Here is a 72,089-nt window from a genome sequence, read left to right as displayed (position 1 = left end):
TCCTTAAACAAAATTTGCCGTTCCCCACCGTCATCTTCTTGTGACTGTGGCTGCTCTAATTTTGTACATCCCTAAACAGCATGTTCTACTTTCCATCTTGGAACATGCAAGATGAGAGCCAACAATCAAGAAATGATGATGTAAAGAGCTTCTTCTCGGAGTGTCCTAGTGTGGGATCACTAGTGTCTTGGGACTCAACATGGTGGGCGGGAGGATCAGGGTGAGAATGAAGTGATCCAGTCTTTTGGGAGGTGAAACTGGACAATGTGGAAGACTGGATAATGCTGGCATGGATGCGTTATGTGCTATGAATCTGATCACCTGTTTGCACTGGTGTGGCTTCAGAAGTAGTGACCCGTGATTCCTGCAAAGTGGGACAGAAAACTATGTGCCATGGATGGGCGTGTTTTTTGTGCTCCAGCAACAGGCGCAGTCGCACCTGCCCCACGTTTTTACCATCTGTGCGCCATCATCAGAACTTTCACTTCCATGTCCTTTACCGCATGCCTTACGTATTTTGTAATTGCTAGGTCTCTGGAAGCCATTTATTAATTAAAATATATATTTTTTTTAATTAAAAAAAATTGACCTGTAGCTGTCCAGGCGGTTTTTAAAAATGTCATACCACTGTATAATCACACAAAGCAAGTTAAACGACAATTCTCAATTTTTCAGAATATGAAATGTTGTGAACTATAGCAGGCCAACAGCTTTTTAAAAATGTTAAACTACTGTAATTTTACACAAACACATTAAATTGTATAGATAAAAATAATCAATTTTGGAGCAAAAACATTTTGTGAACTGTAGCAGGCCAAGGGTTTTTAACCCCTTAAGCCCCGAGGGTGGTTTGCACGTTAATGACCGGGCCAATTTTTACAATTCTGACCACTCTCCCTTTATGAGGTTATAACTCTGGAACGCTTCATAGTTACATAGTTACATAGTTATTAAGGTTGAAGGAAGACTTTAAGTCCATCTAGTTCAACCCATAGCCTAACCTAACATGCCCTAACATGTTGATCCAGAGGAAGGCAAAAAAAACCATGTGGCAAAGAGTAAGCTCCACATTGGGGAAAAAAAAATTATTTCCAACTCCACATACGGCAGTCAGACTAGTTCCCTGGATCAACGCCCTATCAAGGAATCTAGTGTATATACCCTGTAACATTATACTTTTCAAGAAAGGCATCCAGTCCCCTCTTAAATTTAAGTAATGAATTACTCATTACAACATCATACGGCAGAGAGTTCCATAGTCTCACTGCTCTTACAGTAAAGAATCCGCATCTTTATTATGCTTAAACCTTCTTTCCTCCAGACGTAGAGGGTGCCCCCTTGTCCCTGTCCCAGGTCTATGATTAAAAAGATCATCAGAAAGGTCTTTGTACTGTCCCCTCATATATTTATACATTAAAATAAGATCACCCCTTAGTCTTCGTTTTTCCAAACTAAACAGCCCCAAGTGTAATAACTTATCTTGGTATTGCAGACCCCCCAGTCCTCTAATAACCTTGGTCGCTCTTCTCTGCACCCGCTCCAGTTCAGCTATGTCTTTCTTATACACCGGAGACCAGAACTGTGCACAGTATTCTAAGTGTGGTCGAACTAGTAACTTGTATAGAGGTAAAATTATGTTCTCCTCATGAGCATCTATGCCTCTTTTAATACATCCCATTATTTTATTTGCCTTTGTAGCAGCTGCCTGACACTGGCCACTGAATATGAGTTTGTCATCCACCCATACACCCAGGTCTTTTTCATTGACGGTTTTGCCCAGAGTTTTAGAATTAAGCACATAGTTTTACAACTTATTACTTCTACTCAAGTGCATGACCTTACATTTATCCCCATTAAAGCTCATTTGCCATTTATCAGCCCAAGCTTCTACATAAGTTTCTACAAGTATACATAAATCATCCTGTAATATAAAATTGTCCTCCCCTGTATTGATTACCCTGCAGAGTTTAGTGTCATCTGCAAATATTGAAATTCTACTCTGAATGCCCCCTACAAGGTCATTAATAAATATGTTAAAAAGAAGAGGGCCCAATACTGACCCCTGTTGCACCCTACTGCTAACTGCAACCCAGTCCGAGTGTGCTCCATTAATAACCACCCTTTGTTTCCTATCCCTGAGCCAGCTCTCAACCCACTTACACATATTTTCCCCTATCCCTGTCCGGAACTTACCTCTTCATAGAAGCTGATCAAATTAGTCTGACATGAATGGTCCCTAGTAAACTCGTGCTGACACTGGGTCATGAGTAGTGTTGAGCATTCCGATACTGCAAATATCGGGTATCGGCCGATATTCGCTGTATCGGAATTCCGATACCGAGTTCCGATATTTTTGTCATATCGGAAATCGGAATCGGAAGTTCCTATAAGTTCCCAGGCGTGTGCGGTGCGTATGGTTCCCAGGGTCTGGAGGAGAGGAGACTCTCCTTCAGGCCCTGGGATCCATATTCATGTAAAAAATAAAGAATAAAAATAAAAAATATGGATATACTCACCCCTCCGACAGACCCTGGACCTCAGCGGTGCAACCGGCAGCCTCCGTTCCTAAGAATGCAGTGTGTAGAACCTGCGATGACGTCGCGGCTTGTGATTGGTCAATCACAAGCCGCGGAGTCATCGAAGGTCCTTCACTCTGCATTCTTAGGAACGAAGGCAGATGCTTGCAGCAGTGACTACCAGGGCTCGTCCGAGGGTGAGTATATCCATATTTTTTATTTTTATTCTTTATTTGTTACATGAATATGGATCCCAAGGTCTGAAGGAGAGTTTCCTCTCCTTCAGACCCTGGGAATCATCCAGGATCACTTCCGATATTTGTGTCCCATTCACTTGTATTGGTATCGGGTATCGGTATTGGCGATATCTGATATTTTTGGGATATCGGCCTATACAATCCGATACCGATACTTTCAAATATTGGAAGGTATCGCTCAACACTAGTCATGGGGTTATTCCTCTTCAGATAGTCCAGTATAGCATCCCTTAGAATGCCCTCCAGGATTTTACCCACAGTAGAGGTTAAGCTTACTGGCCTATAATTTCCGAGTTCAGTTTTTGTCCCCTTTTTGAATATTGGCACCACATTTGCTATACGCCAGTCCTGTGGTACAAACCCTGTTATTATGGACTCTTTAAAGATTAAAAATAATGGTCTATCAATGACTGTACTTAATTCCTGCAGCACTCGGGGGTGTATCCCATCCGGGCCCGGAGATTTGTTAATTTTAGTGATTTTTAGACGCCGCCGTACTTCCTGCTGGGTTAAGCAGGTGACACTTAATGGGGAATTTTTGTTATCACTGATCATATTGTCTGCTTCAACAGATATTAGCGATTCTGACATTGTTTTCTCGTGACATATTGTACTTCATGATAGTGGTAAAATTTATTCGATATAACTTGCGTTTATTTGTGAAAAAAATGGAAATTTGGCGAAAATTTTGAAAATTTCGCAATTTTCCAACTTTGAATTTTAATACCCTTAAATCACAGAGATATGTCACGCAAAATACTTAATAAGTAACATTTCCCACATGTCTACTTTACATCAGCACAATTTTGGAACCAACATTTTTTTTGTTAGGGAGTTATAAGGGTTAAAAATTGACCAGAAATTTCTCATTTTTACAACACCATTTTTTTTAGGGTCCACATCTCATTTGAAGTCATTTTGAGGGGTCTATCTGATAGAAAATACCCAAGTGTGACAACATTCTAAAAACTGCACCCCTCAAGGTGCTCAAAACCACATTCAAGAAGTTTATTAACCCTTCAGGTGTTTCACAGGAATTTTTGGAATGTTTAAATAAAAATGAACATTTAACTTTTTTTCACACAAAATTTATTTCAGCTCCAATTTGTTTTATTTTACCAAGGGTAACAGGAGAAAATGGACCCCAAAAGTTGTTGTACAATTTGTCCTGAGTACGCCGATACCCCATATGTGGGGGTAAACAACTGTTTTGGTGCATGGCAGAGCTCGGAAGGAAAGGAGCGCCATTTTACTTTTCAATGCAAAATTGACTGGAATTGAGATGGGACGCCATGTTGGGTTCGGAGAGCCCCTGATGTGCCTAAACATTGAAACCCCCCACAAGTGACACCATTTTGGAAAGTAGACCCCCTAAGGAACTTATCTAGATATGTGGTGAGCACTTTCATCCACCAAGGGCTTCACAGAATATTATAATGCAGAGCCGTAAAAATAAAAAAATCATATTTTTTCACAAAAATGATATTTTCGCCCCCAATTTTTTATTTTCCCAAGGGTAACAGAAAAAATTGGACCCCAAAAGTTGTTGTGCAATTTGTCCTGAGTACGCTGATACCCCATATGTGGGGGTAAACAACTGTTTGTGCGCATGGCAGAGCTCGGAAGGGAAGGAGCGCTGTTTGACTTTTCAATGTAAAATTGATTGGAATTGAGATGGACACCATGTCGCGTTTGGAGAGCCCCTGATGTGCCTAAACATTAAACCCCCCCACAAGTGACACCATTTTGGAAATAGACCCCCTAAGGAACTTATCCAGATGTGTTTTGAGAGCTTTTAACCCCCAAGTGTTTCACTACAGTTTATAACGCAGAGCCGTGAAAATAAAAATTCCTTTTTTTTCACAAAAATGATTTTTTTAGCCCCCAATTTTGTATTTTCACAAGGGCAAAAGGATAAATTGGACCCCAATCGTTGTTGTCCAATTTGTCCTGAGTATGCTGATACCCCATATGTGGTGGGAAACCACTGTTTGGGCGCATGGCAGAGCTCGGAAGGGAAGGAGCACCATTTGGAATGCAGACTTAGATGGATTGGTCTGCAGGCGTCACGTTGCATTTGCAGAGCCCCTGATGTACCCAAACAGTAGAAACCCCCAAAAAGTGACCTCATATTGGAAATCAGACCTCCCAAGGAACTTATCTAGATGTGTTGTGAGAACTTTGAACCCCCAAGTGTTTCACTACAGTTTACAACGCAGAGCCGTGAAAATAAAAAATCTGTTTTTTTCCCACAAAAATGATTTTTAGCCCCCCAAATTTTTATTTTCCCAAGGATAACAAGAGAACATGGACCTCAAAAGTTATTTTACAATTTGTTCCGAGTACGGTGATACCCCATATGTTGGGGTAAACCCCTGTTTGGGCGCACGGGAGAGCTCGGAAAGGAAGGAGCACTGTTTACTTTTTCAACGCAGAATTGGCTGGAATTGAGATCGGACGCCATGTCGCGTTTGGAGAGCCCCTGATGTGCCTGGACAGTGGAAACTCCCCAATTCTACCTGAAACCCTAATCCAAACACACCCCTAACCCTAATCCCAACGGTAACCCTAACCACACCCCTAACCCTGACACACCCCTAACTGTAATTCCAACCCTAATCCCAACCGTAAATGTAATCCAAACCCTAACCCTAACTTTAGCCCCAACCCTAACCCTAACTTTAGCCCCAACCCTAACCCTAACTTTAGCTCCAACCCTAGCCCTAACCCTAACCCTAACCCTAATGGGAAAATGGAAATAAATACATTTTTTTAATTTTATTATTTTTCCCTAACTAAGGGGGTGATGAAGGGGGGTTTGATTTACTTTTATAGTGTTTTTTATAGTGGATTTTTATGATTGGCAGCTGTCACACTAAAAGACGCTTTTTACAGCAAACAAGTTTTTGCGTCTCCACATTTTGAGACCTAGAATTTTTCCATATTTTGGTCCACAGAGTCATGTTAGGTCTTGTTTTTTGCGGGACGAGTTGACATTTTTATTGGTAACATTTTTGGACACGTGACAGTTTTTGATCGCTTTTTATTCTGATTTTTGTGAGGCAGAATGACCAAAAACCAGCTATTCATGAATTTCTTTGGGGGGGGCATTTATACCGTTCCACGTTTGGTAAAATTGATAAAGCAGTTTTATTCTTCGGGTCAGTACGATTACAGCGATATCTCATTTATATCACTTTTTATGTTTTGGCGCTTTTATACGATAAAAGCTATTTTATAGAAAAAATAATTATTTTTGCATCGCTTTATTCTGAGGACTATAACTTTTTTATTTTTTTGCTTATGATGCTGTATCGTGACTGGTTTTTTGCAGGACAGGATGACGTTTTCAGTGGTACCATGGTTATTTATATCCGTCTTTTTGATCGCGTGTTATTCCACTTTTTGTTCGGCGGTATGATAATAAAGCGTTGCTTTTTGCCTCTTGTTTTTTTTCTTACGATGTGTTCTCTGAAGAGGTTAACTAGTGGGACAGTTTTATCGGTTGGGTCGTTACGGACGCGTCAATACTAAATATGTGTACTTTTATTTTTTTTATTATTATTTAGATAAAGAAATGTATTTATGGGAATAATATATTTTTTTCATTATTTAGGAATTTTTTTTTTTTTTACACCTGTGGAATTTTTTTTTTTTACTTTGTCCCGGGGGGGACATCACAGATCGCTGATCTGACAGTTTGCACAACGTTGCAGGCTTACCAGTGCCTGCTCTGGACCCAGAAGTAGTCCCTGCAGGACCCGGATGCAGCCCCGCGGCCATTTTGGATCTGGGTCCTGCAGGGATAGGAGGTAAGAGACGCTCGGAGCAACGCGATCACATCGTGTTGCTCCGGGGGTCTCAGGGAAGCACACAGGGAGCCCCCTCCCTGCGCGATGCTTCCCTATACCGTCGGACCACTGCGATCATGTTTGATTCCAGTGTGCCGGGGTTTATTGTGCCGGGGGCGGTCCGTGACTGCTCCTGGCACATAGTGCCAGATGTCACCTGCAATAGTCAGCTGACACCCAGCCGCGATCGGCCACGCTCCCCCCGTGAGTGCGGCCGATCGCATATGATGTACTATCCCGTCAGTATGAATTAAGGGCCACCCCACCTCGACGGGATAGTAGGACATATGGGATTAAGGGGTTAAACATTTTAAATCACCATAATATTACACAAAGCACGATAAACTGTATAGATACCATATAGTCCATTTTTCACCCTCCCAGAAAAAGTGGTCACCTGCAGAAACTACATTATTTAGAAGCTGACTGCAAAGCCTTAAGACCTGCCTAGAGGCTGTACTGTATTCAACCTCTCTCTTTGCTCCAGCAGTTGTCTGTAGGCTAAATGCAGAATGTATCACGTATAAACAGAAAAATAACATGATTAGCCCTTAGAAGAACTTTTAGGATGATGGTTCAGCATCAGCCCCAGTAGCACTACTTGAGGACTCTGATTATTGAAAGTGTGCACACACTGGCCTAGACAAGTACTATCTCCTTCCAATCACATCTGTCCCTGACCTGTGTATTGGTGTCAGTGAGCCAAGCAATGTGGCACCAGTCCTTTTATAACCTCTGATGAGGTAATGTGGACAGCCAATCACAGTAATGCCACCACCAAGATGGCTATGGCAATACAGTGACTGTCAGGCAATCCCCATGTTTATTTGGTTGTGTAATAGGTGCCCAATATGCAGGGCGGGGATTCAAGCATTCAATCTGAACACCAGCCAATGCTCGACGAGTGCCGAGCACATCTGAGCACCCAGATGCTCGCGTGATATCTGAGCATCACTGAACAATTTCTCACATCACTAGTGAGGATTAGTGTTGAGCATTCCGATACCGCAAGTATCGGGTATCGGCCGATATTTGCTGTATCGGAATTCCGATACCGAGATCCGATACTTTTGTGGTATCGGGTATCGGTATCGAAACAACATTAATGTGTAAAAGAAAGAATTAAAATAAAAAATATTGCTATACTCACCTCTCCGACGCAGCCTGGACCTCACCGAGGGAACCGGCAGCGTTCTTTGCTTAAAATACGCGGTTTTCCTTCCTTCCGTGAGATCACGGCTTCTGATTGGTCGCGTGCCGCCCATGTGTCCGCGACGCGACCAATCACAGCAAGCCGTGACGTAATTTTCAGGTCCTTCTAGGCATTCAGTATTTTAAAATTACGTTCCGGCTTTGTGATTGGTCGCGTCGCGGTCACATGGGCGACGCGACCAATCACAAGCCGTGACGTCACGGGAGGCAGGAGACGCGCGCATTTTAAAATGCGCGCGTGTCCAGCCTCCCGTGACGTCACGGCTTGTGATTGGTCGCGTCGCCCATGTGACCGCGACGCGACCAATCACAAGCCAGAACGTAATTTTAAAATCCTGAAGGACCTGAAATTACATCACGGCTTGCTGTGATTGGTTGCGTCGCGGCCACATGGGCGACGCGACCAATCACAAGCCGTGACGTCACGGGAGGCTGGACACGCGCGCATTTTAAAATGCGCGCGTCTCCTGCCTCCCGTGACGTCACGGCTTGTGATTGGTCGCGTCGCCCATGTGACCGCGATGCGACCAATCACAAAGCCGGAACGTAATTTTAAAATACTGAATGCCCAGAAGGACCTGAAAATTACGTCACGGCTTGCTGTGATTGGTCGCGTCGCGGCACGCGACCAATCAGAAGCCGTGACGTCACGGAAGGAAGGAAAAGCGCGCATTTTAAGCAAAGAACGCTGCCGGTTCCCTCGGTGAGGTCCAGGCTGCGTCGGAGAGGTGAGTATAGCAATATTTTTTATTTTAATTCTTTATTTTACACATTAATATGGTTCCCAGGGCCTGAAGGAGAGTTTCCTCTCCTTCAGACCCTGGGAACCATCAGGGATACCGTCCGATACTTGAGTCCCATTGACTTGTATTGGTATCGGGTATCGGTATCGGATTAGATCCGATACTTTGCCGGTATCGGCCGATACTTTCCGATACCGATACTTTCAAGTATCGGACGGTATCGCTCAACACTAGTGAGGATGCATTTTATCTTCTTTTTATGCATGTTTTATTTTCAGTCCATAAAAGTAGATTACATTGTTCCCAGCAGCGACCTGGGAGTCACAGAAAATCATTTACACTTCTTCCCCCTGTTTTTCCCATTCCATTTGAGCTCTGTTTGCATTAATTTCAGTGATTTTCTGCTCCTCCAGCAATCATGTTAAGGTCTTCTGGAAAAATGCTTGTTTCCTATTGATGTCCATTATGATCGTTACTGGAGTTGAGCACGTCCAAGTGTCTGACCTGCTCAATTTGAGTACTGAGCACTCAGGCATTTTAGTGCTCGATCATCACTAGATATCAACTATGCCTAGTCGATCTCACATGCAATGAAGAACACTTTATCAGATAGACTAACCTTAATTTCAGCAGTTTTCTTCAAAATGAAAATTAGGACTTAGCTGCCCTTCTTGTCTGTAGTGTATCAAGAATGAAAATAAGGAGTGTTATTAAAGTGCTGCACTGCAGTGTACAGTCATGGCCAAAAATTTTGAGAATGACACCAAAATTATATTTTCACATGATCTGCTGCCCTCTGGTTTTTATTAGTGTTTGTCTGACGTTTATATCACATACAGAAATATAATTGCAATCATATTATGAGTACCAATAGGTTATATTGACAGTTAGAATGAGTTAATGCAGCAAGTCAATATTTGCAGTGTGTTGACCCTTCTTCTTCAAGACCTCTGCATTTCTCCCTGGCATGCTCTCAATCAACTTCTGGACCAAATCCTGACTGATAGCAGTCCATTCATAATCAATGCTTGCATTTTGCCAGAATTTGTTGGTTTTTGTTTGTCCACCCGTCTCTTGATGATTGACCACAAGTTCTCAATGGGATTAAGATCTGGGGAGTTTCCAGGCCATGGACCCAAAATCTCTATGTTTTGTTCCATGAGCCATTTAGTTATCACCTTTGCTTTATGGCAAGGTGCTCCGTCATGCTGGAAAAGGCATTGTTGGGCGCCAAACTGCTCTTGGACGGTTGGGAGAAGTTGCTCTTGGAGGACATTCTGGTACCATTCTTTATTCATGGCTGTGTTTTTAGGCAAGACTGAGTGAGCTGATTCCCTTGACTGAGAAGCAACCCCACTCATGAATGGTTTCAGGATGCTTTACAGTTGGCATGAGACAAGACTGGTGGTAGCGCTCACCTCTTCTTCTCCGAATAAGCTGTTTTCCAGATGTCCCAAACAATCGAAAAGGGGATTCATCAGAGAAAATGACTGTGCCCCAGTCCTCAGCAGTCCACTCCCTGTACCTTTTGCAGAATATCAGTCGGTCCCTGATGTTTTTTCTTGAGAGAAGTGGCTTCTTTGCTGCCCTCCTTGAAACCAGGCCTTGCTCAAAGAGTCTCCGCCTCACAGTGCGTGCAGAAGCACTCACACCAGCCTGCTGCCATTCCTGAGCAAGCTCGGCACTGCTGGTAGTCCGATCCCGCAGCTGAAACAGTTTTAAGATACGGTCCTGGCACTTGCTGGTCTTTCTTGGGCGCCCTGGAGCCTTTTTGACAACAATGGAAGCTCTCTCCTTGAAGTTCTTGATGATGCGATAGATTGTTGACTGAGGTGCAATCTTTGTAGCTGCGATACTCTTCTCTGTTAGGCCATTTTTGTGCAGTGCAATGATGGCTGCATATGTTTCTTTAGAGATAACCATGGTTAACTGAAGAGAAACAATGATACCAAGCACCAGCCTCCTTTTAAAGTGTCCAGTGATGTCATTCTTACTTAGTCATGACTGATTGATCGCCAGCCCTGTCCTCATCAACACCCACACCTGTGTTAATGGATCAATCACAAAAACGATGTTAGCTGCTCCTTTTAAGGCAGGACTGCAATGATGTTGAAATGTGTTTTGGGGGTTAAAGTTCCTTTTTTTGGCAAATATTGACTTTGCAAGTACAGTAATTGCTGTTAAGCTGATCACTCTGACATTCAGGAGTATATGCAAATTGCCATTAGAAAAAATGAAGCAGTAGACTTTGGAAAAATTAATATTTATCTAATTCTCAAAATTTTTGGCCATGACTGTATTTAGTGATAAATCATTTATAGCTAACAAACTGACTCTGCAGGTCCTGCACCTTTGTGTCACTTAAATCTTTGTATTATTATTCACAGACAGTGACTATCAATCCCATGTTCCATGTTCTTTAGTGCTGCAATAGTACACCACACTCTAATTTAAACCTTTCTATTTTCCTTTGACCCATTGCTCCTAATAGGGTTAGGTCACTGTTACATTTGATTTATAATTTCTATTTTATACTGTGTTAACGACCTTGGTTTCAGGATGTTTCAGCTCCTATATTTAGTTCCTGATGTTGTCTTATGTAATATATGGTAGATAATGAGAATTGACATCCATAAAAGCTTTATGAGACGCATTTGCGCTCCATATGCTGGAATAGGAATACATCAGCTTACCCTGCTTCCAATAATGGCGCTCTGGCTGATAGATATAGGGAGCTTTGTAATGCGCCTGCGCGCTGTGCAGCGCATTAGCGTTCCACATACCGGAAGTGATATGTATCACATGGTACGCAGTTTTGCAGGGCTTTAACACGGAAGCGATTAAACCGGCAAGCGCTGCAATGCGCGGGTACGTCAGGAACCACGAGGAGGTAATTGATATACAGTATAAGCCTGTGATAGTACAGGGAACATAAGGCTGATGGATACCTGCGGTACTGGATGGACATTGATCCCCACTGCATTATAGGGCGCACTTTTTGAAGAGAGTGTGTCCCCCATCCTCCTGATTCATTACTCAGATAAGTCTTTTCAAAAATAATAATAAGTATGTCTGCTAATGAACCGATCTTGGGAAAACACGTCGAGAATTACATACTTTATTTTTAATCTAACTAGGACATATTTTGTATTATGAGAGGGAATTGTCACTGATGTGATTTAGTTTTTTCTGTGCACTGTTATTTATATATCTGTTTCTCTCATAAAGGGCACATTTAATCTTTAATATTCTCCCCTTTCCAAGTAGTTGAGGGTGTATCAGGGCTAGACGACGCTGAGCGGGGGCACCAATTGCACAGGATTATAGGGTGCCAACCCTCGCTGACAGGCAGGGAGGATCTAGGTACAGTGTATAGGTTTCCAGTACCTATTGAATGGTCTGTTGTTTGATTTAGTATTTTTTCCTGGACGACAGAGCCCATTAGGGTCATTGTGCAGGATTTAGGGTGCCAACCTCCACGGCAAGGTAGGGTACAGATAGTTGATGAGTCAGGGATATTGTGCACCCTGTATCTTTTAGTCAAACAACTTACATTAGTTTAAGGTTGTATGTGTTATGCACAGGGCTGCATTTGCCACTAGGCACATGAGGGCACGTGCCTATGGCACCAGGATGCGGGGGGCGGCAGCTGAGCATCCTGAGCATCCTCCCCCCTCCTCCCTCCTTGAAGACGACATACTCACCCTCCTCCAGCGGTGCCTGCAGCTCCCATTGTCTCAGCGCTGGCAGCTCGTCCTGTTATCAGCGGTCACATGGTACCGCTCATTACGGTGATGAATATGGATGCATATTCATGACCTTAATGAGCGGTACCATGTGACCTCTCACACAGGAATAAGCTGCCGCCCCAGGAATCGGGACATAGAATCTGATGCAGGGAGTTCAGCGCGCTGTGAGGAGGGTGAGTATGATGGCCCGGGGGAGGATGCAGGAGGACAAGGGAGGATGCAGTATGAAGGAGGACGGGGGTATAAAGGAGGACGGGGGAGGATGCAGGAGGACGGGAAAGGATGAAGGAGGATGTGGGAGGATGAAGGAGGATGAAGGAGGACGGGGGGAGGATGGAGAAGAATGGGGGAGTATGCAGGAGGATAGGGGAGTATGAAGGAGTACGGGAAGGATGCAGGAGGGTGGGGGTGTATGAAGGAGGATGGGGAGGGATGCAGGAGGACGGGGGAGTATGCAGGAGGACGCTGGAGGATGAAGTAGTGGGGGACTCAATTATTAGGGGAACAGATAGGGCAATCTGTCACAAAGATACGGATCGTCGAACGGTGTGCTGCCTACCTGGCGCTCGAGTCCGACACATCGCTGATCGTGCGGACAGATTACTGGGAGGGGTTGGTGAGAACCCAGCGGTCATGGTGCACATTGGCACAAATGACAAAGTTAGAGGTAGTTGGAAGGTCCTTAAAGATGATTTCAGGGAATTAGGCTGCAAGCTGAAAGCAAGGACCTCCAACGTGGTATTTTCCGAAATACTGCCTGTACCACGTGCCATGCCAGAGAGGCAACGGGAGATTGGGGAGGTTAATAAGTGGCTCAAGAATTGGTGTAGGAAGGAGGGGTTTGGGTTCCTGCAGAACTGGGCCGACTTCTCAGTTGGCTACAGGCTCTACGCTAGGGACGGGCTGCACCTCAATGGGGAAGGTGCAGCTGTGCTGGGGGAGAAAATGGCTAGAAGGTTGGAGGAGTGTTTAAACTAGGGATTGGGGGGGAGGGTATTCAATTTATAGGAGGGGAAGTTAGTGCAGATAGAGACCTGGGCACAAATAAGGAAGTTAGGGGTGGCGGTGGCATGGGAGGTGGGGTTAGAACAGTTAATAATTTAAGAAAGAATAGAGGTACAGAGAGGAACATCAAGTGCATGTATACTAATGCCAGAAGACTCGCCAACAAAATGGAGGAATTAGAATTAATGTTGTTGGAGCATAATTATGACATGGTGGGAATATCAAAGACATGGCTGGATGAGAGCCATGACTGGGCTGTTAACTTGCAGGGCTATAGCCTGTTCAGAAATGACCGTACAGATAAGCGAGGGGGTGGGGTGTGTCTATATGTAAAATCTTCCTTAAAACCCATCCTGCGAGATAATATAGGTGAATTTAATGAAAATGTAGAGTCCATGTGGGTGGAGATAAGCGGAGGGCGAAAAATAATAAATTACTGATAGGGGTTTGTTATAAATCTCCAAAAATAATGGAAGCAATGGAGAATATCCTCATAAAGCAAATAGATGAAGCTGCGACTCAAGGAGAAGTCATTATTATGGGGGACTTCAATTACCCTGAAATAGATTGGGGAACAGAAACCTGCAGTTCCAGCAAAGGTAATCGTTTTTTGACAACTGTGAGAGACAATTACCTTTCACAACTGGTTCAGGACCCAACAAGAAGGGGGGCACTGCTAGACCTAATATTAACCAACAGGCCAGACCGCATATCAAATATAAGGGTTGGGGGTCACTTGGGGAATAGTGATCACAAAATAATATTTTTTTGTGTATCCTTTAATAAGATGTGTAGTAGAGGGGTGACAAGGACACTAAACTTCAGGAGGGCAAATTTCCAACGGATGAGAGAGGATCTTGGTGCAATTAACTGGGACGATATCCTGAGACATAAAAATACACAAAGAAAATGGGAGACGTTTATTAGCATCCTGGATAGGACCTGTGCACAGTATATACCGTATGGGAATAAACATACTAGAAATAGGAGGAAACCAATATGGCTAAATAGAGCTGTAAGGGGCGCAATAAGTGACAAAAAGAAAGCATTTAGAGAATTAAAGGAAGTAGGTAGTGAGGAGGCATTAAATAAATACAAAAAATTAAATAAATTCTGTAAGAAGCAAATCAAGGCAGCAAAGATTGAGATAGAGAGACTCATTGCTAGAGAGAGTAAAAATAATCCAAAAATATTCTTTAACTACATAAATAGTAAGAAATTAAAAAATGATAGTGTTGGCCCCCTTAAAAATAGTCTGGGTGAAATGGTGGATGAGGATGAGGAAAAAGCCAATATGCTAAATGACTTTTTTTCATCGGTGTTTACAAAAGAAAATCCCATGGCAGACAAAATGACTAGTGATAAAAATTCCCAATTAAATGTCACCTGCTTAACCTAGCAGGAAGTACGGCAGCATCTAAAAATCACTAAAATTGACAAATCTCCGGGCCCGGATGAGATACACCCTCGAGTACTGCAGGAATTAAGTACAGTCATTGATAGACCATTATTTTTAATCTTTAAAGACTCCATAATAACAGGGTCTGCACCACAGGACTGGCGTATAGCAAATGTGGTGCCAATATTCAAAAAGGGGACAAAAACTGAACTCGGTAATTATAGGCCAGTAAGCTTAACCTCTACTGTGGGTAAAATCCTGGAGGGCATTCTAAGGGATGCTATACTGGAGTGTTATGACCCCAATGGCGAGGGTCTCAGAGGAACAAGTAAGTCTGCGAAGTACAAAAATCCAGCTCATAGGGCAGTGGTAACTGGGTTGACCATATAACTACTCCTAACGCCAACACTAGAAGTAGCCGGGGAACATGCCTACGTTGGTCGCTAGATGTCTCGCGCCAGCCGGAGGACTAATTACCCCTAGAAGAGGAAAACAAAGACCTCTCTTGCCTCCACCCCCGAACCGTCTAACGGCCCGGGGGGAGAACTCCAGCCTCCCTAGAGCTTCCAGCAAGGTTACGATACAGATTATGTACAAGCTGGACAAAAATGCAAACAAAAACAAATAGCAAAAAGCAAGAAAGCAGACCTAGCTTAATTTAGCAGGAACCAGGATCAGTAGACAAGAGCACAGCAGATTAGCTCTGATTACAACGTTGCTAGGCATTGAACTGAAGGTCCAGGGAGCTTATATAGCAACACCCCTGACCTAACGACCCAGGTGAGCATACAAGGGATGGCAGACATTCCCAGAGACAAATCACTAGTAGCCACTAGAGGGAGCCAAAAAGATAAATTCACAACAGTACCCCCCCCCCTTAGTGAGGGGTCACCGAACCCTCACCAAGACCACCAGGGCGATCAGGATGAGCGGTGTGAAAGGCACGAACCAAATCGGCCGCATGCACATCAGAGGCGACCACCCAGGAATTATCCTCCTGACCATAGCCCTTCCACTTGACCAGGTACTGAAGCCTCCGCCTGGAGAGACGAGAATCTAAGATCTTCTCCACCACGTACTCCAACTCGCCCTCAACCAACACCGGAGCAGGAGGCTCAGCAGAAGGAACCACAGGCACAACGTACCGCCGCAACAAGGACCTATGAAATACGTTGTGGATGGCAAACGACACCGGAAGATCCAGGCGAAAGGATACAGGATTAATGATTTCCAATATCTTGTAAGGACCAATGAAGCGAGGCTTAAATTTGGGAGAGGAGACCTTCATAGGAACAAATCGAGAAGACAGCCTTACCAAATCCCCAACGCGAAGTCGGGGACCCACACCGCGGCGGCGGTTGGCAAAACGCTGAGCCTTCTCCTGTGACAACTTCAAGTTGTCCACCACATGACTCCAGATCCGCTGCAACCTATCCACCACGGAATCCACCCCAGGACAGTCAGAAGGCTCCACATGTCCCGAGGAAAAACGAGGATGGAAACCAGAGTTGCAGAAAAATGGCGAAACCAAGGTGGCAGAACTAGCCCGATTATTAAGGGCAAATTCAGCCAACGGCAAGAAGGTCACCCAATCATCCTGATCAGAAGAGACAAAACACCTCAAATAAGCCTCCAGAGTCTGATTAGTTCGCTCCGTTTGTCCGTTAGTCTGGGGATGGAAAGCGGATGAAAACGACAACTCAATGCCCATCCTACCACAAAAGGATCGCCAGAACCTGGAAACAAACTGGGATCCTCTGTCCGACACAATATTCTCAGGAATGCCGTGCAAACGAACCACGTTCTGGAAGAACACAGGAACCAGATCAGAAGAGGAGGGCAGCTTAGGCAAAGGAACCAAATGGACCATCTTGGAGAAACGATCACATATCACCCAGATGACAGACATGCCCTGAGACACCGGAAGATCAGAAATGAAATCCATAGAGATGTGTGTCCAAGGTCTCTTCGGGACAGGCAAGGGCAAGAGCAACCCGCTGGCACGAGAGCAGCAAGGCTTAGCTCGAGCACAAGTACCACAGGACTGCACAAATGACCGCACATCCCTTGACAAGGAAGGCCACCAAAAAAGAATCCCGCACCAAGAGGGGAAGAAGAAGGACGGATATGCCCCTTCTCAAGAGATTCCTTGATATATGAACGCATCGCGGTATGTTCAGGTACCGACAGATTAAACAGTCTCCCCTTAGGAAACTTACTGCCAGGAATCAAATCTATTGCACAATCACATTCCCTATGAGGAGGCAGTGCACTGGACTTAGACTCGCTGAAGACATCCTGATAATCAGACAAATACGCCGGAACTTCCGAAGGCGTAGAAGAAGCAATAGACAAGGGCAGGGAATCTCCATGAATTCCATGGCAGCCCCAACTTGACACTGACATAGCCTTCCAGTCCAAGACTGGATTATGGGTCTGTAACCATGGCAAACCCAAAACAACCAAATCATGCATTTTATGCAGAACAAGAAAACGTATTACCTCCCGATGTTCGGGAGTCATGCACATGGTAACCTGTGTCCAAAACGGCGGTTTATTTTTTGCCAATGGCGTAGAATCAATACCCCTAAGAGGGATAGGATTTTCCAATGGCTCAAGAACAAATCCGCAGTGCTTGGCGAATGACAGATCCATAAGGCTCAGGGCAGCACCTGAGTCCACAAACGCCATGACAGGATACGATGACAGTGAGCAAATCAAAGTTACAGATAGAATAAACTTAGGTTGCAAATTACCAATGGCGACCGGACTAAAAACCTTAGTAAGACGTTTAGAGCATGCTGAGATAACATGTGTAGAATCACCACAGTAGTAACACAAGCCATTCTGGCCTCTATGAATTTTCCGCTCATTTCTAGTCAGGATTCTATCACATTGCATTATATCAGGTGCCTGTTCAGACAACACCATGAGGGAATTTGCGGTCTTGCGCTCCCGCAACCGCCGGTCGATTTGAATAGCCAGGGCCATAGAATCATTCAGACCTGTGGGAATGGGAAAACCCACCATCACATTCTTAATGGCTTCAGAAAGGCCATTTCTAAAATTTGCAGCCAATGCACACTCGTTCCACTGGGTCAGCACGGACTATTTCCGAAATTTTTGGCAATACACTTCAGCCTCGTCCTGGCCCTGAGACATCGCCAGCAAGGCTTTTTCTGCCTGAATCTCAAGATTGGGTTCCTCATAAAGCAAACCGAGCGCCAGAAAAAACGCATCAATGTCAGCCAATGCCGGATCTCCTGGCGCCAGCGAGAAAACCCAATCCTGAGGGTCGCCCCGTAAAAAAGAAATAACAATTTTTACTTGCTGAGCGGAGTCTCCAGATGAACAGGGTCTCAGGGACAAAAACAATTTCCAATTATTCCTGAAATTTCTAAATTTAAATCGGTCCCCGGAAAACGGTTCAGGAATCGGTATCTTAGGTTCTGACACAGGATTTCTGATAACATAATCTTGTATGCCCTGCACACGAGCAGCAAGCTGGTCCACACTTGTAATCAAGGTCTGGACATTCATGTCTGCAGCAAACACAAGCCACTCAGAGGTAAAGGGGAAAAGAAAAAAAAATGAGAGAGAGAAAAAAAAAACTCAGAACTTTCTTTCTTATAATCCCGCTTCTGCAATGCATTTAACATTTAATACTGGCCTGGCAAACTGTTATGACCCCAATGGCGAGGGTCTCAGAGGAACAAGTAAGTCTGCGAAGTACAAAAATCCAGCTCATAGGGCAGTGGTAACTGGGTTGACCATATAACTACTCCTAACGCCAACACTAGAAGTAGCCGGGGAACATGCCTACGTTGGTCGCTAGATGTCTCGCGCCAGCCGGAGGACTAATTACCCCTAGAAGAGGAAAACAAAGACCTCTCTTGCCTCCACCCCCGAACCGTCTAACGGCCCGGGGGGAGAACTCCAGCCTCCCTAGAGCTTCCAGCAAGGTTACGATACAGATTATGTACAAGCTGGACAAAAATGCAAACAAAAACAAATAGCAAAAAGCAAGAAAGCAGACTTAGCTTAATTTAGCAGGAACCAGGATCAGTAGACAAGAGCACAGCAGATTAGCTCTGATTACAACATTGCCAGGCATTGAACTGAAGGTCCAGGGAGCTTATATAGCAACACCCCTGACCTAACGACCCAGGTGAGCATACAAGGGATGGCAGACATTCCCAGAGACAAATCACTAGTAGCCACTAGAGGGAGCCAAAAAGATAAATTCACAACACTGGAGTATCTGAAGAGGAATAACCTCATGACCCAGTATCAGCACGGGTTTACTAGGGACCGTTCATGTCAGACTAATTTGATCAGCTTCTATGAAGAGGTAAGTCCTGGACTGGACCAAGGGAGCCCAGTGGATGTAGTGTATATGGACTTTTCAAAAGCTTTTGATACGGTGCCACACAAAAGGTTATTACATAAAATGAGAATAATGGGGATAGGGGAAAATATGTGTAAGTGGATTGAGAGCTGGCTCAGGGATAGGAAACAAAGGGTGGTTATTAATGGAGCACACTCGGACTGGGTCACGGTTAGCAGTGGGGTACCACAGGGGTCTGTATTGGGCCCTCTTCTTTTTAACATATTTATTAATGACCTTGTAGGGGGCATTCAAAGTAGAATTTCAATATTTGCAGATGACACTAAACTCTGCAGGGTAATCAATACAGGGGAGGACAATTTTATATTACAGGATGATTTATGTAAACTAGAAGCTTGGGCTGATAAATGGCAAATGAGCTTTAATGGGGATAAATGTAAGGTCATGCACTTGGGTAGAAGTAATAAGATGTATAACTATGTGCTTAATTCTAAAACTCTGGGCAAAACCGTCAATGAAAAAGACCTGGGTGTATGGGTGGATGACAAACTCATATTCAGTGGCCAGTGTCAGGCAGCTGCTACAAAGGCAAATAAAATAATGGGATGCATTAAAAGAGGCATAGTTGCTCATGAGGAGAACATAATTTTACCTCTATACAAGTCACTACTTCGACCACACTTAGAATACTGTGCACAGTTCTGGTCTCCGGTGTATAAGAAAGACATAGCTGAACTAGAGCGGGTACAGAGAAGAGCGACCAAGGTTATTAGAGGACTGGGGGGTCTGCAATACCAAGATAGGTTATTACACTTGGGGCTATTTAGTTTGGAAAAACGAAGACTAAGGGGTGATCTTATGTTAATGTATAAATATATGAGGGGACAGTACAAAGACGTTTCTGATGATCTTTTTAATCATAGACCGGTGACAGGGACAAGGGAGCATCCTCTACGTCTGGGGGAAAGAAGGTTTAAGCATAATAACAGACACGGATTCTTTACTGTAAGAGCAGTGAGACTATGGAACTCTCTGCCGTATGATGTTGTAATGAGTGATTCATTATCTAAATTTAAGAGGGGACTGGATACCTTTCTGGAAAAGTATAATGTTACAGGGTATATACACTAGATTCCTTGATAGGGCGTTGATCCAGGGAACTAGTCTGATTGCCGTATGTGGAGTCGGGAAGGAATTTTTTTCCCCAAGGTGGAGCTTACTCTTTGCCACAAGGGTTTTTTTTGCCTTCCTCTGGATCAACATGTTAGGGCATGTTAGGTTAGGCTATGGGTTGAACTAGATGGACTTAAAGTCTTACTTCAACCTTAATAGCTATGTAACTATGAAGGAGGATGGGGGAGGATGAAGGAGGACGGGGGAGGATGAAGGAGGACGGGGGAGAGTGAAGGAGGATGGGGAGGATAAAGGAGGATGGGGAGAGCCATGCATATAAGGATGGGAGGGGGGAGCAGAGCCATGCATATAAGGATGGCAGGGGGGAGCAGAGCCACGCATATAAGGATGGGAGGGGGGAGCAGAGCCACACATATAAGGATGGGAGGGGGGAGCAGAGCCACGCATATAAGGATGGGAGGGGGAGCAGAGCCACGCATATAAGGATGGGAGGGGGGAGCAGAGCCACGCATACAAGATGAGAGGGGGAGCAGAGCCACGCATACAAGATGGGAGGGGGGAGTAGAGCCACGCATACAAGATGGGAGGGGGGAGCAGAGCCACGCATACAAGATGAGAGGGGGGAGCCATGCATATAACAAGAGGGGGGAGCCACACATGATGGACAGTGATAAGGGGACAATACATACCTGGCTTATACTCGAGTCGATAAGCTTACCCAGTTTTTTGTGGCAAAATTAGGTGCCTCGCCTTATATTCTGGCCGGCTTATATTCGAGTATATACGGTGTGTAATATATACACATGTATGTGTGTGTGGCTATGTCTATATAGCTTTGTCGCCATAAAACGAGGGGGGCCTATGCACAGTTTTTGCACAGGGGCCCCAAGCTGTCAGTGTCAGCCACTGCCCAGGTAACAATTGTACTTGCATCTTACAGCCGGGTCAGAGCGACGTGAGCAGCGTGATCAGATCATGTGATCACGCTGCTGACATCGCTCACTCGCGCTGCAGAGGCAAACACTGGTGGTAAGTGCCCCAGTGGAGCAGAAGGCACCGAAGATTAAGTGCACGGGAGGAGGGGACAAATTGAGTGGGGATGAGGGGATTTACTATGCGTGGGGAAAATTGGAGTGGAGATGGGGGTGTTTAATGTGTGGGGTGAGAAATAAGGGCACAAAATGAAGAGCAAAGGGGGAGATGGGCTAACAGTACTGGGGGAATGGGGGCATGTATGACGAAACAGTATGGGGGGATGGGTGCAGACAATATGGGGAGCGATGGGGGAATGTATGTGGACGCAGTATGAGTAGCAATGTGGAAAATATATGTGGACAGAGTACAGGGAGTGAGGGTGATGGGATGTGTGGAGACACAGTATGGGGAGTCAGGTGAGCAGACTGAGTAGTGGGGTGTAGCATGGGGGGACAGTGTAAGGGCACAGCCAGGAGGGGGCAGTATACCAAGGAGGGGGAGTGTGATGAGAGTACAGTATAAATACTGGGCCCTATGGGGGGGACACAGTATGAGAGGACAGTGTGAAGAGGGGGCGGGTATGGAAAGGAGAGGTCAGTGTGAAGAGCATGTACTGTAAGAGGGACAAGGTGGGGGTCATATTTTGTGCAGACAATATAGTGAGGGGCAATTTTTTATAGAGGAGCATTATAATGACACTTGTATCTTTAAGGGCATCATGTAGAGATTTTCTGCAAAAGAGCAGAGAAGATGGAAGTCTGCAGAGACGAGCTGTGGATGAGAAAACTCATCATGGGATCTGGACAAGATTAAGAAAAGAAGGAGAACGACTCCAGAGACGACGTCATCTATAAGGTACCTGGATGAAAATGTTATTTGTGATACTGACTAACTCTCATGTTTTTATTTATAGTAGGAGCATTAAAGGGAATGTCCAGGTTTGTGATAAGTCTGCAGTCATTCTTTCTGATTTCTGAGTTCTCACAGTGTGCACTGCACGCTGTCAGGATTCTCTCGTGCTAGCGATTTACATACATGTGGTCACATGCTGACTAGACATGTGTGGCCTCACTCAATGAAAATGAACTGAGTGAGGCTGGGCACGTCTAGTCAGAATGTGGTCAGAAGTATACAAATCACATGCTTGTGCTGACATGACTGTCCACCAGCAAGGGGGAATCCTAAAAGTGTGCAGTACATTAGCTGTGAGAATTCAGAAGCCTGCAATGTCAGGACTCAGCTCTGCAGGTTCCAGTAGTCGTCACATGGACACTTCACTCACATGCGATTTTCATACTTGTGGTCCTGTGACAACGAGCTTCTCTTCTGCTTCTCTGTTTTTCACTGAACATTGAGAGCATTAGGGAGACAAGGTTGTTGGTACATAATAATAATAATAATAATTTTTATTTTTATAGCGCCAACATATTCCACAGCGTTTTACAAATTATAGAGGGGACTTGTACAGACAATAGAAATTACAGCATAACAGAAATTACAGTTCAAAATAGATACCAGGAGGAATGAGGGCCCTGCTCGAAAGCTTGCAAACCATGAGGAAAGGGGGAGACACGAGAGGTGGATGGTAACACATGCTTTAGTTATTCAGACCAGCCATAGTGTAAGGCTCGGGTGTTCATGTAAAGCTGCATGAACCAGTTAACTGCCTAAGTATGTAGCAGTACAGACACAGAGTGCTATTGACTGCATAAAGTGTATGAGAACATGATGCGAGGAACCTGATTATGCTTTTTTTTTAATAGGCCACACAGGGATAGTTAGGTTAATGCGTTGAGGCGGTAGGCCAATCTGAACAAATGAGTTTTTAAGGCACGCTTAAAACTGTGGGGATTAATCGTATTAACCTAGGTAGTGCATTCCAAAGAATCGGCGCAGCACGTGTAAAGTCTTGGAGACGGGAGTGGGAGGTTCTGATTATTGAGGATGCTAACCTGAGGTCATTTGCGGAGCAGAGGCCACGGGTAGGGTGGTAGACTGAGACCAGAGAGGAAATGTTGGGTGGGGCTGAGCCATGGAGTGCTTTGTGGATGAAGGTAATAGTTTTGTACTGAATTCTGGAGTGGATGGGTATCCAGTGTAATGACTGGCACAAGTTAGAGCCATTGGTGTAACGGTTGGTGAGGAATATGATCCTGGCTGCAGCATTCAGGACAGATTGGAGTGGGGAGAGTTTGGTAAGAGGGAGGCCGATTAGTAGAGAGTAACAATAGTACAGACGAGAATGAATAAGTGAAACAGTAAGAGTTTTTGCAGAGTCGAAAGTAAGAAAATGGCGAATTCTAGAAATGTTTTTGAGATGCAGATAAGAAGAGCGAGCCAGTGATCGGATGTGGGGGGTGAATGAAAGCTCGGAGTCAAGGATGACCCCAAGGCTGCAGGCATGTTGCTTTGGAGTAATGGTGGAACCACACACGGAGATGGCAATGTCAGGCAAAGGTAGGTTAGTAGAGGGAGAGAACACGAGGAGGTACATGACTAAGTATTCAAATTGCATATGTCCTTGGTAGGGGGCGCCAAAATGAATTCTTGCCCCTGGTGCCAGAAAACCTAGATACACATCTGCCGGTATGCTACTGTGAGCGGCGTTTACTGGGTCCGGTGGAGGGAGGTCTGTGCACAATGAAGCACAGGCAGTGAGGCAGGGACTGAGGGTGTGCACAGAGAGGATGGAGACCCGGAGACTGCCCGTCCCAGTCTAGGCTGTAGCCTGGAGCCCTCATTATCATAGGAATATGTCAGTTAAAGGGAACCTGTCACCCCAAAAATCATATATGAGATAAGGCTAGCGGCATCATGGCTTATCTACAGCATTCTGTAATGCATTCTGTAATGCTGTAGATAAGCCCCCGATGTATCCTGAAAGATGAGAAAAACAGGTTAGATTATACTCACCCAGGGGCGTTCCCACTGCGGTCCGGTCCGTTGGGCATTGCCCTGTTGAGGGCAGAGCAAAGTACTGCAGTGTGCAGGTGCATGGGCCTCTCTGACCTTTCCTGGTGCCTGCACACTGCAGTACTTTGCTCTGCCCTCAACAGGGCAGACAAAGTACCCCTGCGCCGGAGCAGGGGCAGGAAGACAAGAAGAGGACGTGATTGTATGAAGATGGGAGGTGCTGGACCCGGACCGCGACGCCCATCGGACCAGAACCAGACCGGGACCACCCCTGGGTGAGTATATAACCTGTTTTTCTTACCTTTCAGGATACATCGGGGGCTTATCTACAGCATTACAGAATGCTGTAGATAAGCCCCTGATGCTGGTGGCCTTATCTCATATCCGATTTTTGGGATGACAGACTCCCTTTAATAAATTGTTTTTCTAAAGCTTTATAGTGTGATTTTAGGTCAGAGAGGGATGGTTAGGGATGAGCTAGCAAGGTGCAGGGACAGATAGTGATGGCTACTTGCGGACATGTGCGGCACTTGCGGTTTTGCACTTGCGGTGAGACAAAAACATTGCTGGCAGCGTTTTTTCCCATTGCTGCAAGTACCGCATTTGTCGGATCACTGCAAAAACCGCAAGTGCCGCACATGTCCGCAAGCCTCATAGGGAATGAATGAGGCCGAACGCAGTGTTGCCGTAAGTGATCTGTTATGCGGCAGATCCAGAAAAACTGCCGGATCTGCTGCAAAAGGCGACTTTCACATCAGCGATTTTTGCCAAAGTCACTGCCGATAGTGTCATACTCACCAAAGGGGAAGGCGGCACTAAAAGTGCCTAGGGCAGCAGAAACTCTAAATACAGCCCTGGTTATGCATTTTTATGAATGATTTATTAAATGTTAAGTTTTATTGTGTATATTAGGTTTTTTTCTATATATTTTGCTTTTTGACGGTGAATTGAATACGTTTTGGCACTTTACGGTCTGTGAAAAAATACAAGCCAAACTCTAGCAACACTAAAGTCTTCAGGTATTGTGAGCCTTATATAGGGTCAGTGTGGATAATCATACCGTATCACACAGGGCCATCTGCAAAGCCTTACGTGGAGCACAATAGAGTCTAGTGAGCTGGTGTGAAGAAAGCAAGGCTTGGATCTGGAACAAGTGCATAACATTTCCTCAAGTATCCCAACATATTAAGCTAAGCAGGTGGGACCAGCACTGCAAAAGAATTTGATACTGCATCATTGCATGGAGGAGAAACATACTTGAAAAGAATAGAACAGTGGTGTTGTTCAATTGCTGTTACAACCACTGGTGCAATCAGGGTACTTAGAGTAACAAGAGCATGTTATTGAAGGGCAGATTGGAAAATGGAGTTGCAGGATATGACATTTTAGAAGTCATTCAGTAGTTTAAAAAAACAAACAAAAAAATACAATAGCACTAAGCTAAAAAGGCCCAGAAAGATATTCTTGACTTTGCCAAAAATGAGTGTAGCTATGAGATAAATCCAGGAACACTATAGACTGAGTCTGTAGAAGTTCTAAGCAGCCTCTCTGTCATTTGCCATTACTGTTTAATCACAAAGTTTCTATACTTCATTCTCTGTTGAACACAGGGCTGAGCAGTGAGGTGGACATGTAAGTCACATGCCTCATGATTGCCAGTGATTAGAAGGATAGAGAGAACCCCATCAAAACTGATGCGTCAAATTTCTACATCTTCTCTATTGTGTCAGTTTGTGGAAATCGGACTGCACTCAGTTGTCATCCGAGAGCCGTCTGATGTTTTCCACACTAATTGACTTGAGTAGCAGAGTGTTATCGGAATTTTGCATCAAAATTGACTTGCTGCAATTTTTTTCCCTGGGCCAGTTCAGTCCAAGGAAAAAAAATGGAAAAGTGTATGACCCAATATCAAAACATTGGTCCAAATGAGATCCAATATTTTGTTGAATTTCTCTTAAAGCAAATCCTTATTACATAGATTTCAAATATTTAGCCCATTGTCTACTTTAGGCCAATACTGGGCCTCCGATCTTATAACGAGTCAGGCATAGGGGTTTTCCATGTGCTGTAAATTGTTCAGAATTTACCAAGAAAGTTGCCCCTATTTGCAGGGCCTGATAGACGTATTATATTACAGAATATTGAGTTATTAATACTGACAGTGACACACAAGAAGTATCATTTTTATAAATATAGGATATTATTAATATTTTTACCTCCTCTATTAAAAAGTCTTGTTGTGAAGTCTCAAGTGGAAAATCTTCCCCTCAGGATTATTTCCTGCGACTCCCTTTCCAATTCAGCTCATTATAAATAGAGCGGATCACTGTTATTTTTGATTTCGGTCTTTATACATCTGTGAAATACAAGAAGATAACGTGCTGTCAACAAACAGTATTACCTGCATGTAAATATGGGGAATAAATCAGAGGTAAATATAATTATTTCTGGCATCATATTTTTGTAGAGTGTGATGTATAGATTTTAGCATATGTTGGGCCATGGATTTAAATGAAAAAAATGTATTTCCCACATTCTCTATACACTCGCACTGTGCTTAACTTTTTTACAACTTTAGCATTCGCTCAGAAAATTCACCACTTCCGGACCTGACAGATCGAGAGAGTTTTAAAAATAATGGAGTGTTCCCAGGAGCAGAAATGTTTCTGGATTTCCTTAAGTAATCCTCACTCCTGAATATAAGGTGGGAAAAATAAGTATTTGTTACACTGCCAATTTTGCAAGTTTTCCCACCTACAAATAGAGGGGTCTGTAATTTTTGTCATAGGTACACCTCAACTATGAGAGACAGAATCTAAAAATAAGCTCCAGAAAATCACATTGTATGATTGTTGCATAATTAATTACCATTTTATTGCATGAAATAAGTATTTGATACAAGAAAAAAATAAATTAATATTTGGTACAGAAATATTTGTTTGCAATTACAGAGGTCAGACGTTTCCTGTACTTCTTGGCCAAGTTTGCACAATCTGCAGCAGGGATTTTGGCTGACTCCTCCATACAGATCTTCTCCAGATCTTTCAGGTTTTGGGGCAGTTGTTTGTGCAACATTGTGTTTCAGCTCCCTCCAAAAATTTTCTATTGGGCTTAGGTCTGGAGACTGGCTAGGCCACTCCAGGAACTTGAAATGCTTCTTACGGAGCCACTCCTTAGTTGCCCTGACCGTGTGTTTTGGGTCATTGTCACGCTGGAAGACCAAGTCATGACCCTTCTTATTGAGGGAAGGGATTGTTGACCAAAATCTCGTGCCACATGTCCCCGTCCATCCTACCTTCAATAAAGTGCAGTCATCATGTCCCCTTTGCAGCAAACCACCCCCATAACATAATGTTTCCCTCACCATGCTTCACAGTTGAAGTGTACATCCACAGTTGTGTTCACTTGACCCTTTTCTCCACTAATATTTGCCATATGAGGAGCAGGGTTCAGCACTTGATAGGTTGTAACATGTGATGTGTAGATTTTAGCATAAATTTGGCAATGGATTTTATTCTCTGAAATTCCAAGATTTGAAGGTCTGAAAAATGTGTAAGTAATTTCTGTATTCTCTGCTTTCTTACATTATACAGTACTTTGTTGCGAAATTTGGTGATGACTTCAAACTTAAAATCCATTGCTCTTGTCCTGGCAGATACAAAGTTGAAAAATGGAAAATAATAGAGTGTTCATGGGGGCAGAAATGTTTCTAAATTTCATGTAAATTTTCAAAATATTTGCTAGAAGGGAAAAATAAATTTTACTTACCTGTTTCATGCATGAGCCAATGGAGCAAGATATTTTTTAAGAAGAGACACTACCAAATATGTCAATGAACAAGGCATATTAAAAACTAACATGTCTGATCATAGCGCATCATGAGCAGGTATCAGGTCCCGCATCATGACGTTCTACGTCTATCATGGATTAGAACTGTCACTGTGTGTAAACATGCAGTGACAATTCAGTGCTGACAGCTGTCACTGACAACTGAGCGGCTCGGAAAGAGGAGCGGGAACCCATGTTGTCAGTCCCCACACTCTGAGCGCTGTGATCAGTCAGTCAATCTGACTGACAGATCACAGCATGATCACCCAGGAGGTGCTGAAATATCACAGCAGGAGCTCAGCTCTGCTGATCTCCAAGCTACTGCAGTAACAGTCAGGGAAAGTGCCAACCTTGCCCCTAGAGGTTTAACCCCTTAGTGACAGAGGCAATTTGCAGCTTAATGACCAGGCCAATTTTTACAATTCTGACCAGTGACCACTGTCAATTTATGAGGTTATAACTCTGGAACGCTTTAATTGATCCCGCTGATTTTGAGAACGTTTTTTCGAGACATACTGTACTTCTTATTAGTTGTAAAATTTAGTCAATATTACTTGCGTTTGTTTATGAAAAAAACATATGGCAAAAAAAATTTAAATTTTGCAATTTTCAAAATTGGAATGTTTATGCCCTTAAATCATTGAGATATGTAACACAACATAGTCAATAAATAACTTTTTCCACATGTCTACTTTACATCAGCACAATTTTGGAAACAATTTTTTTTTTGTTAGGAAGCTATAAGGGTTAAATGTCGACCAGCAATTTCTCATTTTTACAACAAAATTTACAAAACCATTTTTTTTAGGGACCACCTTATATTTGAAGTCACTTTGAGGGGTCTATATGGTAGAAAATACCCAAAAGTGACACCACTCTAAAAACTGAACCCCTCAGGGTGCTCAAAACCACATTCAAGAAGTTTATTAATCCTTCAGGTGCTTCATAGGAACTGAAGCAATGTGGAAGGAAAAAATGAACATTTAACTTTTTTTTTTTTTTACAAACATTTTACTTCAGAATAATTTTTTTTTTATTTTCACAAGTGTAAAAAGAGAAAATGAACAACAAAAAATTGTTTTTGCAATTTCTCCTGAATACGCCGATACCTGATATGTGGGAGTAAACCACTTTTTGGGTGCACGGCAGAGCTTGGAAGGGAAGGAGCGCCGTTTGACTATTTCAATGCAGAATTGGCTGAAATTGAGATCGGTCGCCTTGTCTCGTTTGGAGAGCCCCTGATGTGCCTAAACAGTGGAAACACCCCACAAGTAACACCAATTTGGAAACTAAACCATGTAAGGAACTTATCTAGATGTGTGGTGAGAACATTGAACCCCAAAGTGCTTCACAGAAGTTTATAACGGAGAGCCGTGAAAATAAAAAATCATTTTTTTCCTCAAAAATTATTTTTTTGCCCACAATTTTTTATTTTCACAAGGGTAACAGGAGAAATTGGACCCCAAAAGTTGTTGTCCAGTTTGCCTGAGTGTGTTGGTAACCCATATGGGGGGAACCACTGTTTGGGCACACGTTGTAGCTCAGAAGGGAAGTAGTGCCGTTTCATCACACTGATGAAATGGTGTGCGGGCGTCATGTTGTGATTGCAGAGTTCCTGATGTGCCTAAACAGTAAAACCTGCCCACATGTGACTCCATTTTGTAAACTAAACCCCCCAAGGAGCTTATCTAGATGTGAACCCTCAAGAGCTTCACAGAAGTTTATAGCGTCGAGCCATGAAAATAAACAATCATATCTTTTCACCCCAAAATGTTTACTTTCACAAGGGTAACAGGAGAAATAGGACCATAAAAGTTGTTGTGCAATTTGTCCTGAGTACACTCATACCCCATATGTGGGGGGGACCACTGTTTGGGTGCATGGAAGAGCTCGGAAAGGAAGGAGTGCCGTTTTGGAATGCAGACTTTGAGAATGGTCTGCGGGAGTCATGTTGCGTCTGCAGAGACCTTGATGTGCCTAAACAGTAGAAACACCCCACAAGTGACCCCATTTTGGAAATTAGACCCCCAAGGAACTTATCTAGATGTATTGTGTGAGCTTTGAACCCCCAAGTGTTTCAATAAAGTTTATAATGCAGAGACATGAAAATAAAAAATATTTTTTTTCCACAAAAAATAATTTTTAGCCCCTAATTTTTTATTTTCCCAAAAGTTGTTGTCCAATTTGTCCTGAGTACACTGATGCCCCATATGTGGGGGTAAACCACTGCTTGATGCATGGCAGAGCTCAGAAGGTAGGGAGCATCATTGGACTTTTTGAATGCAAAATTGGCTGGAATCAATGGTGGTGCCATGTCATGTTTGGAGACCCCCTGATTTACCTAAACAGTGGAAACCCCCCCAATTCTAACTCCAATCCAAACCCCAACACACCCTAACCCTAATCCCAACCCTAACCATAACCCTAATCCCAACTCTAACCCTAATCCCAACCCTAACCCTAATCTCAACCCTAACCCTAATCCAAAAACTAATCCCAACCCTAACCCTATTCCTAACCCTAATCCTACTCCCAACCCTAACCCTAACTTTAGCCCAACTCTAACCCTAATAGGAAAATGGAAATAAATATATTTTCCTTATTTTATTATTTTTCCCTAAGGGGGTGATAAAGGGGGGGTTATTTGCTATTTTTTTCATTTTGTTCACTGTGATAGGGTCTATCACAGTGACCAAAATGAATCAATGGGAAAAATCTTCCTATTGTTGCCAGGTGCCGGCCGGCTGATCTTGGCGTGCACACTGCGAATGCGCCTGCCATTTTCATACTGGAAGAAGATGCCAGCGACCGTGGAGGGAAGCAGGAGGACCCAGGGACACCGGGAGACACTGGTAAGTATCGCAGGGGGGATTGGGGACCCTATTTCTCTGTCCTCTGATGCGCGATCACATCAGAGGACAGAGGAATTAAGTGGTAAATAGCTTTCTTTTTTTGGGGTCACCGTTAAACAGTTAGCAATGGCGATCGCAACCCCGGGGTTGGTAAAAACCGACCCGAATCATGTTCTCTGGGGTCTCGGCTACCCCCGGCAGCCGAGACCCCGGAGAAATTCTTGGGAGTGCTATACACTTTAAGTACCCTTAACTACCGCCGTTAAAAGGCATATCGGCGGTTGTTAAGGGGTTAACACTAGTGTTGAGCGATACCTTCTGATATGCAAAGGTATAGGTATCAGATTGGATCGGCCGATATCCAAAAAATATCGGATATCGCCGATACCGATACCCGATACTAATGCATATCAATGGGACACAAAATATCGGAATGGTTCCCAGGGTCTGAAGGAGAGGAAACTCTCCTTCAGGCCCTGGGATCCATATTCATGTATAAAATAAAGAATAAAAATAAAAAATATTGATATACTCACCCCTCCGACGGCCCCAGCTCTCACCGGTCCAAGCGTCTGCCTCCGTTCCTAAGAATGCAGAGTGAAGGACCTTCGATGACGTCGCGGCTTGTGATTGCTCGCGTGACCGCTCACGTGACCAATCACAAGCTGCGACGTCATCGAATGTCCTTCACTCCCTGCATTCTTAGGAACGGAGGCACCGCTAAGAACCAGGGTCCGCCGGAGGGGTGAGTATATCAATATTTTTTATTTTTATTATTTATTTTTTACATGAATATGGATCCCAGGGCCTGAAGGAGAGTCTCCTCTCCTCCAGACCCTGGGAACCATACGCACCGCACACTTCCGATTCCGATTTCCGATATCACAAAAATATCGGAACTCGGTATCGGAATTCCGATACAGCAAATATAGGCTGATACCCGATATTTGCAGTATCGGAATGCTCAACACTTGTTAACACCCTAAATGTTACGATCGCAACATTTAGAAGGCAGGGAGAGGGAGAAGGCTCAAACATTACTATAGTGACTTGAGGTCATCATGATGACCCTCGAGTCACCAAGCTACGGAAATCTTCTTAGACGATGCTCAGAGCATGGTCTATGAAGCGTCTGTCAGCTCTGACAGGTGCAAAGCACTGCAATGCTTTGCACTACACATCAAAGTGAGAAAAGTGAAAGTCCCTTAGAGTGACTAAGTAAAAAAAAAAAATATAGCAAAAAAATGTAAAAATATTAAAAAAAATACAAAATAATAATAATAAAAAAAATTCTACAAAAAAAATGCACATTTTATGTAATGTAAGATGGCCACTGGAAAGGTCTTTCAGGGGGAGATATGCATCATCGAGGATGGTAGCTTTGGTGATGTAAGCTAGGGAAAGCATGCGCTAGCACATATAGTGCTGAGAGAATTATTTGGGCATTCCAGGGCCGGGTTTTACAAGCAGTCATAAAAGATGGGTGGGAATGAGTGCTCACATATCCCCACCCCAGTGTGTGGTTGGGCAGATAAAATGGAGGCCAATATATCATTCAAGGTCTATGACTGGAGGAGTGAAGGTCTCCAATGTGTTTTCTGAAAGACATTGACCTGAGTGGGTGGACCCGCTGCAATATATGGACTATTTTCGGTATGTTTTCACTCTGTGCCTGAGAAGGCTGTCTTCTTTTGTTTGCTTATGCTTAAGCAGGTTTATGGCACTAATAAACCTGACTGGACATTTTTACGTAAACTTTTTCCTGTGCCTACCTCAACCGCAGCTGAGTAAAATAAATAAGTTCACACTTGGCATCGCTGCATCTAGACCCGATTTATAAAACTTCCACACTAGTTAACCCCTTTAGTGAACGCTATAAAAAAAAACAAAAATGCATAGCAAACCTCTGGAAAAAGTGGAATAAAATGCAATCAAAAAGACAAATGTAAATAATGTATTGCTGAAAACGTTATCTTGTCCTGCAAAAAACATGCCACCATACTACTCCCTCAAAGGAAAAGTAAAAAAGTTATAGCTCTCAGAATACAGTGATGCAAAAATAATACTTTTTTCAATAAAATAGTTTTTATTATGTAAAAGTGACAAAACATAAAAAATTATATAAATGGGGTATTGCTTTGATTTTACTGACCCAAAGAATAAAGCTGCCTTAGCAATTTTGCCGCATGCAAAATGGCATAAAAAATTCCTGAATTGCTGTCTTTTTGTCTATTTTAACTCCCAAAAATTGGAATAGAATGTGATAAAAAAAGTCATGCTCCCGAATATGGTAAAAATGTCAACTAGTCCAGCAAAAAAGCAGGCCTCACTTGACTCTGTCAGCAGAGATATAGAAAAATTATAGTTCTCAAAATATGGTAATCTTAAGACTTGTTTTTGCAAAAAAAAAATGTCTTTTAGTGTGTGACAGCAGCCAAACATAAAAACCCGATATAAATCTGGTATCGCTGTAATTGCACCGACCCGAAGAATAAAGCAGCCTAATCACTTTTATCGGACAAGGAACAGCATGAAAATTAATAAAACCAATTATTCACTTGCTGTTGCTTTGCTCCTTCTGCCTCACAAAGATTCCAGTAAGGCTTGCACACATTTATCCTGTGCTTTGCGCTGAATGCTTTCACCGGGGTTTCCGAGTATATCGCTGAAGTATGTGATTCAGATGGAACCCCCGGCGGAAGATTTCTTATAATGAGGGTGCTGAAGGCACATGTCAGTGGATGCTGTCTGGCCTGTGATCCAGCAGTGTCCTTCTTTTTAGGCATGCATAAAAGAGTAGTTGACCACAGTTTTGTGCACTTCTGAAAAGAAGGACACTGCTGAACAGAGGCCAGAGTCCAGAGTAACTTTGCTGCCTCATTAGTAAATGGATATCTTGGGGTTTCATCTACAAAGTTCTGAAGGGATGTCACAGTGTAGAGCGATCATGCTTAAACTCTTTGTAAATGGAAACACAAGCATTAATGGAATGAAACCAAAAGGGAGAATATACAGATAAGATATTAGAAGAATCTTTTTCACAGTAAGGGTGATAAATAAGTGGAACAGGCTGCCACGAGAAGTGGTGAGTTCTCCTTCAATGGAAATCTTCAAACAGATGCTGAACAGACATCTGTCTGAGATGGTTTTGAGATTCCTGTAATTGAGCAGGGGGTTGGACACAATGACCATAAGGCCCCTTCCAACTCTAACATTCTATGATCATATGATCTGAATCACATCATTCTGAGATTTAGAAACCCTGATGAAGACAAGTCGCCCGCCAGGGCCGTTGGGTACTCGGTACTGGGTCTGGTACTTCACAGGGGGATGTCACGGTGGCGACCCGGTCCGTGGCCCTTGGGCGCCCATGTAAAAGGGGAAAAAGGTCTTTAAAGGGATGAGGTTTATGTTCGTGATGCCACCTGTGGTATTTGGTCAGTGGGGACCTACGCTGCTGTAAGGGGTCCACTGGGGTGATGTTATGGCAGCTAGATGGTATACCTTCCCACAGGTGAAGTATATCCCCAGGGCTCCCGATGTAGATGGTGGTGTGGTGAGAGGTGCAGAGAAGAACGAGGACACAGGATTGCAGTCTCTTTACCTCGTTTACTGTTGGTTTCAGTAGCCACAGTCCAGGGCACCAGATCAAAGGGCAGGCAGGGTCCGGCCGGTTTGGAGGCAAGTCCAGAGTCCCCTTGTCCAGGTGGAAATATAAGCCTTCCTTTGCGCTGTGGTGGTGTAGTCCCTTGCTGCTAAGCTTCACATAAGGTCCTCACAGATGTTATCTCTCCCTCTGTCCCCCGGATAGGATAGGACAAAACCAGTATGAATGGTGACTTGAGCCTGTTTATAGAATCTCTTAGATAACCTGGCTCTGTGGGGTTTCACTGTGCCTCCTGGGTGTGGGTACGGACAGGTAATGTGCAATTAGCTGTCCTGCCAGTCTCTGATGTAATTCAAAGCTGAGAATAAACGTCTCCATCTGAATGGGTACCTGTGAAACCTCTTCTTAGACTAACATTCTCTCTCTCTGTGGAGGGGTAATGGACCTGTTGCGATTAAAACACCTGTGGCTAGGAGGCGGAGTGCTCAGTCAGAAGGCTAAAGAATATATTTCAAAAAACTGACCGTCACATCCAAATATAGACTAAGTGTGAACAGGTGCTGAACCTAGAGTCACCAACTCATATACAGTCAAGTAAATAAGGCAGCACACTGCAGCGCTAAGACATGCAAACATGAAACATGAAAACTGAACTGCAATACTGCACTAGAAATATGAAAAATGAGAGAGTTTAGCGCATAAAAATGGTCAATTTTATGTGTACCTGGTTTATTACCTCATAAAGGGACACTGGTAATATTTAAAAATGAGGCCTGGTCATTAACGTACAAAGTGGATTGGTCCTTTACGGGTTAATTTACCTTTAAGACATAGGCAGCATCAATAGTAAAAAGTTGGTCACTCTTGTCAAACACTATGTTTGACAAGTGTGACCAACCTGTCAATCAGTTTTCCAAGCGATGCTACAGATTGCTTGGAAAACGCTAGCATTCTGCAAGCTAATTACGCTTGTAAAACGCTAGTATTTAGTGGGAATATGCATGCCAATTCCGCATGCGTTATACCCGCGGCAGGAGTTGCGGAATTGCCGCGGAAATGTCCGCGGCAATTCTGCAACGTGTGCACTTAGCCTAAGAGAAAATGCAAAAACTGGGACACCGTAACTGGAGTACATAGTTACATAGTTACATAGTTATTAAGGTTGAAGGAAGACTGTAAGTCCATCTAGTTCAACCCATAGCCTAACCTAACATGCCCTAACATGTTGATCCAGGGGAAGGCAAAAAAACCCCATGTGGCAAAGAGTAACTCCACCATGGGGAAAAAAATTCCTTCCCGACTCCACATACGGCAATCAGACTAATTCCCTGGATCAACGCCTTATCAAGGAATCTATTGTACACTCACTGGCCACTTTATTAGGTACACCTGTCCAACTTCTTGTTAACACTTAATTTCTAATCAGCCAATCACATGGCGGCAACTCAGTGCATTTAGGCATGTAGACATGGTCAAGACAATCTCCTGCAGTTCAAACCGAGCATCAGTATGGGGAAGAAAGGTGATTTGAGTGCCTTTGAACGTGGCATGGTTGTTGGTGCCAGAAGGGCTGGTCTGAGTATTTCAGAAACTGCTGATCTACTGGGATTTTCACGCACAACCATCTCTAGGGTTTACAGAGAATGGTCCGAAAAAGAAAAAAAATCCAGTGAGCGGCAGTTCTGTGGGCGGAAATGCCTTGTTGATGCCAGAGGTCAGAGGAGAATGGGCAGACTGGTTCGAGCTGATAGAAAGGCAACAGTGACTCAAATCGCCACCCGTTACAACCAAGGTAGGCCTAACAGCATCTCTGAACGCACAGTGCATCGAACTTTGAGGCAGATGGGCTACAGCAGCAGAAGACCACACCGGGTACCACTCCTTTCAGCTAAGAACAGGAAACTGAGGCTACAATTTGTACAAGCTCATCGAAATTGGACAGTAGAAGATTGGAAAAACGTTGCTTGGTCTGATGAGTCTCGATTTCTGCTGCGACATTCGGATGGTAGGGTCAGAATTTGGCGTAAACAACATGAAAGCATGGATCCATCCTGCCTTGTATGGAGCATCTTTGGGATGTGCAGCCGACAAATCTGCGGCAACTGTGTGATGCCATCATGTCAATATGGACCAAAATCTCTGAGGAATGCTTCCAGCACCTTGTTGAATCTATGCCACGAAGAATTGAGGCAGTTCTGAAGGCAAAAGGGGGTCCAACCCGTTACTAGCATGGTGTACCTAATAAATTGGCCGGTGAGTGTATATACCCTGTAACATTATACTTTTCCAGAAAGGTATCCAGTCCCCTCTTAAATTTAATTAATGAATCACTCATTACAACACCATACGGCAGAGAGTTCCATAGTCTCACTGCTCTTACAGTAAAGAATCCGCGTCTGTTATTATGCTTAAACCTTCTTTCCTCCAGACGTAGAGGATGCCCCCTTGTCCCTGTCTCAGGTCTATGATTAAAAAGATCACCAGAAAGGTCTTTGTACTGTCCCCTCATATATTTATACATTAAAATAAGATCACCCCTTAGTCTTCGTTTTTCCAAACTAAATAGCCCCAAGTGTAATAACCTATCTTGGTATTGCAGACCCCCCAGTCCTCTAATAACCTTGGTCGCTCTTCTCTGCACCCGCTCCAGTTCAGCTATGTCTTTCTTATACACCGGAGACCAGAACTGTGCACAGTATTCTAAGTGTGGTCGAACTAGTGACTTGTATAGAGGTAAAATTATGTTCTCCTCATGAGCATCTATGCCTCTTTTAATACATCCCATTATTTTATTTGCCTTTGTAGCAGCTGCCTGACACTGGCCACTGAATATGAGTTTGTCATCCACCCATACACCCAGGTCTTTTTCATTGACGGTTTTGCCCAGAGTTTTAGAATTAAGCATATAGTTATACATCTTATTACTTCTACCCAAGTGCATGACCTTACATTTATCCCCATTAAAGCTCATTTGCCATTTATCAGCCCAAGCTTCTAGTTTACATAAATCATCCTGTAATATAAAATTGTCCTCCCCTGTATTGATTACCCTGCAGAGTTTAGTGTCATCTGCAAATATTGAAATTCTACTCTGAATGCCCCCTACAAGGTCATTAATAAATATGTTAAAAAGAAGAGGGCCCAATACTGACCCCTGTGGTACCCCACTGCTAACCGTGACCCAGTCCGAGTGTGCTCCATTAATAACCACCCTTTGTTTCCTATCCCTGAGCCAGCTCTCAACCCACTTACACATATTTTCCCCTATCCCCATTACTCTCATTTTATGTAACAACCTTTTGTGTGGCTCCGTATCAAAAGCTTTGGAAAAGTCCATATATACTACGTCCACTGGGTTCCCTTGGTCAAGTCCGGAACTTACCTCTTCATAGAAGCTGATCAAATTAGTCTGACATGAACGGTCCCTAGTAAACCCGTGCTGATACTGGGTCATGAGGTTATTCCTCTTCAGATACTCCAGCATAGCATCCCTTAGAATGCCCTCCAGGATTTTACCCACAGTAGAGGTTAAGCTTACTGGCCTATAATTACCGAGTTCAGTTTTTGCCCCTTTTTTGAATATTGGCACCACATTTGCTATACGCCAGTCCTGTGGTACAGACCCTGTTATTATGGAGTCTTTAAAGATTAAAAATAATGGTCTATCAATGACTGTACTTAGTTCCTGCAGTACTCGGGGGTGTATCCCATCCGGGCCTGGAGATTTGTCAATTTTAGTTATTTTTAGACGCCGCTGTACTTCCTGCTGGGTTAAGCAGGTGACATTTAATGGGGAATTTTTATCACTAGTCATTTTGTCTGCCATGGGATTTTCTTTTGTAAATACTGATGAAAAAAAGTCATTTAGCATATTGGCTTTTTCCTCATCCTCATCCACCATTTCACCCAGACTATTTTTAAGGGGGCCAACACTGTCATTTTTTAGTTTCTTACTATTTATATAGTTAAAGAATATTTTGGGATTATTTTTACTCTCTCTGGCAATGAGTCTCTCTGTCTCAATCTTTGCTGCCTTGATTTGCTTTTTACAGAATTTTTTCAGTTTTCTGTATTTATTTAATGCCTCCTCACTACCTACTTCCTTTAATTCTCTAAATGCTTTCTTTTTGTCCCTTATTGCGCCCCTTACAGCTCTATTTAGCCATATTGATTTCCTCCTATTTCTAGTATGTTTATTCCCATACGGTATATATTGTGCACAGGTCCTATCCAGGATGCTAATAAATGTCTCCCATTTTCTTTGTGTATTTTTGTGTCTCAGGATATCGTCCCAGTTAATTGCACCAAGATCCTCTCTCATCCGTTGGAAATTTGCCCTCCTGAAGTTTAGTGTCCTTGTCACCCCCCTACTACCCATCTTATTAAAGGTTACATGAAAACTTATTATTTTGTGATCACTATTCCCCAAGTGACCCCCAACCCTTATATTTGATATACGGTCTGGCCTGTTGGTTAATATTAGGTCTAGCAGTGCCCCCCTCCTTGTTGGGTCCTGAACCAGTTGTGAAAGGTAATTGTCTCTCATAGTTGTCAAAAACCGATTACCTTTGCTGGAACTGCAGGTTTCTGTTCCCCAATCTATTTCAGGGTAGTTGAAGTCCCCCATAATAATGACTTCTCCTTGAGTCGCAGCTTCATCTATTTGCTTTACGAGGATATTCTCCATTGCTTCCATTAGTTTTGGAGATTTATAACAAACCCCTATCAGTAATTTATTATTTTTTCCCTCTCCCCTTATCTCCACCCACAGGGACTCTACATTTTCATCAGATTCACCTATATTATCACGCAGGATGGGTTTTAAGGAAGATTTTACATATAGACACACCCCTCCCCCTCGCTTATCTGTACGGTCATTTCTGAACAGGCTATAGCCCTGCAAGTTAACAGCCCAGTCATGGCTCTCATCCAGCCATGTTTCAGATATCCCCACCATGTCATAATTATGCTCCAACAACATTAGTTCTAATTCATCCATTTTGTTGGCGAGGCTTCTGGCATTAGTATACATGCACTTGATGTTACTCTCTGTACCTCTATTCTTTCTTAAATTACTAACTGTTCTAACCCCACCCCCCATGCCACCGCCACCCCCAACTTCCTTATTTGTGCCCAGGTCTCTATCTGCACTATCTTCCCCTCCTATAAAATGAATACCCTCCCCCCCAATCCCTAGTTTAAACACTCATTTTCTCCCCCAGCACAGCTGCACCTTCCCCATTGAGGTGCAGCCCGTCCCTAGCGTAGAGCCTGTAGCCAACTGAGAAGTCGGCCCAGTTCTGCAGGAACCCAAACCCCTCCTTCCTACACCAATTCTTGAGCCACTTATTAACCTCCCCAATCTCCCGTTGCCTCTCTGGCGTGGCACGTGGTACAGGCAGTATTTCGGAAAATACCACGTTGGAGGTCCTTGCTTTCAGCTTGCAGCCTAATTCCCTGAAATCATCTTTAAGGACCTTCCACCTACCTCTAACTTTGTCATTTGTGCCAATGTGCACCATGACCGCTGGGTCCTCACCAGCCCCTCCCAGTAATCTGTCCACCCGATCAGCGATGTGTCGGACTCGAGCGCCAGGTAGGCAGCACACTGTCCGACGATCCCTGTCTTTGTGACAGATTGCCCTATCTGTTCCCCTAATAATTGAGTCCCCCACTACCAGCACCTGTCTGGCCTGCCCTGCTCTCCTTTTTCCCTCCTTACTGGAGCAGTCACTCCTCCGGCTTTCAGAGGACATGCCTGGCTGCAGCAGTGCTACCCCTGTACTGGCACCCCCCTCATCTGCCAACTTAGCAAACTTATTGGGGTGTGCCAGATCAGGACTAGCCTCCCTGGCACTCTTCCCTCTACCCCGCCTTCTATCTGTCACCCAGCTAACTGTCACACTGTCCTGCAGCTCCATCCTACCATCCCCCCCTCATCTATCCCATTGAGCGTCTGCTCTGTGAGCAGAAGACTCCTCTCCATATTGTCTATGGATCTCAGTGTTGCCAGCTGCACATTTAGATCCAGTATCTGGGTTTCCAAATGCACAATGTGCTCACATCTCGCACAGCAGTATGCACCCTCGACCGGCTGGTCAAGGACTGCATACATGTGGCAAGATGTGCACTGGATGGCATTAACAATTGTGGAGCACATTTCCTAATGGGGATTGCACCACACAGAAACGTTAATTAAAAATAAATACAAAGTATTAATTAATCCAAAAAAAAAAAAAAAAACAGAAGCAATTCCTCCCTTGGAAACTCCCTGATTCCAAAGTCACTGAATCACAAGTCACACACTTACCGCCTTTCACACTTACGCTCAGGTCACACTCAGCTCGCTCACACTCGCTGTGCTGAAGATTTATAGATTTTTTTTTTTCTCTCTATCTCCCCTCAACAGCAATCCACCTTGCTGTTCAGATGCACTTCCAAAAAGGACTTGAGCCCCAAACAGCTGCCCCTTATATCCCCTTAATTATGAGCCCCCACCCTAAGTTAACTCCTTATGAATCTAGCTGCTCCCAATTCAGCAACTCACACAAATTCACACAGGTATTTGTTAAAGGCCTTCCAAATACCTCCTCACTGAATCACAAGTCACACACTTACCGCCGTTCACACTTACGCTCAGGTCACACTCAGCTCGCTCACACTCGCTGTGCTGAAGATTTATAGTTTTTTTTTTTTTTTCTCTCTATCTCCCCTCAACAGTAGTGTTGAGCGATACCGTCCGATACTTGAAAGTATCGGTATCGGAAAGTATCGGCCGATACTGGCAAAGTATCGGATCCAATCCGATACCGATACCCGATACCAATACAAGTCAATGGGACTCAAGTATCGGACGGTATTCCTGATGGTTCCCAGGGTCTGAAGGAGAGAAAACTCTCCTTCAGGCCCTGGGAACCATATTAATGTGTAAAAGAAAGAATTAAAATAAAAAATATTGCTATACTCACCTCTCCGAGGGAACCGGCAGCGTTGTTTGCTTAAAATTCGTGCTTTTCTTTCCTTACGTGAAGTCCCGGCTTTGTGATTGGTTGCGTCGCAGTCACATGGGCGACGCAACCAATCACAGCAAGCCGTGACGTAATTTCAGGTCCTTAAGGATTTTAAAATTACGTCCCGGCTTTGTGATTGGTTGCGTTGCAGTCACATGGGCGACGCAACCAATCACAAGCCGTGACGTCACGGGAGGCTGGACACGCGCGCATTTTAAAATGCGCGCTTGTCCAGCCTCCCGTGACGTCCCGGCTTGTGATTGGTTGCGTCGCGGTCAACCAATCACAAGCCGGGAGGCTGGACACGCGCGCATTTTAAAATGCCTGGGAGAACAATGAAATGATTGTGTTCCTTGATTACTGATGTTGGGTCTGGCCTTATATATGCATAAGATCTAGCCTGCACTTCTTTCTTTGCTTACTGTCACTGCATGGAAACATTGATTCCTACAGCTGAACTGTCCAGCAAGCTAATGTATAGCAAAACACAGCAAACAAATCTCTAATAGAGCACAACACTAAAACTAACGCAACCGGTGCTCCATGCTGGAAAAAGTTTGCATCCTTTAGAGCCATGGACTCTGCATTGGTCCAATAGTCTTTAGAACAAGACTAGCTCCTTACAATCTTTATAATGAACCAGAATTTTTTCCTAAAATGACATGTAAATAAAGCTTCCAGTTAAACATATGCATAAGATATATATATATATATATATATATATATATATATATATTAGATTGTAAGGAGGTGGCAAGGAACCTCACATTGCCTTCTTGTATAACAGGCACATGTAGCCCCTGTGCGTGTGACACCTATGGTAAGTCCTTGACCTATGTTGCACACTGTTCTGCTTCCATATGTAATGTACTGTGTCTATTGTCATGTGTAATGCTGTGAACATCCCATTTTATTGCTATGTAATTAGGTTAGGGGTAGAAGAGGGTAATTAAGTGGGCTGGGTTAGCAGCCTCAAAGAAGCAGGACTTTCCTCCTTCAGCAGTAGAGCCCAGGCAGGATGACCTGAGGCACGGTGTTTGTCCCTGTCTGGGGCACAGGTGCATCCCTGCTTGGGACAGAAGGAGCCTCCGTCTGAGGCATATATAAGTCCCCATCTGGGACAGAAGAGACCCCCGTCTGGGGCATAAGTGTGTACCCGTCTGGAACAGTGAGGACCCCCGTTTGGGGTGTATGTGGATCCCCTTCTAAGATAGAAGGAATCCCCGGCTGGGGACCTCAAGCTGCCAAGGACTGCCATGCAGTGGAACAGGGCACGGGAACTGTGATAGCTGACTGTGGGATTCCAGGAGCTGATGCTTGTGCTGCTGCTGCCGAAGGAGCAGCATCTTTAAATAGGGACAGTTCAGGAATTGTTACCTTCTTTTATTCTTTATCTTCATTAAACAAATTCCACTGTTGGGCCCTAAAGAGTGTGATATGTTATGCATCCGGAGGACGCCGTTCTAATGTGGAGAGCAGCTGTGATTCTGAGGTAACCCAAAGTGACCTGGGGCTGAGATTGGAACTGTCTTTTCATGTGCAAGGGGTCGGGGTGCTCACTGACTGTGACCTAGTGGACTCGGCTATAACTACCACCCTGTGCCACCTCGTACAAGATTTTCTCTTCCTCATTATCCTTCATATCTGCTGAGTATGTAGTTGTTTTTTTTTTACAGTGAACTGCATTTTCATAGTAAATTCAAGTTTTGATGTAATTTTTGTAGCAATTGTTGAAATTATTTTTCAAGATTTATGACTCCTGTAGAAAAAAACAGCCACACTTTCCACATCTTCAGTAGTGAACTTCATTGATATCAGAGCATAACAGGAACTTTATTGGTTTTCCAATGAATCTCCAAGTTGAAACTGTCCTTTTAAAGGGAACCTGTCACCAGATCCATGCTTTCTGAACCACATGCAGCATGAATCAAACACTGGCAATGTGATTGCAGCTGTCATTGTGGCATTTTGGAGTAAACATAGCCAGGCTCTGACTCATGCCATCCATAGTTGGGACAGCATTAATTTAAAGACAAATTTAAAGATATTGTAGATAATTTGCCTTGTTTTAATAACCATTTTTGTTTATTGTGTTTTTCTTATAGGGGTTTGTACCTTACAATACCCATGACTTTAATAAGACAACGGTAATAGAATTCATTCTTCTGGCATTTGCGGATTTACATAACCTACAGATTTTGCTTTTTGTATTTATCCTATTAGCATTTTTATCTTGCGTTGTGGGGAACAGTGTCATACTTGTCTTAGTGAGATATGAGCGTTCACTTCATACACCAATGTATTTTTTTATTGGCACCTTTGCTCTTATGGAAATAATATTTGTATCTGTCACTGTTCCTAAACTTCTAGCTACTTTAATTGAAGCTAATAGGAAGATATCATTCATTGGATGCTTTACCCAGATGTATACATTTGATTCTTTGGGAGTGGCAGAATGTTATCTTCTAATAGTTATGGCTTTTGATCGGGACTTGGCCATTAACAATCCTTTGCATTATTCCAGGATAATGAACAATGCTTTATGTATTGAACTTGCAGTTGTCCCTTGGATTATTGGATGCATCATCATCTCCATACCTACAGTAGTAACTGTTGAGCTGGATTTTTGTGGACCTAATGAAATCAACCATTTCTTCTGTGATTTTGCTCCTTTGCAAAATCTAGCATGCTCTAATCCTATTATCAGCAATATGGTCACGAGTTCAGTAGCTATATCTGGAAGCACTGTTCCATTTCTGGTCATTTTAGGATTTTACATCCATATTATTGCCCTTATCTCAAAAATTAAAAGCACTATAGGCAAGAAGAAAGCCTTCTCCACCTGCTCATCTCACATCACTGTAGCCTGCTTGTTCTATGGCTCGACCAGTATAGTATATGTTAGGCCCAAAGGCAGTCAACATGACAAATTCCTTGCCCTCATATACACGGTCATTATACCTTTCTTAAATCCATTTATTTATACCTTAAAGAACAAGGATGTCAAAGCAGCTCTAAAAAATGCAAAACTTGTAAGAGTCATAGGACAGATTAGGAATAGGGACCATCACCTGGACCATTGCAGATACTCATAAATGGAAGGAGGAACAAAGACAAAAGGGCAGAAAAAGTTAAAATATTACAAAAAGCAGAATTTTGACTCTTGCCACTGGGTTCATCGATCGATCCAAAAGCAATTTTATTAAGTAGAAATTTAAATTAATGAGTAGGTTCTCAAGTAAAATGTCATAGTTTTTGTATCAATTTCATTTTTACATTAATACATGTTTAATAATTTGTAAATTGGAAAAAAAAGAAGTCTGTCCCGCAAAAAAAGTTTTACAAAAATTAGAATAATGAAACCCTTTTTTTTCATGTATAAAAATAAAATAAAACTTTGTGGAAAGCAGGAAAAACTCAATATGGTGAGTGGGGACTAGAGATGGGCGAACTCAAACAGTAAAGTTTGGGGTTCCTACTGATCACATAATGTTCAGACAAACACCGAACATGAACATCTCCAGGATGTCCATGTTACTGTTCGGGTTCGGCACCCAAACATCGGGTGTTTCCCATTCTGTCATCTGCATGACAGGGTGAGATCGGTGGTAAGAACAGGATTGCAGGTCAGAGAGCTGTGGTATTCATGCTGTCAAATGACAGTGTGAACCAGCAACTGTGACTGGCAGTAAAAAGTTGACCTCTAGTCACAGGCATCGACTGTAAGAGAGTATTACTCCCTTCTGCCTATATCAATCAGGAGAACCAATGGAAGTTTATATAAAAAATTAACAAGCTTTATTTAGAATAGTGCATATACTTAAAACACAGGCACATGTCAACAAATGACTGTGCAATTGACGATAAAGTGCAAAAAAAGACACCAGACAAATGAGGTCTGCCACAAGGTAAATGTTCAATACACACAATTGCATTATAATATAGATGCAGACAGGGATATTCCAATCATATGCCCAAAGACTATAAGACCCATTGGGGATAAACCATGGTTTTTTGTGTTATAAGCCCCAACTAATAACCATAAGGGAGATTCCCGTCCTCCGGTACACTTTGTGTATGTCAGGCATACATTCATATCTATTGCCCCATATTGTGTCCATGAGGAAGGGATAGTTGGACAACCATGTCTCACCTGATGTGGGCAGACCCTTGCACGCACCCCGACGTGCGTTTCGCTGCTATTAGCCTTGCTTTATCAAGGGGAAGTGTGATGCCTATGCATGCTGTCGCTAATAGTGAGAGCAGACGCCGCTGATGGGATTATTTATCAGCTGGCACCTGTGCTGTAAATAAATGTTAAAAAAAAGACCTTTGGTCTCCTCTATTTCTGATTACCAACCCAGGCAAAACTGACAGCTGCGGGCTGCATGCTTCAGCAGTCAGATTTATCATTGCTGGATATAAAAAATTTAGGGGACACCATGCAGTTTTTTAAATTATTTAAATAAATAATTTAAAAAAATCTTCTGAGGTCCCCCTCATTTTTGACCACTAGTCAAGCTAAAACAGACAGTTGGGGGGCTGGTATGCTCAGGCCAGTAAGGGGCCATAGATATTAGCAGCCCACTGCTGAGCTGGCATGAGAAAATTCACAGGAGTTCATAGCTGAACCCTGGTGAACACACGACAAACAAACAATGGATGTTTGGGCCCCCCATTCATCTGAATTGGGTTAGAGATTGGGTTTGAGTACCATTATTGTACCTGAACCGAACTTTTTTAGATGTTCGGTCAAACCTGCAGGACCCAAACATCCACAGATTCGCCAATCACTAGTGGACACGATAAAAGAATGATAATTTGCTACCTCTGCTGTACCAAGGTCAGTAGGATCCTGACCACTACCATCCTGACCACCACTAGCATGCTCAGGTGCATGTCATGAAAGTACATGAATACATGGGTCGAACCCCTGGATTCACAATCAGCTTCTGCCGGTGACATGACTGCCCCTTCTCCTGTGCTACATGCTTGCCAATTCCCTGTGCAGAATGCAAACGTGGATGACTTCTGCCCTGCATCTGTCGTTGCATATTCACAAACGCGTCCAACCCTTGTCCTAATATAGTGTTCAGCTGTCCCTACCCCATGCCTTTAAATGCAAGTAAAAATACCCAACCACCTACCCACAGGCCAAAACACTAAATGGACACATTTAGAGATTGCTTGCCATGAAAATGTTGCTGCTTTGGTTTGTGGACACTGAGGCTTTCTGCAACCTCATGGCATCGGCCGTCCTTTGGTACTCGGTTTCCAGCTGTTAAGCAAGTTTCCAGGTGTGCCATCCCCTCCTTACACCAACACGTGTCCCATAACATCACCCATGCTCTGATCAATGAAATTACTGGGAACGTCCACTTAACAACTGACACATGGACAAGTGTTTGTGGCCAGGGACGCTATATTTCCCTGATAGCACACTGTGTTAACCTTATGGAGGCAAGGACCGAGCTGCACCCTGGGACAACCCACATGCTACAGATGCCGATCATTGTTGGCCCTAGTTCCATCATAGTTTCCTCCACCTCCTACACCAGTTCCTGCACCCCCTTGTACTCCTTATCCTTTATCTCCAAACTATTATCTCGGAGCACATTGTCCATATCAGTCGCAAGCTGAAAACACTGCTCTGCTCCTGCTCTGTGGCCTCCCCTCTAACACTCGCGCATCCCTCCAAACTATTCTAAACTCTGCTGCCCGATGAATCCACCTGTCCCCCTGCTGTTCACCGGCCTCTCCCCTCTGTCAATCCCTTCACTGGCTCCCCATTACCCAGAGACTCCAGTACAAAAACCTAACCATGACATACAAAGCCATCCACAACCTGTCTCCTCCATACATCTGTGACCTCGTCTCCCGGTACTTTCCTGCACGCAACCTCCGATCCTCACAAGATCTCCTTCTCTACTCCCCTATTATCTCCTCTTCCCACAATCGTATACAAGATTTCTCTCGCGTATCACCCCTACTCTGGAACCCTCTACCACAACACATCAGACTCTCACCTACCATCAAAATCTTCAAAAACAACTTGAAGACCCACCTCTTCTGACAAGCCTACAACCTGCAGTAACCACCGATCGACCAAACCGCTGCATGACCAGCTCTATCCTCACCTACTGTATTCTCATCCATCCCTTGTAGATTGTGAGCCTTTGCGGGCAGGGTCCTCACTCCTCCTGTACCAGTTATGACTTGTATTGTTTAAGATTATTGTACTTGTTTTTATTATGTATACCCCTCCTCACATGTAAAGCGCCATGGAATAAATGGCGCTATAACAATAAATAATAATAATAATAATACCAGCTACAACATGAGTGTCGATATTATTGTCAGGCTCAGCACATAAACGATGAGTGGGCATGGATGTCTGACATCTAGTGTTGAGCGATACCGTCCGATACTTGAAAGTATCGGTATCGGAAAGTATCGGCCGATACCGGCAAAGTATCGGATCTAATCCGATACCGATACCCGATACCAATACAAGTCAATGGGACTCATGTATCGCATTTTAAAATGCGCGCGTCTCCTGCCTCCCGTGACGTCACGGCTTGTGATTGGTCGCGTCGCCCACGTGACCGCGACGCAACCAATCACAACGCCGGAACGTAATTTTAAAATCCTGAAGGACCTAAAATTACGTCACGGCTTGCTGTGATTGGTCGCGTCGCGGTCACATGGGCGACGCGACCAATCACAAGCCGGGACGTCACGGGAGGCAGGACACGCGCGCATTTTAAAATGCGCGCGTCTCCTGCCTCCCGTGACGTCACGGCTTGTGATTGGTCGCGTCGCCCATGTGACCGCGACGCAACCAATCACAACGCCGGAACGTAATTTTAAAATCCTGAAGGACCTAAAATTACGTCACGGCTTGCTGTGATTGGTCGCGTCGCGGTCACATGGGCGGCGCGCGACCAATCACAAGCCGGGACTTCAAGTAAGGAAGTTAAAGCGCGAATTTTAAGCAAACAACGCTGCCGGTTCCCTCGCTGAAGTCCAGGCTGCGTCGGAGAGGTGAGTATAGCAATATTTTTTATTTTAATTCTTTATTTTACACATTAATGTTGTTTCGATACCGATACCCGATACCACAAAAGTATCGGATCTCGGTATCGGAATTCCGATACAGCAAATATCGGCCGATACTTGCGGTATCGGAATGCTCAACACTACTGACATCTGTGAGGTTATACGAAACTTTCAGGAATTAGCCAAGCTGTTGAGCGGTGATGACGACATGATCAGTGTAACTATCTCACTTCTGTGTCTTCTCAAACCCTCACTGCTAACATGTAGTGAGCCTCAGCAACCCCTGGTGCTGTTTGTACCCTCTAATCTTTTACCAACGTACCTGATAATTATCTTGTTTCAGCTATTCCTGGTGTTATCCGAACCCTTAGCTCTTCAATCAAGGTGCATGATAATTAACTACTAGTGTTTCCTATTCCTGATGCTGTTGTACGCCAATTACACTACTCCAGTGGCGTATCCACGGGGGGGCAGCCAGGGCATGTGCCCCGGGCGCAGCCGACAGGGGGGCACCAGTGGGCCGCCTGATGATGCGGCGGTCCAAGGAGGCTTCTCGTCGAGTCATACCCAGGGGTCAGCGGGGGGGAGCGGGGGCTGTCTAATTATGCTCACCTGCTCCTGGAGCAGTTCCTGCAGGTCCCTGGCTCCCCGACACCCCAACTTTCTTCTGTACTGAGTGGTACCGCTCATTACAGTAATGAATATGCGGCTCCACCTCCCATAGGGGTGGAGCTGCATATTCGTTACTGTAATGAGCGGTAACGGTGACAGCTCCGTACAGGAAGAAGCTGCCGGTGCCAGGGAAGCAGGGACCGCACAGCGCCAGGAGCAGGTGAGTATAACGGGGAGGGGAATGCTGTGCTGCGCGATATTCACCTGCTCCTCGTTCCAGCCGCCGCTCCGTCTTCAGCGTCTTCTGCAGTGACGCTCAGGTCAGAGGGCGCGGTGATGTGGTTAGTGCGTGCCCTCTGCCTGAACGTCAGTGCAGAAGACGCTGAAGATGGAGCATCGGCTGGAATGAGGAGCAGGTGAATATTGAGAGTGCCGGGGGCCTGAGCGACGAGAGGTGAGTATGTGATTTTTTTTTTTTTTTATCGCAGCAACAGCAAAATGGGGCAAGTGTCTTTATGGAGCATCTATGGGGCCATAATCAACATTTCTGTAGCATTATATGGTGCAAATATCTTTATGGAGCATCTTATGGGGCCATAATCAACATTTCACCAGCATTATATGGGGCAAGTGTCTGTATGGAGCATCTTATGGGGCCATAATCAACATTTCTGCAGCACTATATGGGGCAAATGTCTCTATGGAGCATCTTATGGGGCCATGATCAACGTTTCTGCAGCACTATATGGGGAAATGTCTCTATGGAGCATCTTATGGGGCCATAATCAACGTTTCTGCAGCACTATATGGCGCAAATATCAAAACACATCAAATGAGGGACAGACACCAGGAAAGTGGCCTCAATTCACTCACAGTACAAGTTGCAGCATGGAACTTCAGCAATCAGCCGGTCATGAGGTATTGGGGTCTGGGAAAGCATTTACAGCTTTCCAACGAATGTCACAGTCAGACGAGGTGGGTTAGGGATCAGTGTAGGACCTCTTTGCTGGAAGCCCTGACAACACATGCAACACCTTTACCTGCTTTCATGCTGAGCCACACACAGGTGGCAAAAATATCAGTTTTTTAGACTACCATTGTTGGAAAAATGTAAGGATGGTAACACGGGTAGTTGAGTGTAAGCCTGTGGAGGCCTGATGGTCACGGAGGCCTACTCATACAGGCAACACACATGAAGGAAACATAACCAAGATTGTTCACATTTCCAAAAATTATTGGCAGACACAGCAAAACTGGCATCAATTTCACCACAGTAGAAATAGTAGAATAGGGAACAACAGCTCTTTCACTACATCCAATCCAGCAGATGGACACTCAACAAGGAGTACTCACATTTCCAAAAATTATTTGCATAGAAATAGTAGAATAGGGACCAACAGGTCTTTCTCTACACCCAATCCAGCAGATAGACACTCAACAAGGAGTACTCACATTTCCAAAAATTATTTGCATAGAAATAGTAGAATAGGGACCAACAGGTCTTTCTCTACACCCAATCCAGCAAATGGAGACTCAGCAAGGAATATTCACATTTCCAAAATTTTTGGCATAGAAATTGTAGAATAGGGACCATCAGGTCTTTCTCTACACCCAGTCCAGCAGATGGACACTCAATAAGGAGTGTTCACATTTCCAAAAATTATTGGCATACACCAAAGTGGCATCAATTTCACCACAGTAGAAATAGTAGATAGAATAGGGACCATCAGGTCTTTCTCTACACCCAATACAGCAGATGGACACCCTACAAAGAGTGTTCACATTTTAAAAAATGAGGGCCTGCCACCACCGAAGTGGAATAAATTTCACGAGAATAGAAATGGCATAATTGGGACCGACACTTCTTCCACTACAGCTAACTCAGCAGATGTAGACCAACCATGACTGTTCACATTTCCACAAATTTGTGTTAACATCAGCAGCAGCAGAGAAACAACACTAAAGATATCACAGAGTGCAGTTACGTGGCATTAATGCATCACACTAAAAATGCAATATCACCTAGTCTGTACAGTCTGCGACTGGGGTGCAAAAGTCCTTGGAGATCCATGACTTGATCAGCTTAATGAATGTTAGGTAGTCAACACTTTCGGGTGACAACCATATGCGCTTATCCATCAGGACACCACCAGCAGCTCTGAAGACGCCTTCTGCGAGAACGCTGGCTGCCGTGCTGGATAAAACCTCCAAGGCATGTGAGGCGAGCTCAGGCCACTCCTCCAGATTGGAAGACCAAAATGTGTAAGTGTCCAAGCCCTCTCTGAGAGTATTGATATTTAGTTCTACATACGCCTGCACCATCCTCTCCATTCGTTCACCACATGTAAGACTTGGACTCTGTTGTGCTAGTGCACGAGTTGGTCTAAAAAAGGAACATGTAAAAATCCACCCAATTAACACACACAGAAGGAACAAAAAAACAAAAAAAAGCTTATATAATGGGGCAGTCGGCAGACAGTAGGTAAACCATGACATCATGACCATCAGTTAAATCTTACAATGTTTTGAAACACTCGTGACTAAATATAGCACAATAATCATAATCCAAGTCACGATATCAATCAATCCGTCGACCGACTGTCACATCAATACCTGTATGAAAAGACAAAGACACAAATGAAAAGTGTAATAAAACAGCATAACCGATTACAACACTACCCCAGCGGAGATTAAGTACATTATGGGGCGAGTGAGTGTAGATTAAAGTCTAAGTTTAAGCCCCTAGATTGTAGGGAACCCAGATTATAAATCCACCTCATCTCTTTTTTCTTCAGTAATTGTAATCTATCCCCACCTCTCCTTAGGGAAGGAACACTATCTATGACTCTAAACCTTAGTTGGTTTACCGAATGTTTTTTCTCCAAAAAATGTTTAGGGAGTACTAGTGTTGAGCATTCCGATACTGCAAGTATCGGGTATCGGCCGATACTTGCTGTATCGGAATTCCGATGCCGAGATCCGATATTTTTGTGATATCGGGTATCGGTATCGAAACAACATTAATGTAAAAATGTGTAAAAGAGAGAATTAAAATAAAAAATATTGCTATACTCACCTCTCCGACGCAGCCTGCACCTTACCGAGGGAAGCGGCAGCGTTCTTTGTTTAAAATTCGCGCTTTTCTTTCCTTTACGTGAGTCCCGGCTTGTGATTGGTTGCGTGCCGCCCATGTGACCGGGACGCAACCAATCACAGCAAGCCGTGACGTAATTTCAGGTCCTTCAGGATTTTAAAATTACGTTCCGGCGTTGTGATTGGTTGCGTCGCAGTCACATGGGCGACGCAACCAATCACAGCAAGCCGTGACGTAATTTCAGGTCCTTAAGGATTTTAAAATTACGTCCCGGCTTTGTGATTGGTTGCGTCGCAGTCACATGGGAGACGCAACCAATCACAAGCCGTGACGTCACGGGAGGCTGGACACGCGCGCATTTTAAAATGGGCGCGTGTCCAGCCTCCCGTGACGTCCCGGCTTGTGATTGGTTGCGCCGCGATCAACCAATCACAAGCCGGGAGGCTGGACACGCGCGCATTTTAAAATTTTAAAATGCGCGCGTGTCCAGCCTTCCGGCTTGTGATTGGTTGACCGCGGCGCAACCAATCACAAGCCGGGACGTCACGGGAGGCTGGACACGCGCCTATTTTAAAATTTTAAAATGCGCGCGTGTCCAGCCTCCCGGCTTGTGATTGGTTGACCGCGGCGCACAAAATGAGTGAGGATGAACTAAACCAAACAAGGGGAAACTGCCAATGTTGTCAAAACATCAATTATTGCATAATAAGTTTGGTCGAATTTGCAGGATGTGTCTCACATTCCCATGTATCACCTCTCTATTATACAAGCCTCCCGGCTTGTGATTGGTTGACCGCGGCGCAACCAATCACAAGCCGGGACGTCACGGGAGGCTGGACACGCGCCCATTTTAAAAAGCGCGCGTGTCCAGCCTCCCGTGACGTCACGGCTTGTGATTGGTTAATGGTGGCCATGTTGCCGGGACGCGGACCAATCACAGCAAGCCGTGACGTAATTTCGTCACGGCTTGCTGTGATTGGTCCGCGTCCCGGCAACATGGCGCCGTGACCAATCATAAGCCGGGACGTCACTGGAGGCTGGACACGCGCGCTTTTTAAAAAGCGCGCGTGTCCAGCCTCCCGTGACGTCACGGCTTGTGATTGGTTAATGGCGGCCATGTTGCCGGGACGCGGACCAATCACAGCAAGCCGTGACGTAATTTCGTCACGGCTTGCTGTGATTGGTCCGCGTCCCGGCAACATGGCCGCCCTGACCAATCACAAGCCGGGACTTCACGTAACCAAGTAAAAGCGCGAATTTTAAACAAACAACGCTGCCGGTTCCCTCGCTGAGGTCCAGGCTGCGTCGGAGAGGTGAGTATAGCGATATTTTTTATTTTAATTCTTTCTTTTACACATTTATATGGATCCCAGGGCCTGAAGGAGAGTTTCCTCTCCTTCAGACCCTGGGAACCATCAGGAATACCATCCGATACTTGAGTCCCATTGACTTGTATTGGTATCGGGTATCGGTATCGGATTGGATCCGATACTTTGCCGGTATCGGCCGATACTTTCCGATACCGATACTTTCAAGTATCGGACGGTATCGCTCAACACTATTAGGGACAGGTAACTCGGTGAGGCCCGTCCTGATGGTGCTCTTGTGTTTACTGATGTGGGCCTTCACCTCCATCGTGGTCTCACCAACATAGGCAAGACCACACTGACATGTGATCATATACACAACAAAACTTGATGTGCATGTGTATCTTTCTTTCAAAAAGATTTTTTTGCCCGTTAAGGGGTGGCAAAAGAATTCTCCTTTAAGCATGTTATTGCAACACGCACATCCCAGACACGGAAAATTTCCGTTTCTGGGTGTGCTCAAAGTTTGTTGAATGGAGATTTTAGATGTACCAATGTCCGATTTGACTAATCTATCACCCAAACTTCGTCCCCTCCTAAATGACATCATAGGATAAGATTTAAAACCCATGACCGACGGCAAACCACGCTGTAAAAAGGTCCAATGCTTCCTTAAGATCCTACCGACATCGTTACTCGCTGAATTATAAGTGGACACGAAGGGAATGCGTTCAGGGGCTTTAACCAAACTCTTCTTGCGAATACTTTCACGTGAAGAGTTACGGGCCTTGGCCCTAAATCTCTCCACTCCCTCCTTGGGATAACCCCTAGCTAAAAATGTAGAGCTCATATCATCCAGTCGTTGGTCTAACTGACTATCATCCGACACTATCCTGCGAACCCTGAGTAACTGACTCCATGGCAATGAATCCATCATCCTTCTAGGATGGTTGCTATCAAATAGCAGCAAATTATTTCTGTCAGTGTCCTTAACAAAAATGTCCGTTTTTAAATTTGCTCCATCCTTATATACCATGGTGTCTAAGAACTGTATCTGGGTTGCTGAGTGTGTCAGTGTGAACTGCAACTCTGGGTACACTCCATTTAGGGCCTGCTGGAAGTCCTCCAATCCATCAACACTACCCTCCCATATCACAAAAATGTCGTCAATATAGCGCCACCAGGCTCTGACATGGCGCCAGAGGATGGAATTGTACACAAACCTGTCCTCAAATACTGCCATAAAGATGTTAGCATAAGTGGGGGCCACATTGGACCCCATGGCGATACCTCTCAATTGCAAATAGAACTCATCCCCAAAGAGGAAATAATTCCTCCTGAGGATGAGCTCCAGCAATGTGAGGACAAGCTGTGCACACTCCGAGGCCACGTCAGAGCCCGACAGCACACTTGACACAGCCTCAAGACCTTTGTCATGTTCGATCGATGTGTATAAAGATACCACATCGAACGAAGCAAGAACAGTAGTATCTGAAACCAACAAATTTTCAATTTTTACCAAAAAATCATTTGTGTCTCTAATATAAGAACGTGCAGACACAGCAAAAGGGCGTAAAACCCGATCCAAAAAAATTGCAGTCTTGTTGAACAAAGAGCCTCTACCCGACACAATCGGTCTGCCAGGAGGATTTAGCAGATTCTTGTGTATTTTGGGCAATGTATACAGCACAGGTATCACCGGTGCATCCACAATCAAAAATTCCGACAGCTTGTGGTCAATGAGTCCCGAAGCCAGGGAGTCACTGACCACAAGCTGTAACTCCTTCTGAAAATGAAAGGTGGGATTACATGATAACTTCTCATAAACCAAATGGTCATTCAGTTGTCTCAATATTTCCGCCCTGTATGTCGAGCTGTCCATAACGACCACTGCCCCACCTTTGTCAGCCTGTTTGATAGTCAAGGCAGTATTCTCTGCCAATGAATTCACAATCCTCCTTTCCATTGCTGATAAATTCTGATATGAAGGAGGTTTAAAAGTACTTTTCAACTTATCAACATCTCTCTGTACAATTTCAATATAGGATTCAACAAAGTGATCCCTAGTCGGCGGCAGGAATGAACTTTTATTGTATAAACCAAAATCCTGCAGGGAAAAATCCGACGCAGGACCTCTATCAGCCAACTTTCCCAAAGCGTTCTTATCCGAAAAAAAGGAAGCTGGTCTCAGCCTCCTAAAGAAAGCCTGTAAGTCAATCTCCAGAGAGAACCAGTCAGGGTTATTGGACAGACAGAAAGATAATCCTTTAGATAATAACTTCAATTCAATCTCAGACAATCTGCATTTGTATACTACGCTTTCATTATGGGTCAGCACCTTGGGGTAGCCTTTTGATTATTATTGTTGCCTGGCCTATTGATTTACGCATGCATTGGGAGTGACCACTGTGGTACATGGATTGATCGCGCTGAGGCGGGGCCTCATGGCGGTCATGTGATGGGATCACGCCTGCTGTGAGGTGCACCTGCGTCGTCCGCTCCTGGCCATTGTGATGAGTTGCAGGATCGTCTATGAGAGGTATCCCCCCATTGGTTGGATTTTGCCATGACAACGCCGACATAGGAAGTGGAGCTTCTGAATACAGGATAAACAAAGAGCGGATCCTATGGTTACATCTGGAAAATTGGATCTTTTGATATAGCAGACATATTAATATGGGTGGCTACTTAATATCTGTATTTCTGATGTCTATTTTGTGTATTATCTATGTTAATTATTTTAATGGGCTGGTCTTGTGTGGGGATTGGTGCCCTGCGTGGTGTCCACCTTATATAAGCCAGTCACTGGCAATGTCTGTTATGCTTGAAAAAGACCACTTGTTGGTCGAAACGTTGCTTTTTATGGCTTCAATAAACACCAATTTGTGATATCTATTCACCTGGTCGGAGCGCTGTTCATCGTTTCTTGATTGCTGGAGTTTATCCAGGAAGGTTCCCTGGACTTGGAACGGGCGCCCCTTAAGTGAGTGCTGTCAGCCCTTCTTTTATACTGGATGCTGCTTTTGAACCTGGACTGACGTGCACCCTTTACCCTACAAATGGATGGAACTACTAATCTAGAGGTGGGTGATCTAGATAATGCCATGACCTTTTCATTTACCGATGATGATGCTACACGGATATTGTCTGGCTCTAACATGGACATCACTTTTTTAAGTAAACCGACTGTTGACATGTTGAAAAGAAAGTGTGAAAATGAGGAGATATGATTTATTTCCTTTGAGCTCCATATCATGACTCTGACGGAGTACTTCAAGGCCCGTAGGATTCCACGGGGGTTGCGGCCGCATCTGAGGCCAACCCTTGTGCCTGATAATACACAATTTTGTATGAAGTTTAAGTCTATCTCTAACAAGTATGCATTTGATATTATGCTACTGAATATTGAATTTTTGAAAAAGGAATTGGACTCTATTAAGAGGAATGTTGCTGATTTGGAAGATCAGTTGAAGACACAGCTGACAGCACAGGATTGGGGCACCCTTAAAACTAAAATAGATGAAAACCTGATTAAATTCAGAATGGATATTGAGACCACTAAAAGAACTAAGTGGTTTAGGGACATGGAGGATTATAAGACTGGACATATTTTTTCTTGGCAAATGGGAACTAACCAATTTTTCAGTAACATGAGGAATAAGCCCACGACATCGAAGAGACGGAGGAAACCTCAGGAGAGGAAATACTCGAATTTTGGGTTTACCACAGCCGAATCCGATTCTACCGATGATTCTAATATGGGGCCAACCAGAGGAGCCCATTTTTTAGAACAGGAGAGGATGGACAAAACCACCCCAAGAGACGTGGCAGGAGAGGTGGACGGAAACATAAGACAAAAAGGTCATCCCAGGGAACAACGTCAAACGAGGACAGCCACCTTGAAAATGAGGAACACGAAAGACAAGTAGTGGATCATAGAGAATTGGTGGTAAACATCTCTTCTGTTGTTTTGTCTGAGATTGAATTGAAGTTATTATCTAAAGGATTATCTCTCTGTCCGTCCAATAACCCTGACTGGTTCTCTCTGGAGATTGACTTACAGGCTTTCTTTAGGAGGCTGAGACTGGCTTCCTTTTTTCCGGATAAGAACACTTTGGGAAAGTTGGCTGATAGAGGTCCTGCGTTGGGTTTTTCCCTGCAGGATTTTGGTTTATACAATAAAAGTTCATTCCTGCCGCCGACTAGGGATCACTTTGTTGAATCCTATATTGAAATTGTACAGAGAGATGTTGATAAGTTGAAAAGTACTTTTAAACCTCCTTCGTATCAGAATTTATCAGCAATGGAAAGGAGGATTGTGAATTCATTGGCAGAGAATACTGCCTTGACTATCAAACAGGCTGACAAAGGTGGGGCGGTGGTCGTTATGGACAGCTCGACATACAGGGTGGAAATATTGAGACAACTGAATGACCATTTGGTTTATGAGAAGTTATCATGTAATCCCACCTTTCATTTTCAGAAGGAGTTACAGCTTGTGGTCAGTGACTCCCTGGCTTCGGGACTCATTGACCACAAGCTGTCGGAATTTTTGATTGTGGATGCACCGGTGATACCTGTGCTGTATACATTGCCCAAAATACACAAGAATCTGCTAAATCCTCCTGGCAGAGCGATTGTGTCAGGTAGAGGCTCTTTGTTCAACAAGACTGCAATTTTTTTGGATCGGGTTTTACGCCCTTCTGCTGTGTCTGCACGTTCTTATATTAGAGACACGAATGATTTTTTGGTAAAAATTGAAGATTTGTTGGTTTCAGATACTACTGTTCTTGCTTCGTTCGATGTGGTATCTTTATACACATCGATCGAACATGACAAAGGACTTGAGGCTGTGTCAAGTGTGCTGTCGGGCTCTGACGTGGCCCCGGAGTGTGCACAGCTTGTCCTCACATTGCTGGAGCTCATCCTCAGGAGGAATTATTTCCTCTTTGGGGATGAGTTCTATTTGCAATTGAGAGGTATCGCCATGGGGTCCAATGTGGCCCCCACTTATGCTAACATCTTTATGGCGGTATTTGAGGACAGGTTTTTTGTACAATTCCATCCTCTGGCGCCACGTCAGAGCCTGGTGGCACTATATTGACAACATTTTTGTGATATGGGAGGGTAGTGTTGATGGATTGGAGGACTTCCAGCAGGCCCTAAATGGAGTGTACCCAGAGTTGCAGTTCACACTGACACACTCAGCAACCCAGATACAGTTTTTAGACACCATGGTATATAAGGATGGAGCAAGTTTAAAAACGGACAATTTTGTTAAGGACACTGACAGAAATAATTTGCTGCTATTTGATAGCAACCATCCTAGAAGGATTATGGATTCGTTGCCATGGAGTCAGTTACTCAGGGTTCGCAGGATAGTGTCGGATGATAGTCAGTTAGATCAACGACTGGATGATATGAGCTCTACATTTTTAGCTAGGGGTTATCCCAAGGAGGGAGTGGAGAGATTTAGGGCCAAGGCCCGTAACTCTTCACATGAAAGTATTCGCAAGAAGAGTTTGGTTAAAGCCCCTGAAAGCATTCCCTTCGTGTCCACTTATAATTCAGCGAGTAACGATGTCGGTAGGATCTTAAGGAAGCATTGGACCTTTTCACAGCGTGGTTTGCCGTCGGTCATGGGTTTTAAATCTTATCCTATGATGTCATTTAGGAGGGGACGAAGTTTGGGTGATAGATTAGTCAAATCGGACATTGGTACATCTAAAATCTCCATTCAACAAACTTTGAGCACACCCAGAAACGGAAATTTTCCGTGTCTGGGATGTGCGTGTTGCAATAACATGCTTAAAGGAGAATTCTTTTGCCACCCGTTAACGGGCAAAAAAATCTTTTTGAAAGAAAGATACACATGCACATCAAGTTTTGTTGTGTATATGATCACATGTCAGTGTGGTCTTGCCTATGTTGGTGAGACCACGATGGAGGTGAAGGCCCGCATCAGTAAACACAAGAGCACCATGAGGACGGGCCTCACCGAGTTACCTGTCCCTAAACATTTTTTGGAGAAAAAACATTCGGTAAACCAACTAAGGTTTAGAGTCATAGATAGTGTTCCTTCCCTAAGGAGAGGTGGGGATAGATTACAATTACTGAAGAAAAAAGAGATGAGGTGGATTTATAATCTGGGTTCCCTACAATCTAGGGGCTTAAACTTAGACTTTAATCTACACTCACTCGCCCCATAATGTACTTAATCTCCGCTGGGGTAGTGTTGTTATCGGTTATGCTGTTTTTAATACACTTTTTATTTGTGTCTTTGTCTTTTCATACAGGTATTGATGTGACAGTCGGTCGACGGATTGATTGATATCGTGACTTGGATTATGATTATTGTGCTATATTTAGTCACGAGTGTTTCAAAACATTGTAAGATTTAATTGATGGTCATGATGTCATGGTTTACCTACTGTCTGCCGACTGCCCCATTATATAAGCTTTTTTTTGTTTTTTTGTTCCTTCTGTGTGTGTTAATTGGGTGGATTTTTACATGTGGGAAGGTTCCGTTTTTGATTATGTTGGAGGTCCTGGCTGTTTACTCATGTCACCTAGGTTACCGGTTTGAGTTGCGATCATGTGAGTTGGTTGTGGTGTCATGCAGTGTGCGCGGGCGCTGGGCGTGGCCTCGTTGCTGTCATGTGATGTGGCCTCGCCGGGCTGCGTCGCTCCTGCATTTGTATACTACGCTTTCATTATGGGTCAGCACCTTGGGGTAGCCTTTTGATTATTATTGTTGCCTGGCCTATTGATTTACGCACGCATTGGGAGTGACCACTGAGGTACGTGGATTGATCGCGCCGAGGTGGGGCCTCATGGCGGTCATGTGATGGGATCACGCCTGCTGTGAGGTTCGCCTGCGTCGTCCGCTCCTGGCCATTGTGATGAGTTGCAGGATCATGACGTGGTGGGCGTGGCCTCGTTGCGATCATGTGACGGGGTCACGTCAGGCATGTATTGCGCATGCGCCTCTTATTATGCGACTATGGGGAGTTTTGGAGAAGACGCATGGCGATGATGCAGGTACAGGTGTTATAAGGGAGCACTGGATTGGCTGGAGATGTCAGGTAGATGTATATGCTATGTGTGGATAGGTTGCCCTGATCTCCGGCGTTATGATTATTTTCTATGGAGCCTTCACTCGTCTATGAGAGGTATCCCCCCATTGGTTGGATTTTGCCATGACAACGTCGACACAGGAAGTGGAGCTTCTGAATACAGGATAAACAAAGAGCGGATCCTATGGTTACATCTGGAAAATTGGATCTTTTGATATAGCAGACGTATTAATATGGGTGGCTACTTAATATCTGTATTTCTGATGTCTATTTTGTGTATTATCTATGTTAATTATTTTAATGGGCTGGTCTTGTGTGGGGATTGGTGCCCTGCGTGGTGTCCACCCTATATAAGCCAGTCACTGGCAATGTCTGTTATGCTTGAAAAAGACCACTTGTTGGTCGAAATGTTGCTTTTTATGGCTTGAATAAACACCAATTTGTCATATCTATTCACCTGGTCGGAGCGCTGTTCATCGTTTCTTGATTGCTGATGACAGCGTCATCAGTGCTAACCATCTTAGTAGCCATTTCAAAACAGTGCAGAGGTCCCTAATCTGTGCACACTCTGTAAACGTAATATGCGCCACCTCCTTTCTGCATTAGCCCAGGCTATGTGACATAACATACTGCATCAGGGCTCGTTGCTGCTGCCACAGTCACTGCAACATGTGCAGAATGGAATTCCACTGTGTCAGCACATCGCATATCAACCTATTAACCCTAGAACGCATACCCATAGAAATCTACACATTCACGCACCTGGGGCCTTTTAGGCCTGTTTACAATTATCATGGAATAACTCAAATAAAAATACTTTTCAAAGTTTATTGCAAAGTAAGGATGCATTCCCACTAGCGCAGGGGTCCGCCAGGACGGGATTCCGTAATGGATCTGACCTCCCGGTGACCCCAGCTAAGGCTGGCGGACGCATACCTGGGGCCTCGCAGGCCTGCCAGGTTACTTGTTTTCTATTTTCTGTAAAATTACATTAGTTAGAATTTTGAAACTCTAGGTATTCCTCAGGTATATAGTTGTTAGTAATTTCCAGTTGTTCATATATTTTTATGTTATAGGCATTCCGGTATAACAACCTTTTTTTGGGACTACCCCATATTCACGCACCTGGGGCCTTTTAGGCCTGTGTGCAAATAACACGGAATAACTCAAATAAAAATACTTTTCAAAATGTATTTTACAATTGCAAGGTAAGGATGCATTCCAACTAGCGCTGGAGTCCGCCAGGAGGGGATCCGTAATGGATCTGACCTCCTGGTGACCCCAGCTAAGGCTGGCGGAATCCCACCATTCCGGCAGCCTTAGCTGGAGTTACCAGGAGGTCAGATCCATTATGGATCCCCTTCTGGCGAACCCCAGCGCTACTGGGAACACAGCCTAAGATGTGTATATTTCAAAACATAATTATGTGCATAAAACAACAAAAAAGTAAGTAAACGGGCACGCCAAATATAGGCATTCTATATGCAATTTTTTGATGAAAACATTTTTTGGTTGTAGCAAACTAGGTGCAGGAATATTTATTTGTAACTTTACATATTCCCCCAACAATTCTCACATATTATTTTTTCGGCTGAATGTTCCTTGCATACATTTTGTCCACAAGTAGAACAGAAACGCTCCGATTTTCTTTCCTTCTTTGCTGGACAAATATAGCAGCGCTTTCTTTTTTTTTCTCTTTGCTCTGGATGTTCCAGAAAGCGTATTCCACATCGGATTATTGCCTCTGTAATTTGCCTTGATAAGCATATCATGCTGTTTCTCTCCATCATAGCAGGCATCAAAAGTTCATAACAAAGTTCTGTCAAAAATAGATGTCTTTTGTCTTTCCTTTTGGCATGGAATTCTGGATTAGTTTGACAATAAACAATGTAGCTTTTGAGGGCTGACACATCAAGGATATTGGAAAAAAGGGCAACAGGCCAACGTTTAGTCTGCCTTTTGCACGAATACTCTCCAATCATTTTGTCCATCTTGTCGACACCTCCTTTTGTCTTATTATAATGCAGTATGATTTCAGGTTTTTTTTTTTCCTGTCATTGGTGTCAATACTTCCATCATGATGCATTGTACTCAGTAATATCACGGATTTTTCTTTCTTGGCTTTATAAGACACCATTGTTGCTTGATTGCAGAAACCGAATACACTCTCGTTCAGTGTGCATTGTGCTTCATGATTGGAGGAATTTCGCGGCGGTTTGGCCTCATAGTACCAACAAGTGTAAGTTGCTTTTGAAGTAAAAAGTTGGCCATTTCAAAATTGGTAAAGTAATTATCCATTGTAATATTTTTATTCTTTTTTTTCTTATTCTTATTCTTTTCTTTTTTTCTTACATACTCAGAAGGGAGGTAAGAACATTTCTAAAACAATCCACAACGAGGAGATTGGAACAAAACAAAATCCTCTAAACTGCATGCTCGCAAACGCCAGAAGCCTGACAAACAAGATGGAAGAACTAGAAGCAGAAATATCTACAGGTAACTTTGACATAGTGGGAATAACCGAGACATGGTTAGATGAAAGCTATGACTGGGCAGTTAACTTACAGGGTTACAGTCTGTTTAGAAAGGATCATAAAAATAGGAGAGAAGGAGGGGTTTGTCTCTATGTAAAGTCTTGTCTAAAGTCCACTTTAAGGGAGGATATTAGCGAAGGGAATGAGGATGTCGAGTCCATATGGGTCGAAATTCATGGAGGGAAAAATGGTAACAAAATTCTTATTGGGGTCTGTTACAAACCCCCAAATATAACATAAATAATGGAAAGTCTACTTCTAAAGCAGATAGATGAAGCTGCAACCCATAATGAAGTCCTGGTTATGGGGGACTTTAACTACCCGGATATTAACTGGGAAACAGAAACCTGTGAAACCCATAAAGGCAACAGGTTTCTGCTAATAACCAAGAAAAATTATCTTTCACAATTGGTGCAGAATCCAGAATTGGAGCAGCACTTTTAGACCTAATACTATCTAATAGACCTGACAGAAAAACAAATCTGCAGGTGGTCGGGCATCTAGGAAAAGCGACCACAATATTGTACAGTTTCACCTGTCTTTCACTAGGGGGACTTGTCAGCGAGTCACAAAAACACTGAACTTTAGGAAGGCAAAGTTTGACCAGCTTAGAGATGCCCTTAATCTGGTAGACTGGGACAATATCCTCAGAAATAAGAATACAGATAATAAATGGAAATGTTTAAGAACATCCTAAATAGGCACTGTAAGCGGTTTATACCTTGTGGGAATAAAAGGACTAGAAATAGGAAAAACCCAATGTGGCTAAACAAAGAAGTAAGACAGGCAATTAAGGGTACTGTCACACAGTACCATTTTAATCGCTACAATGGCACGATCTGTGACATCGCAGCGATCGTATGATTATCGCTCCAGCATCGTAGACTGCGGTCACACGTTGCAATCACGGCGCTGGAGCGATGCCGAAGTCCGCGGGTAACCAGGGTAAACATCGGGTTACTAAGCGCAGGGCCGCGCTTAATAACCCGATGTTTACCCTGGTTACCAGCGTAAACGTAAAAAAAACAAACAGTACATACTTACATTCCGGTGTCTGTCCCCCGGCGTTCTGCTTCTCTCCACTGTGTAAGCGCCATAGCCGGAAAGCAGAGCGGTGACGTCAGACGTCACTGCTGTGCTCGCTTTCCGGCTGGCCGGCGCTCACACTGCAGAGAAGCTGAGACGCCGGAGGACAGACACCGGAATGTAAGTATGTACTGTTTTTTTTTTTTACGTTTACGCTGGTAACCAGGGTAAACATCGGGTTACTAAGCGCGGCCCTGCGCTTAGTTACCCGATGTTTACCCTGGTTACCAGCGAACACATCGCTGGATCGCTGTCACACACAACGATCCAGCGATGTCAGCGGGTGATCAAGCGACAAAAGAATGTTCCAAACGATCTGCTACGACGTACGATTCTCAGCAGGGTCCCTGATCGCTGCTGCGTGTCAGACACTGCGATATCGTAACGATATCGCTAGAACGTCACGAATCGTACCATCGTAGCGATCAAAATGGTACTGTGTGACAGTACCCTAACAGTAAAAAGAAAGCATTTGCACTACTAAAGCAGGATGGCACCATTGAAGCTCTAAAAAACTATAGGGAGAAAAATACTTTATCTAAAAAACTAATTAAAGCTGCCAAAAAGGAAACAGAGAAGCACATTGCTAAGGAGAGTAAAACTAATCCCAAACTGTTCTTCAACTATATCAACAGTAAAAGAATAAAAACTGAAAATGTAGGCCCCTTAAAAAATAGTGAGGAAAGAATGGTTGAAGATGACGAGGCAAAGGCTAACATATTAAACACCTTCTTCTCCACGGTATTCACGGTGGAAAATGAAATGCTAGGTGAAATCCCAAGAAACAATGAAAACCCTATATTAAGGGTCACCAATCTAACCCAAGAAGAGGTGCAAAACCGGCTAAATAAGATTAAAATAGATAAATGTCCGGGTCCGGATGGCATACACCCACAAGTACTAAGAGAACTAAGTAATGTAATAGATAAACCATTATTTCTTATTTTTAGGGACTCTATAGCGACGGGGTCTGTTTCTCAGGACTGGCGCATAGCAAATGTGGTGCCAAAATTCAAAAAGGGCTCTAAAAGTGAACCTGGAAATTATAGGCCAGCAAGTCTATCCTCTACTGTTGGTAAAATATTTGAAGGGTTTCTGAAGGATGTTATTCTGGATTATCTCAATGAGAATAACTGTTTAACTCCATATCAGCATGGGTTTATGAGAAATCGCTCCTGTCAAACCAATCTAATCAGTTTTTATGAAGAGGTAAGCTATAGGCTGGACCACGGTGAGTCATTGGATGTGGTATATCTCGATTTTTCCAAAGCGTTTGATACCGTGCCGCACAAGAGGTTGGCTTAGTGATAGAAAGCAGAGAGTGGTAATAAATGGTATAGTCTCTAACTGGGTCGCTGTGACCAGTGGGGTACCGCAGGGGTCGGTATTGGGACCTGTTCTCTTCAACATATTCATTAATGATCTGGTAGAAGGTTTACACAGTAAAATATTGATATCTGCAGATGATACAAAACTATGTAAAGCAGTTAATACAAGAGAAGATACTATTCTGCTACAGATGGATCTGGATAAGTTGGAAACTTGGGCTGAAAGGTGGCAGATGAGGTTTAACAATGATAAATGTAGGGTTATACACATGGGAAGAAGGAATCAATATCACCATTACACACTGAACGGGAAACCACTGGGTAAATATGGCAGGGAGAAGGACTTGGGGATCCTAGTTAATGATAAACGTACCTGGAGCAGCCAGTGCCAGGCAGCAGATGCCAAGGCAAACAGGATCATGGGGAGCATTAAAAGAGGTCTGGATACACATGATGAGAGCATTATACTGCCTCTGTACAAATCCCTAGTTAGACCGCACATGGAGTACTGTGTCCAGTTTTGGGCACCTGTGCTCAGGAAGGACATAATGGAACTAGAGAGAGTACAAAGGAGGGCAACAAAATTAATAAAGGGGATGGGAGAACTACAATACCCAGATAGATTAGTGAAATTAGGATTATTTAGTCTAGAAAAAAGACGACTGAGGGGTGATCTAATAACCATGTATAAGTATATAAGGGGACAATACAAATATCTCACTGAGGATCTGTTTATACCAAGGAAGGTGACGGGCACAAGGGGGCATTCTTTGCGTCTGGAGGAGAGAAGGTTTTTCCACCAACATAGAAGAGGATTCTTTACTGTTAGGGCAGTGAGAATCTGGAATTGCTTGCCTGAGGAGGTGGTGATGGCGAACTCAGTTGAGGGGTTCAAGAGAGGCCTGGATGCCTTCCTGGAGCAGAACAATATTGTATCATACAATTATTAGGTTCTGTAGAAGGACGTAGATCTGGGGATTTATTATGATGGAATATAGGCTGAACTGGATGGACAAATGTCTTTTTTCGGCCTTACTAACTATGTTACTATGTTACTATGTTATTTTTATTATTTTTATGTTGTCATGCAGAATCCACACTCTTCCTAGCAATAGCAGAGTCATAAAAGTTCTTCCCCAGCAACAATACAGACAAAAAGACTGAGTATCACATGTAAACCTAGTACAGGCCTAAAAGGCCCCAGGTGAGTGAATATGGGGTAGTCCCAAAAAAAGGTTGTTATACCGAAATGTCTGTAACATAAAAATACATGAATAGCTGGAAATTACTAACAACTATATACCTGAGGATTACCTAGATTTTCAAAATTCTAACTAAAGTACTTTTACAGAAAATAGAAAACAAGTAACCTGGCAGGCCTGCGAGGCCCCAGGTATGCGTTCTAGGGTTAATTGGCATGGACAAAGACCTCTTTATTGAAGCAAGTCGAGTAGAGGGGAATGAATGTCGGAAATGAGCGCACAGCTCATGTGCTTTCTGGATCTGTTCACCCAGGCGATGATACTGGTTGAGAAAATGCTGCACCACCAGGTTGAGGACGTGAGCCATGGAAGGCACGTGTGTTAGCTTGCCTCGCCATAGGGCCGCCACAATGTTTGCACTGCTATCAGATATGGTGTTTCCTGGATGCAGGTTCAGCAGAGACAGCCATTGATCAAATTCAGCCTGGAGAGCTGTCCACAACTCTTCGGCTGTATGACTGCAATCTCCAAGGCATATCAATTTTAAGACTACCTGATTGCGTTGAGTCCTTGCTGCGCTGTATGGAGGTGGTTTGGGGCTCGCTATTCACTGTTGGAATGCATGTCTCATACAGGCAGAGGTTGAAGAGGCAGGTGGAGGAGGGAGAAACCAAGGAAGTGTTAAATGTAGAGGTTTGGACTGCAAGCCTTGGGGATTCCAAGACTTGTGGAGCAGCACCTTTCCTCATAGCCACCAGAGTCACCCAGTGCCCAGTCAGTGAGATGTAACGCCCTTGGCCATGTGTGATGGAAATATATATATCATATAGATCTCACTTGCATGTATACTCCTTTAAATCATATATACTTACATAAAGACAAATATATATATATATATATATATATATATATATATATATATATATATATATATATATATATATATATATATATATATATATACTCAGCTAGTTTATAATCAATTGCTCAATTTAACCACATGAGCTAAGCCAGACAGATTGTATGGGGTTTTTTCAGGCAAAAACAGGAACTTGGGCCAGATGTCCTGAAGTAATGTCTAGAATATCGCTAAGTCTTGCTGAAATAGCAGGATAAGGGTGACAACTACGTCCAAGAGTGCTAAATCAGCTTGTTGCCAGGTAGACTCTAGTCAGAATATGTTATGTACTCAGTTAAATACATTATGTACTCAGTCAGCCAATGAAATAATAGCTAGACAATATGGTAATTAACTAACTACCCCTAACAACCCCTAACCACTCCTTTCTATGTGCAATTATAAAACTATGTATGTACAATAAAGTATCAGTATTGATGGAATGCTTTTTTGACACAATGGTGTGCAGTCTCATTCCTTGAGTGCTCAAAATACTCAGTCTTATTGGGAACGGCCACAGCACACACAGGGATAGATTTATCCAATCCAAATTTCCATAACAAATGGCACCCAACGTGGGGCGTGGACGAAACACACGCGACCATGCTGACCGGAGAGACGGAGGTGTTGGCCACGGCCTTGGTTCATGGGACGGAGACTGCGCAGCCCCAAAAGTAAGGTAAGAAAATGTTATCATCTTACCTGAAAGTTCCCTGTGCCCAGTCCGTGTCTATACCTCTTGCCGGTCAGGTGTGGTCACCACTGCATTCCCAGGTAGTGTAAAAAGTCCAAAGCCTGTATCCAACAAACCCTGGGATATAAGTCAAGATGTCTGCTGTGTGCCGTGTATGTGTTCTGTGTTTGTGTAAGATCCGAGAGAGGAAAGAAACAGTGACTGTTTTTGCTTGTGGTTGCTGGGTAACAGACGGCAGGAGGTCAAATCTCTGAATAAGCTATCACAGATTCCTGTGCAATAGGAGGAACAGGTAGTTCCGGGGCAGGTGGCTCCAGGTTCCAGGCTTGGATGGTGATAGCTTTGAGGGCTGCCACAGATTCCCGTAGCCGGCGGCCAGTCAGGACGACCGGAGCAGAGGGTGGTAGATTTTCCCGGCATATGCTTGCCCAGTGCGATTAATAGTTGTCTGTTCCCAGAACGACCTGCACATGTCACAGAATAATTAAAGGGGCATCTCTCGGACGTCTATCTGTACCTGTTTCTGTTTGTGTCACGTACTGTTGCTGCTTTAAGAGCATACAATTGTAAAAGAAAGTTTTTTTTCTCTCTCTCCTGAACTTCCTCTTTTCCAAACTGCAAGCAGAGATATATGCATTGTAAATCACACTGTCACATATGTTTTTTTCTGGCTGTTTCTGTAATGCTGGCTATGTGTAGCTATTTGTGAAGAAGTGAAACAAATTGTATCTATCATTTTTGATGCGACATACGTGTTTTCAGATATGTGATTTTAGTGACATTGGATACAATAGCATAATAAAAGGGGAAGTGCGTGTCTCTGACTGCGTTGAGAGCAGAGAGAAAATATATATATATATAGTTTTTTTTTTACTTTTTTGAAGGTCTTTATTCTGTTCTTTTATATTTTTTTTAAGTTTTTTAAATTTTCCAAACTTATCCTTTCTGTCTCTTTACCTTTTTTAAAAAAAAGTTTTTTCTTTTGTATCAAAATTTTGAGTTTTTGGTTGTGAACTAAGTTTTTGACGGTTTTATTGTTTTGTTTTTTTTGGAGTTTTTATATACTAATTTTTAGAAGTTTTTGCTGTTTTTTTTTCCTTTTTTTTTTTGCCATGGGGTATAAGATGGCCCAGCAACAGGAGGGTCTTTTACTTCCTGGAGAGCAAACAGCCCCCCAGATAGTGGCAGAACATGAAGGTGTTAAGTATGTGAAGAATTTTGTAAAGTATAAAGTATGTGAAATTCATAAGAATGGCAGACTTCAAGCTGCGAAATGGCATGATGTAGAAAGGAAAATAAGGGAAGTTAGCTGATGTTAAATTGCTGAATACTAATACATGGTATGAAGTAGCAGCACAACTTACATTGTTTAGGTGGTACAGAAAGATATGTGAGCAAACCAGGAAGTGATTTTTTGTGTGTATAAGACGGGAGATATTGGATCTGCGCAGTCTGCTCTCAGCAAAGTCCATGGTATAGGGAGTTTTTGCACAGTATGTGGCGCGCCCCGTCCCTGTCTATAGGGAGAAGGCATCGTTCTTCCAACCATGTCCTCTGCATGGACTGCAGAGGGGGGAGGAATTCACTTCTCTATGCTCTTTTTTCTCTGCCACTCTTTCTCTCCTTCTTTTCTCTCACTCTCCTTTCCTCTCCTCTTTCTCCACACTTTCCTTCTCTTTCTCTCTCTCCCTCTCTCTCTCACCTCTACACCTCTCTACTCCTCCTTCTCTCTCCTCCACACCTCTTTCCTCCTTTTTCACTCACCCTCTCTCCTCCTTCTCCACTCCCCACCACACCTATCTTCTCCCCGTTTCTTCTCCACTCCCTGCAATCTACTCCTCCTGCTTCTTCTACTTCTCTCTCTCCACTTCCTTCTGCAAACCCTGATTCTCCTCCTTTCTCTTCACCACACCTTTCTATCTCTCTCTATCTCCTCCTTCTTCTTCTCCACACCTCCTCCTTTTCCCTCTCCTCCTTCTGTTCCTTTTTCTCACTCCTCAACCCCTCCTCCTTCTTGTTCCTTTTCTCCTTCTTCTGCTGGGCCAACGCCCAATTCAAACAATATGGTGCTTATAGCACAAGGCACCCCTTCTATGTCCCTGGCACAATCCAGCCATTGCCAGTTGTGATATTGGGGAAAGAAGGTGAAAATAGTCTTACACGAAATGCAGTAGGCAACCCCCAGACACATCAGGTAGCAGACAGCTCAGCCCTGGGTGCAGAGGGGGGAGTACTGACATCACCATTTATGGATAATGTACAATTTCAGCACTGGTCAGAGCTGCCTACATTCACACCAACATAGAACTGTAAGCCTAATCCATCACAGCTTCAGCAAGGGGGGAGACATCCTCACATAAAAAAGGCAACTTCTAAGTCCAAAATCAGCCAGTGTATGACCCCAGTACATGCTATCACAACTATTCCTCTGATGAAGATGAAGAGAGAACATCATACATGCAGCCCAGTACTAGGAAAAGAAACCCACAGGCATCAAGAATGCAGGGGCAGATACAGGCACCACCATTGCACTATGTGCACTGCATTTCAAGTCAGGTGACAATCTTCCAGACCCAGGGATGCATCCCATGCCATTTTACCGAAGAATGTAGCAGAACCATCGAACATATGCAGCCACCTGGAATGATCTCTGGGCCATAAATGGAAGTATAAGCAGGTGATGCACTCTTGGCCAATCATGAAGGAACAATTCAAACTTCTAGCAGAATTAGATGTACACGCTTGGGAGTCAGGGCCACAGCTAAGTGAACAGCTCAGAGAGTGGGCCAAAGGCAGATTGGCAGGACAAGCCATCAGCTTACATGACATGAGCCAAGACAAAACAGAGTCTGTAAAGAAGTTTCATGGCAGAGTAATGCAAGTATTCCAAGACTTGGGCTTCACCATTCATGACCAGATACACAGGCAAATGTTGGCACAGGCCTTTGTGCATGGACTGAGACAGCCAATCAGGAAACCACTGATAGTGGCTAGGCCTGAGAACAGGTCAATAGCAGTGGACTGACCAGTAAAATGGTTTATGTGTGCCTAGGAGACTGTTTATTGCCGATTGTCACCAAAACTGCCACCATTATAGCACCACAAAGAGCGCGAAGAAGGAAACGGGTGCCGTGCTGCTGAGAACGCCAGAAGGGGAGCCAGAGGTGAAGACGCTGCAAAGTGCTGAGCGACACACCGGAAGAACCGCTGCAGACTCCAGAGAGGAGACATCGACCTCAATAAGGTTAGCAAAGGGGAGAAGCTATGTCAGACTAGGGGTAAGAAGTGATGGCAGATGCAGCCGCAGCCCCTGTAATGCCCCAAGACTTTGGGTTGGATGCAGCCGCCGGTCTCATGGCACCCCCGGGCCTCGTCACTGACGCACCTGCAGGCCCCATCTTACCACCGCAGCTTCAATCAGCAGGCCGGACCCCGCTGCCGCTACAGTACCCATCATGCCGTTGTCCACAGTAGCCAAAAGGATTGAGTCCCAACCAGGGGTGCAGAAGACAGCCCCCCATGGTGACCACTAACCTGGAAGCGCAACCACCCTACGAAGACAGAAGAAGTGTCAAGTGTTACATCTGTGGCAAGTTTGGCCATTTCCAGAACCAGTGCAAAGCACCCACGCCCCCCGAAGAGACTGGACCCATGCAACCAAAGAGTTGGTCCAGAGAAACAGGTCAAGGAAGAAGTGCAGAAAGCAGTGAAGTACCCCGTCCAAAGGACAGGGGCAAGCAAGCCAGGTCCGCAAGACACTATGCTCCTGACATGTAAAACTTCATCTGCAAGACCAATAC

The 72,089-nt window shown here is 43.9% G+C and overlaps 1 protein-coding gene across 1 annotated transcript; it reads left to right on the top strand.

Annotated features, from left to right (window-relative positions):
• The first annotated feature begins 32,108 nt into the window (after positions 1 to 32,108).
• Positions 32,109 to 44,494, top strand: LOC143793882 (olfactory receptor 10AG1-like). Its single transcript, XM_077280830.1, has 2 exons — positions 32,109 to 32,171; positions 43,505 to 44,494. The coding sequence occupies exons 1-2, from the start codon at positions 32,109 to 32,111 to the stop codon at positions 44,492 to 44,494; spliced, it is 1,053 nt and encodes a 350-aa protein (XP_077136945.1).
• Positions 44,495 to 72,089: the final 27,595 nt, after the last annotated feature.

Source organism: Ranitomeya variabilis, chromosome 1, assembly GCF_051348905.1.
Source record: "Ranitomeya variabilis isolate aRanVar5 chromosome 1, aRanVar5.hap1, whole genome shotgun sequence".
Taxonomy (NCBI): domain Eukaryota; kingdom Metazoa; phylum Chordata; class Amphibia; order Anura; family Dendrobatidae; genus Ranitomeya; species Ranitomeya variabilis.
Note: the sequence above shows the minus strand (reverse complement) of the source record. Positions and strands in the feature narration are given on the sequence as shown.

What these genes read in the sequence shown, in the direction of transcription:
- LOC143793882 (XM_077280830.1), top strand. Translation starts at nt 32,109, where the DNA reads ATGGCCACTGGAAAGGTCTTTCAGGGGGAGATATGCATCATCGAGGAT. An exon ending in AGGATGGTAGCTTTGGTGAT is followed by an intron (nt 32,172 to 43,504) that starts GTAAGCTAGGGA and finishes TTTTTCTTATAG; the next exon opens with GGGTTTGTACCTTACAATAC.